General features: G+C 45.1%; 4 protein-coding genes across 9 annotated transcripts in view; 3 read left to right on the forward strand and 1 right to left on the reverse strand.

Moving 5' to 3' along the window:
• LOC110431795 lies at positions 22,356–24,369 on the forward strand. Its single transcript, XM_021451388.1, has 5 exons — positions 22,356–22,661; positions 23,252–23,338; positions 23,420–23,828; positions 23,918–24,012; positions 24,199–24,369. The coding sequence occupies exons 1-5, from the start codon at positions 22,356–22,358 to the stop codon at positions 24,367–24,369; spliced, it is 1,068 nt and encodes a 355-aa protein (XP_021307063.1).
• LOC8059634 (pentatricopeptide repeat-containing protein At2g22410, mitochondrial) lies at positions 30,644–44,432 on the forward strand. Of its 6 annotated transcripts, XM_021462506.1 has the most exons (7): positions 30,644–32,805; positions 32,924–33,016; positions 33,213–33,313; positions 42,695–42,821; positions 42,915–42,995; positions 43,260–43,375; positions 43,962–44,432. In XM_021462506.1, the coding sequence occupies exon 1, from the start codon at positions 30,693–30,695 to the stop codon at positions 32,643–32,645; it is 1,953 nt and encodes a 650-aa protein (XP_021318181.1). In that variant the 5' UTR covers positions 30,644–30,692; the 3' UTR covers positions 32,646–32,805; positions 32,924–33,016; positions 33,213–33,313; positions 42,695–42,821; positions 42,915–42,995; positions 43,260–43,375; positions 43,962–44,432. The 6 variants fall into 6 exon arrangements, with proteins under 6 accessions (XP_021318181.1, XP_021318216.1, XP_021318248.1 ...); XM_021462541.1 differs by lacking the exon at positions 32,924–33,016; XM_021462573.1 differs by lacking the exons at positions 42,695–42,821; positions 42,915–42,995.
• LOC110431797 lies at positions 40,223–42,111 on the reverse strand. Its single transcript, XM_021451395.1, has 2 exons — positions 41,292–42,111; positions 40,223–41,178 (listed from the first exon to the last, which is right to left on the reverse strand). Exons 1-2 carry the CDS (start codon positions 42,109–42,111, stop codon positions 40,223–40,225), a joined length of 1,776 nt encoding a protein of 591 aa, XP_021307070.1.
• The window catches only part of LOC8067558, a 1,155-nt gene continuing 705 nt past the window's right edge, over positions 71,363–71,812 (forward strand). The window contains exon 1 of the mRNA XM_021451766.1: positions 71,363–71,812. This exon is cut by the window's right edge and continues 89 nt beyond it. Coding sequence (XP_021307441.1) covers positions 71,683–71,812 — 130 coding nt within the window. The 5' untranslated portion in view covers positions 71,363–71,682.

Here is a 71,812-nt window from a genome sequence, read left to right on the forward strand (position 1 = left end):
GAGATGCTTACAGGAGCAATCAGCCAACACTTCTAATCTCTCGTCTCTCTTCGCTTTCTGTTCTTCGGCTACTGCATCGACAAGCTTCATCGGCAACTTGACGGTTTTTGTTAAATGGCCGGACCATGCCGCTGCAGATGAGCAGCGTGTAGGGGACTGACCACAGTAAAAGATAAAAGGGACAAACAAGGTTGGCGCCCCGCGCCTGAATTTGATCTCTGGTAAAATATCGTTCGGCAATGCTACGACCATGCTATGCACATGGGTTGAGCCTTGTAAAAGGTCAGCTAGCAGTGCCATGACAGCGCTATGTGCATGGGCTTTGTGCCCCAGCGAAGGTGTAAAAATGCAGTAAATATACCATGGTAAAATTCAGGTTTAGATGCGATTTGGCTCCATCCCGCGATTAAAATTTGGATCGGACACACTTTGGCTCCACCCCGGTTATGTTCATGGTGAAAATTTGGTTGGTGGCTCCAATCCGGTTAAAGGTTCATGATACAAAATTAGTGGACGCACTTTGGCTCCACCGGTTATGATAAAATTGGTATGGACACGATTTGGCTCCATATCTAAATAAGTCTGCATATGTTTTGGCCATGGCCCCGCCGGCCCATTTCCGTACTGTGCATCAAAGAAAATAGACAAATTGCATGCTGCGACTATAAAAGAAGTTCGTGTGCTAAGTTATGACAAATCAAAGAAATAGCTATTTGTGCATTAGAAATTATGTCAAAAGAGAAGTTAGTTATATATTGCATGTTGAGTCCATGCATATCTTTCTTTGGTCGTGGCAGTTAGCGCCTTTGATGCAAATTTGATTTAGCTAGCACTGACATCCGTATGCTATATTCAGTGCCGTGCATTTCATTGGTAGTTGCAAGAAAGATTGAAGTTTGCATCGCCATGAGATAAATAAACTAGCTCTTTTATATGCCCGAACTGTCAAAGACTATGCATATCCAGAATTAGAATATGTATGCATACATCATGCACATGTCTGGTCTACGTCAGCAAAGACAAATAATGATAAAAAACGGTATAGCTCATACTCTACGCCTTATCAAGTATTACGGCCAAACAAAAAAAATCCTGTTTGGGCACGTAAAAACCCATGTTCATAAATCTTATATGCTACTGCATCTTGCGTGAACGGTGATGATCAAACCGCTTATACCATATAGACACAGTCAATTTAGTCTTTGCATCAAAATCAACATGGGTGCATTCATATCTCATAAATTATATAAGAATAAGATGAAATGCTTCAAATTAAACTGGCCTTGTCATGTTCATCATACCGAGCATAGTTCCTCCAAATTCCGTGCATCATGTATAAATAAATATTGCACCTTAGCTATATCCCATTCATAAATCACCGGGCCTAGCTGAGTTGTAAACAAACCGCATCAAATTAAATTAAATTAAATTGCATAATACGTGCTAATCTGTGGCCAAATACCATGCTAGGAGCATGCATATTAACTTTCATAAAATAAGGTCACTACATGCATCACGACCAGGTCCGGTGATGCAACATGCTCCCTCCGTCCCAAAATAAGTGTCGTTTTCGCTTCCCGAGAAATAACTTTAACTAAATATATAGTAAAAAATATTAATATTTATAATACATAATTAATATCATTGAGAAGATCTTTAAGTCTAGTTTTTTAACAAATTTATTTAGAGATATAAATATTGCACGTATTTTCTACAAATCGAATCAAACTTGTGGCACGAAAACCTAAAACGACACTCTTTTTAGGACGGAGGGAGTATCTTTCTAGACCATGGCAAAATAGACGTCCTAGCTTAGCCCCAAATAAAATATTGCATCATATATGCCAAAGCATGTTAATCCATAATCTTGCATGTCTCCAAGTAAATTACGTGCACGCATGCATGATAAAATGCACCAAATAAATGTTTATTATATAAATAAATTAATGTCCCTCCATCGGCACGCATACATGTCAAAATTCATGTAACTAAATGCATATATGTCCACAAAGGGTCATATGTCGAATTATTAAAATTTAACCACATCAAGGCCTAAATAAATAATGTGATATTCTCAAAAGTTTGCATGGATTAAACATATGCATGTCGTTATTATGAGTTGCTAAAAAGCTAAACATGCTAGTGACCAATCATACAAGGAATATATATTACCTGCTCAACAAATGAAATGTCATGCTCAAAAGAAATGACGGATATCAAGTTCAAGTTTATGCCGGGCCTATGCATGCATCCATCCGCGACTACAAGACTGAAGATTTTATTTTCTTTTGTAGTTTGTAATAGCAAGCCATATGATGTAATCTTTCTTCTTCATGTACTCATGTTGGAACTCTTAATCAGAGGTGTTCTCTTCGGAGATGTAATTAACATAATTTTTATATAAATATAAGAATTATGGAAGTATGGACTCGCAATACCTGTTCTTTTCATATTGTCCCATTTAAATTTATATTTGTCTCTGCTGACGCGGAGGCGGGTCATAGCCGCCCGTTTCCCCGCCTTCACATAGAAACACAAACTACATATATGCCAAAGAACAAAAAATTTGGTCACATAACTCAGAAGTGCTTTATCTGAATTTGATGAAAGTTCACACATCAAGTGATACATACTTAAACTGGCGCCGGCACTCCTGGAGTATACAGAACAATTACTTTCTTTAACAAATGAAGTATATCCTGAAAGAAACATCCCTTCATGGTGTGCTGCAGAAGCACAATGCAAAGCCAACCATTTCACAAATTACATGACATGGGTGGAACCAGCAAAGGGTTTTGATAAATTTCTAAACAAAAATCCAAGTTAGTTTTTTTTGCTTGTTTGCAAGTAAATCAGATCTAAATACAAATCCTCCAGGACCAAGCGTATCATCAGTGTCAGAGAGAGCACAAGAAAACAACGGGTACAAGATACATGATAAGTGATTGCAGAACTGCATAGCTGAGCGAAGCTGTTAATGTAACAAACAAGGGAGCAATGACTATATGGCATCATTGTTGATTCCACTCTTCAATGAGTAACATTTCAACATTGTAGCACTCTTCATCTGCTAATTTTAATTTTAATTTAGGAATTATCATGAAATCTTCCCACTTCTCTAAACCCTTTTCCCCACTACATTCACTTGCTCCCACCATTACCTGAATCAACTAAGAAACGGATAAGAATTCCCCTTTCTCCACTACATTCACTTGATCACTATTACTTGAACCAACTAAGAAAAGGATAAGAAATCAGGGAGTCTGTTTGTGAATTGAGGAATCCCCAAACCAAAACAATTCACGTTACCTGATGAGTCGGATGAACACGCTGCAGCTCACAGTTGCCTACAGTATCCACCACTCCAGCTTGCGTCAGAGCGCTCAAGGCAGCTGCTAGATGGCTGAGATCCACGAACCACCCTAGCTGGACGTACGCCGCCTCCTCTCTGGTCCCACATGATATGGAACTTGTAGATCCGGTGGAAGCAGGAACACTCCAACATGATGGCCGGGGAGCTAGCAGATCCGGTGGGAGCGACGAAGCTGTTTTCTTCATGTGCTTGGGCTGTCCTAGCCCATGGGGCGAGATGGAGCCGTTAGAGCTCGGGTTCCACTGCACCACACTCCGTCCTGCACAGATCGAGGCGTGAATCGAGGCCACTACACTAGATCCGGAGGCGGATGAGCTCACCTCGTCTTGATAAAGCGACATTCTGCTCGTAGGCGAGGAAAGGGCAAGGCGGGGAGAGGCATGAAGGTGGCATGCCGAGGAGAAGGCATGGAGGCCGGGCTGTAACACCCTAAAAATTGCTCCTTTGAAAATAGAGCTAAATTAATTTAATTTTTGCATTTTTGTGCTCATGAGAATATAGGAAAAATAATATTTTTCTTTAAAATAAAATTTATTATAAGGCTTAGCAACAATTGTGTGTAAATCATGCTGGTGCATTTTAATTTTGAGATGAGTGATTTTGACCAAAGTTTGAAAATATTTCAAACAGATTTTAAAACGGATTTAAAATAGGTGTTGAAATAAAAGAAGAAAAAAAAAAGAAAGCAAAGAAGACCTCACCTCCCTCCTGAGTCTCGGCCCGAACTGAGCCAAGGCCGGCCTAGCGCACCCCCTTCCCCTCTCCCCCTCGCCTCGGCCCAGTACGAGGCCCAAACCGCGCACACTCCCTCCCCTCCCTCCTTTCTGCTGCTGACAGTCGGGCCCCACCCCTTCTCTCGCTGCCACGTGGGACCCGTCGAGGCGGCGTCTTCCCCTTCCCTATTCGTAACCGAGCAGGATAACTCCTACCGAACCTGATCCTAGGAAGCCACGATTTCTTGCCTTTTTGCGTGAATCAAACCCCTATAAAGCTCCTAGTGACGCCCCGTGTCTCGGTTTCCCATCTATGTCACAAAACCAAGCCCTAGCCACTTCCATCGACGTTTTCGGATCTCGCCGAACTTCGAATCGAGCCGCCACCATCGCGCATGCTCCCTGCTCCCTCTCGACCCAAGTGAAGTCCCTAGGCGGATTTGTAGTAAGCTCCTCCACATCCTGGTGGTTTTATTTCTCAGTTTGGTGCACGAAATCATCGGATCGACGAGCTCCGGTGAGCCCCAACAATGGCGCCGCCGCCTAGCTCCTGTTCCGGCTAACCGGCCGGCCGGCCGGAAGCCCCTCGGGTGATTCTGGTCCGTCCGATCGTGATCTGATGGCCCAGAATAGAAGTTATCCTTTCGGAGTAACATTTGCTAAAGAGTCCCTCCCCTTTTTGATAATAAAACCCGCCGTCCCTTGGCGTGTTATCCGGTTTGCGCTTTTCAATTCGGAAAACGTATTCTTATCGGCTTAAAAGAAAATACGCTTAGGTATTTATAGTTTTGCCACCAGATTTAAATTGCTTATAACATGCTCATTTTAACTCCATTTTTGTCCATTCAAATTGCCTTGGATTCGTATTAATGAGCTCTACATGTTAGTAAACTTAATTCACCAATTTGAAACTTTTTAATTTCGTGACTCTATTTAATTAATTATTTTTCTATATAAAATCTTAGAAAATTCATATCTTCTATGTTTTAACTCCGATTTTCGTGATCTTTACGTCTGTGAGATCGTAGTGATGCGTAGAATCATTTTATAAACTTTTTCCACTGTTTTTATATGAATGGTGTACTGTTCTAATTGTAGCCTTGTTTGCTTCGTTTATGTTTGTCTCCGATTGTTTGTGTGTTGATGATCGATGATCGAGTTTAGACGGAGAGCAGTTTTTGGTGATCAATATCAGAGCCTTGGACAAGTGAGACCAGCAGAACCAACAGGATCCACAAGAGCATTTGGATTAAGGCAAGTATAGCATTTGGGTTTTAATTCTATGACCATGATCCTTTGACTAAATTAATGTTAAGTAATAAATGATAAAAATGACTTTTTAGCCACTTGATGATTAAGTGATAACCGGGACAACAGTGCAACCATGAGGGCTATAATGGCTCTGGCTTTAGCTCAGTATAAAGACCTTTTCTAGCTTGTTAGAGGTTACCCAAAGGGCGCTAGAGGGGCTTAACCGACACGGGTATAGTGCGAGCCTCTGTTCTTATGTGTATAGGTTGCGCGTCATTGTACCATTTGGAAGGGGGTATCTATATCTGCTCGCCCAGGAAACCTTGCGGCCCTAACATGTTAGACGAACTTTTGAAACGCTTCATAGTGATCTCTGCCGGCCTCCCTAGGAAGGGGGTTAAGAGACTCGCGACCTCGGGTGAAAGGGTAAATTATGAATCATGGGTAAAGATGTACAACCTCTGCAGAGTGTTAAAACTGGTATACTAGGCGTGCTCACGGTCAATAGCGGCATTGGGGATTCTTGCATTAAGGGTGTTGATTCTTGTTGTGTTAAAATATTCATTATTTATTGTTTAATGCTCTACATTATTTATGCCACATTGATCATGAGATTGTGGGATCTAAACAATCTAGTTGCTATACTTGTGGAGTTCGACATGGACTCACTCTTGCTATTTCCCCCATACTTCAGGAAGAGTGTTAGACTTGTGATCAACCAGTCAGTTGGATCCTGTAGAGTGAAGTTAATACCCGAAGTTGGAGTTATCTATCCGTTGTTTGTTACTAAAGGTTATCTCTTTTATACTAAGTACGTCATAAATTTATGCATTTTCTGTTGATATTACCCCTTATTTATAGCTATATGTGAGAATTGACTTCTAAGACTCACATATGGTGCATATCTGGTTTTATCCTTAAAATCGGGTATTACACCGGCGGCGGCGGTAAGGGGGAAGAGAGGAAAGGGAGACTGAAACAGACGAGAGATGCCAGTGACCCATAGATCTGTGCCGTCACCATGAGCAGAGGGGAGAGAAGGTCCTCACAAATACATGTATTGCCCCGTCACCACGAGTGGAGAGGAGGGGAGGTCATCGCAGATTTCGTGAGCTCCTCCGTCACCGCCAGTGGAGGCGAGAAGAGGGAAGCTAGGGTTTCGGGGCTTCGGGCGCCACCCAGCCAATGCTGGAGTGAGGCCGATGAACATGGAGAGATCTGGACTGCGGGTTTGTTTCCAAAAGGCTAGAGGGTTTTTTTACAAAAGATGTAGCACGACGTGTCGACAGGCGGATGAGCCACCGATGCTCCGAATTCTACGGTGCGAGCAAAACCGAGTGAGTTTTAATAACTCCCGATTACCTGCCTTTGGAAAGATTTTAAAATATTCAAAAGTTTCCAGACTATTGATATTTTTCGTTTCCCGCCATATTAGACTACTTGTTCGCAGCCTATACATCATACAGGCAATTATAGAAACAAATATACTATAACATTTTGTGGTATATCTCTTGTTGTCTCCGAGAAACTCAGACGTTTATTGCATGGTTATTTGTGGCACTATCACTACCAGAAACTGGAGATTTCGTAAGGGTAATGGTTTTTTGTGAGAGTTAAAAACACACTCTCATGAAATTAATCTTTTTCATGATGGCGATGTAAATCCCACCATGAAAACTTATTTTCATGAGCTAGAGTGCTCCACACATCGTCATGAAATTAGCTATTTTCTCCTTTTTATTTGCAACATTTTTTTGTGTAACTAGTCTTTCCCCGTGCTAACTCCAAATGATATGTTTATTTTTCCTAGTGTCTTTTCTAAAATCATGATATACTGATTGACAACATTTGTTTGGATACCAATTATTGTTTCTTGGTTCTTTTGCATATGACTTGTTTTTCACTCATGTATATAGAGAAAGCATCTTATGAAACAGCCTTTAAAAATGTCCAAACTTTTTTTTGCACAAAATAGGCTACATACATGTTGTTGTGTAGAAGTTTCAAAATTCTCAAAACCAAATCTCTATTTTTTATTGTTTAAATAAATTTCTGCGTGCTTATTGAAAGTAGTTCCAAATTAAATGGTGAGTACCTCCAATAAAATTCCAAGAATATTGTACAAATAATACTTATGCTCGTATGTTTCATTCTAGGCCTGAATGAAAAAAATCATTTCGTTTGCTAGAAATAATTTGTCCTTCTATCTCAAAATTAATATAAAATAATTGTAATAATCCTAAATTTTGTTAGAAAATCCTACAAACTTGCATGACAACATGTTTTTTATGTATACTCCCTATGTCCCTTTTATCAGCTTTTGAGGAGGTACAACACAGAATCCATGAATGTGGAGAGTGGGAGGGTCCAGGTGCACAATAGAAGCTCTATCTGAACATGGACAAAGCTGGAGTACTCCACAACGACAATCAATAAGGGACAGAGGGAGTAATACTCAATAAAAACTTAAAATGGTTTTAAAAAAGAGGTACCATACATCATTGTCCACAAATGGTACATCTCTTACACTGTTATATGAAACTATGTGAAGGATATATCCATTTATGAACAACGTATAATCGCACTTTGTTAAAAATGTTTTCAAATTTTTATGACAAGCTTATACTCCCACATTATGCCCCCATACCAATTCTTAGTTTTTTTTGGACCACTTTATGATATTATTATTATTATTATTATTATTATTATTATTATTATTATTATTATTATTATTATTATTATTATTATTATTATTATTATTATTTGTCAAAGTCACCAAAAAAGCAGTTTGAGTAATGTTCAGCAAAGCACTTAATTTGCCATCGATTTTCAGGATGTGAGATCAAATAGAACATATCTTACATATATTATTGGGTTATCTAGTGAGTTTATATAAAAATACCCTCGAGTGAATAGTGCTAACTCATACCATGACGCTGTCAAAAGGGAACTACCAAATATATTTGAGGGCATACCCTATCATCGATTAGGCTTTATTGTGCATCCTAAGCTATAGCGCTTTCTTCAGTGACTCTTAGCCAACGCATCGACTAAATCTGGTGGCTGCGGTGAAGCTGCACTAAGTCCCATTTTTTGCAAGCATCTCAAATCCGCTAAACTCCAATATGTTCCAACATGAACATCTTCACCTTAGGCACTGAGTTATTAGCTTTTCAAAAACATTGTTTACTTGCACCTCACCATGTCTCACTAGGTCCAATGCATATGCAAAGTTAGTTATCATCTAGTGACACTTAGATAACCATTTAGATAGAGTTCCCCTCTTTACAACATAGATGTCTATCCTAAACCTAATTGTACACTATTGCATATCGCCGACAAAAACAAAGTGCCTAACTTATACCTTTGCCTTCATATCATCATAAGGCTAGTTTTTTACACCTTAAAGTGGCGATGGGCATGAGACCTAGCATTGGTGATGTCAAGCATGCCCTACATGAGATGGAGTTCTCGATGCAGAGATATGGACTAGTTTACACTACAACTTTGATGTCACACCCCTTCTCGACAAAGGGAGTAGGGCAATCAACCACACTGATGATCTAGAGGTTCCCCCTCCTAGCTTCATGACCGCTACAGTCCTAGACTTGGCTATGGTCCCTTTAATACATAGTCATCCGTTCACATCAACATCCAACAAGCGTGACAGAGAAGGTAACAATTGATGACCTATTCACTACTTTAGAAGTAGTGACAATCTAAGACTTGTGACATGTCATCGACCAAGCATAATCCTTGGCTCACTAGGAAGCTGACCATGCTAACACTAGAGCATGCACATCACAATCTAGGGTACAAATTTGGCATACATGGTGTTACTATGACACTTTAGCGATGGAACTCACATGGAGATGGCCTTCTCTTTGCAGTGTTGTCTTCTTATCTCTTGGCTTTTCTGATGATGTGGAGCCACTGCTAGAGTTCCTGTGACTATATATGGACGCATGGCCTAGGGATGATGGTGACTTTGGTGTTGAGTTGGTGGTAGGTAGGGTTTATCATGGTTTAGGAGATGTCTCTACCTATGGCATGCAGTCTTTGGTAGGTTGGCTTGGCAGCTTTGTGGCCTCTGGGCCATGGCTTCCTTGTTTGAGGTTGCGATCTTGTCATCCTTTATCCACTGAAGAGGATTTGAGTGTTATACCTTGAGAAAACAGAGTAGAAAATCTAATGATAACAGTGGAAAGTGTTGGGTATTCTTAACATCATTACCAAAAGTAGACTTAGTTTTCTAATTCTGATAACGGTGCCAAAAATGCCAAACCTATCCCTCATACCACTTAAGCCAAGTTGTCATCCCCAGCATGACATGAGAGACGCGGTATTGAAATATGCAATTGCTATTCTAAATAAATAATGAATAGGATCTGCAAGCGCACAGATTAATACCGATGTAGCATTTTAACCGGGAAGTATTTCAGGTATCGTTATTTATATTTTTACCACTAGGAAGGGATTAGCAATCATCAATATTGATTACAGAATGGAAGATGAGATTGAGTATCTATCATTGCATGTATAATTGAGAACATTTATATAATTCTTTCATACAGGGATAAGTGTCACATAAAGGATATATGAAGTAATAAATAGTGACAAAGATAATTAATCTGATCAGCATAACTTAGCCACATATAAATATGATAAGCACCTCAATTAGATACTCTAGAAAGTCATTAGCATGGAATTAGAACGAACTACAAGAATATTTCCTAAGTTATTCTCAACTATATAGTCTAGCATTATCATAGTTAGTGCAAGCATACTTAGCAATTATTGCGAGACAAGACTACGCCCATGCATAGTGTCGGCGTCTAGACTCGTGGTCTAGACACTAACAAGTATAAGTCTGCGTGACTACCCAAACTTGGATGGTGATGCAAGTGAGACACAGAGGGTTTATACTGGTTCGGGCCAAGAATGCCCAAAGTCCAGTGTGATCGGGGGTTCTGTATAACCTTGCACCCAAAGGTGCTTGTAGTAGGGGGTACAAGCAGGTTGCGAGAGAGGGCTAAATCCAAGGTCTCGACTTAGTGGTGGACAGAGTGCGGGTCGCTGCTCTGTGAAAGAGTGTGGTGGGCGTGTGTATGAACTTGATCCTAGCTATGAGCCCTGGCTCCCCTTTTATAGCCTCAAGGGGAGACAGAGATTTACATGGGTTGATTTCCCTGAGTGGAAGAGTTACAGCCCCGACCCTGTTGAAGCCTGTTCATCTTGTCCTTGAGGGATGGTCACTCTTGTGGAGGTTTGCCGAGCCCTGTGGAAGTCGTGGGGGTCGGATCGCCGGTACTGCAGGTCGTCCCGTCAATAGTGGGAAAAGACCTCAAATAGTGATGCTGATTAACCTCCCCCATTCCCTTTCTACTGTGAGGCAGTACGCCACAGTGAAAGAGGTAAGGGCACACAGTGAAAAAGGTGAAGCTGCAGTGCCCAGGGTGATTGGAACAATCGACACCCTGCCCTGCTGCGGTATGGGAGTCATCGCGCCTGTCACGTCGTGAGTACGGTGCCGTGCGGTGGAAGTCTTGCTTCCCAGGTGGAATGGGGTCCGGCGCCCGAGCCTGGAAGGGGTCGGGCGAGACGGAACTTGAGTTCGAGACCCTGAGGGGTCGGTCGAGTCGGAACTTGCGTCCGAGGCCCTGAGGGGTCGGGCGAGTCGGAACTTGCGTCCGAGGCCCTGAGGGGTTGGGCGAGTCGGAACTTGCGTCCGAGGCCCTGAGGGGTCGGGCGAGTCGGATCTTGCGTCCGAGGCCCTGAGGTGTCGGGCGAGTCAGAACTTGCGTCCGAGGCCCTAGGGGGTCGGGCGAGTCGGAACTTACGTCCGAGGCCCTGGGGGGTCGGGCGAGTTGAATGAACTTGCGTCCGAGGCCCTGGGAGGTCGGGCGAGTTGAATCAACTGGGGCCCGTACCCCGGTGATTGTGGTTAGTATGTTTTTTGCGTTTTTTATTGCTCTGATTTGGGTATCCCTTTTTATGGTACCCAACAGTAGCCCCCGAGCCTCTGAAGGGGTGGGGTCACCTCTTTAGAGGTTCTTTCCCCAGGGACTGCTTGTTGACTGGGAGCTTTTTACTTTTCTCGGAGGGTGCGCGCGAGCGCACCCGCCGGGTGTAGCCCCCGAGCCTTTTGGAGGAATGGTGTTATTCCTTCAAAGGCTTTTACCCCTTACATCTATAGTCTGGAGTATTTTTGAGGGATAGGTTGCGCGTTCTTTATACGTGGTGCCTGTTCCCATGGTGCGAGGAAGCCCCCGAGCCCTTTCCCCAAAAGGGTCGATCAGGTTCTTTCTCGTCTTATAATTACGTCCCTCATTCTTCCTTTCGCTCGGAGGAGGGGTGGGTCGTGCCATACTACCCTCGATGCGAGTGACGACGCTTCCCGGGAGCTGCAGGCGGGTAGATCCAAGTGGATGTCCGAGTCCCATTCGATAGGGGTCGGCTAGTGGCCTTATGGGCACATCTCAAAAAGTACCCGAGGGCAGTCACGGTGGATGTCGGAACCGTTCGTTAGGTTCCAAGGGCTCGATGGCTCCCTCGATGGGATCCCACTCACGTGACACCCGCATGGGTCTCGGATATGACTTGTAAAGATGCGCCGACTCCCTATGGGGCTCGAACCTTGGCCTCTATTGTGCTCATCTTCAGTCATCCCTCGCTCAGTCATCCTGAGGCGACTGTTCGAACCTGTGTCGCAGGTCAGTCTCGCAACCTCTGGAACGTAGGTGGCCATGGCCTGGGGATTTTGGGCCTCGCAAGGCTTTTTTCAGACTCGTTTTGTAGTGTTGGGGTCGGGCGAGACGGAATCTGCGCCCGACGGGAAACTGCCTTGCAGCTTTCGCTCAGGGTCTTGATGGGGTCGGGCGAGACGGAAAACTGTGTCCGACGGAGACCTTCCTGCGACGCTTGGTCAGCGGGGGGTCGGGCGCCGCGTCCCCTGGAAGGAACCGCCCTGACATAACTTTTCAGGGTGCTTCGTTTGAGGCGCGGTGCGTGGGGAGTCGAAACGACCGTGCCGTCTCGCGCTGGCTGGATGGGACGTTTCACCTGCGAAATAAATGCGCGCATGCGGCGGGCGCGAGAATCGGAGGGAGTTGGCACTTCGAATTTTTCACCTGGGGAGTGGGCGACGGTTGCTCTTCCTCCCTCTTGGCCTTCTTCGCAGGGGGCGTGGTCGTGGCGCGCCTCTTCTATAAACGCGGCTGCTGGGTGTTGGGTATTTTAAACGCAAACAGAAAAATCCGCAAGCGCACGGATACCGATGTAGCTTTCACCCGGGAGTATTCCAGAGTATCGATTTTCCACAGGGAACGTGAGTGTACTAATTAAGATCCAAGATCGCCCAAGGATAACTATATAATTATTTTTGGTGGGAAGAGAGGAAGTTTCCTGAGAGTTCTCTATTTGATTTAAGAATCAAGAATTACTTCAAGATTATCTATTTTGGGACATCAGAACACTAACCACAGAAAGAGATGAGAAGGGGGCTAGGAAGCTCTGACTACGGTCCTACAAACACCGATCCGAACGAGGTGGAATACGTCGACCGTTAGGGCTGTCACTACCCTAGGGCTACCACAACAATCCGCAGGATTGGGTGCAATTCCAGGTAATTGCAAGACTAAACACCACGTCTAATCTATTAATTACTACTCTAATGTTGCAAAGATTAGAGCACTTGATGCAAGCGGGAATCCAATAAATAACTTGAATGTAAATAAAAGTAATTAAAGAACTCAGGATTATGAATTGAAGAACCTGGAGAACGATGAAGAACGAACCAGTTGCTGCAAAAGTACAATGTTGAGGAAGATCCGACAGATCCGGCTCCTCCTCCTCCGCTCTCCTCTTCTCTCTCCCTATTTTCTAGATTACAACTAGAACTAACTAGAACTAACTAGAACTAGAGGAACTAGAATTAGAAGAACTAGAGGGATCCTCTCTATGTGGATGAAGACTTGAAACCCTAGCTTTGATTCTGTAGAAGAGGTATGCCTTCAGGGGCTGGTGGGGGTCTGCTTATATAGTCCAGGAAGAGTAGCCCCCAAGAAATCTAGGAAGAGTAGCTCCCAAGAAATCTAGGAAGAGTAGCTCCCAAGGAATTTCCACGTTATTCTCCACCATCCGATCAAACCGACCTTAATCGTGTGATTTTCCACGATCCTTAGAGTCGGTGGAGCATAATCCCCGAGACTCGTGCTGATTGGCCAGTAGAGGAGGGCGGGCGCCCAGGGGGTAGGGCGGGCGCCCTGCTTCCGGGCCCGCTCGGCCTCCCGTTCGTTCCCATGGCTTCTGGAGTCTTCTAGATGATAGAAAATTGCGCGGCACGTTAATATAACCCCCTGCAGAAATAGACAAACACAAAACTCGTGGAATTCTGTCACATAAAACCCTAAGTCTAGGTGTTGGTTGCATTTGGATCCTTTTCCATGATTAGTTGATGGTTAAATGTGAGCATTAAGGACCGTCAACAAGCTCCCCCAAGCTTAACCTTTGCTCGTCCCTGAGCAAAGCTAAAATCAACAAGAAAACAGGGGTTACTTTTATGCCTCTTACTACAGGGTTTTTAAGTTATCACTAAGGTCTTAAGTGATTGAAAAACAGAATGATCAAGTCAAGCACTATGTCTCAAGTTCTTCTGTCTTACCTTTGTTCTGGAGTTTTTTTTATAAGTCTACAAAATGAAACTGAGGCATTGCCTTCTTCTCGAAAGATATATAAGTAGAGCTCTAAAAGTTTTAGCATACTTACTTTGCATTTTGCTATGTCAACGCTCGGAGTAAGGGAGAGGAATGACATACTCCTAGATCTAGACCTCTGACCTTTTTGAAAAGTTTGTCATCTCTTACTGGCATATTGCTTATTAGAGGGACCATGGGCTATCATTTTTTTTCTCTTTTTTTCAGTCTCTTTTTTTTTCAAGTGGGCAGCAAGTACCCCTAATTCTACTGCCGGACACATGTCCATTTTTTCCACTCAGGTGGGTATCTTTGTACCCCTAATTCTACTTCGGACACTTGTCCATTTTTATCTCTCGTCTCACTCTCTTTTTTTTCGAATCAAATTTTTGCATAGTCCCATGCCTCTAACGCAATAATACTTCGGAAGAGTGAATCTTTTATATTTTTAAAACAAAAAGATCTTGATCTTTGGAGCATGATAATTCTCTCAACCAAAACTACAAGAATTAACAATGGCTTGAACAAAGCAAGTGTCCACAGATTTAATATTTATATCTTATAAGACTCTAGGTATTATGTCAAACAGGATCTCATCATCATTTTTTTTAGATTTTCAAAAGATAAAATCTCCAGAACTCTAGCAAAACTTGGAACAAGTTAAATAGTAGCTCAGACCTTCTCATATCATGTTTGTCAATTACCTAGACTTGAATCAAACTTTCTTTTTATTTTATTTAAAATTTAGGATTACACAAAACTATTGTATATTACTCAAAAGAAAAACTTTATTTGGTTTCATGATTATGCATTTTTTTATTTCCGAATACTAATAAATAAAACTAAGAAAGAAAAGTAATACTTATCTAGATACATGTGGGGTGCCTCCCCCAAGCTGGATGTTGACATAGTCGTTCACTCTTGTGGCCTGCATGTTCGGTCTCACTCTTCTTAAGCCTCAAAATCCTGTACAACCCAAATAGACAACAAAACTCGTGGAACATGTTAAGGGTTAGGTAATTGTCTAGAGCTTATGAGAGCTTAATATGAGAATTCTATGAACTCAATCACATCAAGTTCCTCTACGAGGTTGTTTTGTGGCTCGAGATAGATTTTCAAGCGTTGACCATTCACCTTAAAAGTGTTACCTATGTCGTCTTGGATGGTAATGGCTCCATGTGTTGAAGTGTCAATAACCTTATATGGTCCATCCCACTTACTTCGTAGCTTACCATGACCAAAGAGCTTAACTCTTGAATTGAATAGTAGAACCTTATCTCCAGGCTTAAACTCCTTGTGCTTGATTCTCTTATCATGCCATCGTTTTGTTCTCTCTTTATAGATCCTTGAATTGTGGTAGGCTTTCTCTCTCCATTCTTCTAGCTCAGATAGTTGCATCAGACGATTCTCGCTAGCAAGGTGGTGATCCATGTTCCATTTCTTGAGTGCCCAATGAGCCTTAAACTCTACTTCCACAGGCAAGTGACACGTTTTTCCATATACAAGTTGATAAGGTGACATGCCTATGGGTGTTTTGAATGCAGTTCTATATGCCCAAAGTGCATCAGGAAGTTTGTCCTTCCACCCCTTACCCATCTCATCTACGGTCTTTTGTAAAATATTTTTGATTTGTTTGTTAGATGTTTCGGCTTGACCGCTAGTTTGAGGATGGTATGGTGTTGCGACGTTGTGTCGAACTCCATGATCGGCTAGGTACTTCCGGAAGATTTTGTCGATGAAGTGGGAACCTCCATCGCTTATAACTATCCGGGGTATACCAAAGCGAGAAAAGATTACTTCATGGAACATTCTCTTGGCATGTTTTGAATCAGCTGATCGACAAGGTAGGGCTTCTACCCATTTGGACACGTAGTCCACAGCTACTAAGATATACTCGCAATTCCCGGACATAGGGAATGGTCCCATGAAATCAATGCCCCATACATCGAAAAGTTCTACTTGAAGATTATTTGTGAGAGGCATTTCATTTCGTGAGTTGATATTCCCATGTTTTTGACATCGGTGGCATCTCCTGACAAAGTCCTTTGTATCTTCATACATCGTTGGCCAGAAAAAGCCACTTTGCCAAATTTTAGCATGTGTTCGAAATGCTCCGTAGTGTCCTCCATATGGCGAGGCATGGCATCTTTCCATAATTTGAGTAGCCTCCGCCATAGGAACACACCTTCTCAAGAGTCCATCAACGCAGACTCGGAAAAGATATGGCTCATCCCAAAGGTGGAAACGACTATCGTGAAGCAACTTCCTTTTGTTTACACCAGGTGGGACATAGCCTTTTACTATAAAGTTTACGATGTCTGCGTACCATGGATCTGCATGTGTTATCTTAAGTAGGGTGTCATCCCTTAGGTAGTCATTTATGGGAAGCTCATCATGTGTTTCCTTATATTGAAGCCTAGATAAGTGGTCGGCTACGGAATTCTCTACTCCCTTCTTATCTCGGATTTCTATGTCAAAGTCTTGGAGTAGAAGAATCCATCGAATTAGACGAGGCTTAGCATCTTTCTTAGTGAGGAGGTACTTGAGAGCAGCATGATCTGAATAGATGATTATCTTTGCCCCCACTAAGTAAGATCTAAACTTGTCTATAGCAAAGACAACAGCCAAAAGCTCTTTTTCAGTTGTAGTGTAATTGAGCTGTGGTCCAGACAAGGTTTTGCTAGCGTAGGATATGGCATAATGCTTTTTATCCTTGGTTTGTCCTAAAACAGCACCAACCGCAAAATCGCTAGCATCACACATGATCTCAAAAGGAAGATTCCAATCAGGTGGTTGGATAATCGGGGCTGAGATGAGTGCTTTCTTAAGAGTTTGAAAAGATTCATGACACTCATCATTAAAGATGAAAGGTGCGTCCTTAGCTAAGAGATTAGTTAGGGGTCTAGCAATTTGAGAGAAATTCTTGATAAAGCGTCTATAGAACCCTGCATGTCCCAAAAAGCTACGGATTCCTTTCACATTCGTGGGAGGTGGAAGTTTTTCAATAACTTCAATCTTTGCTTTGTCCACCTCTATACCACGTTCGGACACTTTATGTCCTAGCACTATTCCTTCCTGAACCATAAAATGGCATTTCTCCCAGTTTAGGATTAAGTGCTTTTCTTCACATCGCTGTAAGACTCTATCTAAATTCTCTAAGCAATGATTGAAGGTTTTGCCATAGACGGTAAAATCATCCATGAAAACCTCCATGATCTTCTCAATCATGTCCGAGAAAATAGACATCATGCACCGTTGGAAAGAAGCTGGAGCATTGCACAATCCGAACGACATTCGTCGGTATGCATAAGTTCCATACGGGCATGTAAAGGTAGTCTTTTCTTGGTCATCTGGGTGGATTGGGATTTGGTGATATCCAGAATAACCATCAAGGAAACAGTAGAAAGAGTGGTTTGCAAGCCGTTCCAACATTTCATCAATGAAGGGTAACGGAAAGTGATCTTTCTTTGTAGCCTTGTTGAGTTTTCGATAGTCAATACACATACGCCACCCAGTGACAATTCGTTGAGGGATGAGTTCATTCTTCTCATTCCTTACGACCGTCATTCCTCCTTTCTTTGGCACTACTTGGACAGGGCTAACCCACTCACTATGTGGCACAGGATAAATAATCCCAGCATGATAGAGTTTGAGGACCTCTTTCTTAACAACCTCTCGCATAGCATTGTTAAGTCTCCGTTGTGGTTCCCTTGAAGGTGTAAAATTGGGATCAATAGGGATACGATGAGTGCAGAGAATGGGACTAATGCCCGTGAGATCTTCGAGAGAGTAGCCAAATGCTGATCTATGCCTTTCAAGAACAGTGACAAGTTGTTGTGTTTCATAATCAGAAAGCTTGTCACTGATAATTACTGGAGTTTTTGGGTTGTTGTGCAGAAATACATATCTAAGGCCAGAAGGAAGAGGTTTTAACTCTATTGAAGGAGGTGAAGATTGTTCATTTTTGTCTAGCTCAATGGGTTCTACCAACTCTTCTTCTTCTTGAACAAAGTGTTCATGATTAAAGAATGGTTGGGTCATCTCCTCTTGAGTCACCATTAAGATCTCCTCAATAGGATCTGGGTCAAGTTTGGGTTCCACTATCGTGTTAATTGATCTAGCAAGAGGAACAATAATAGTGGAATTCCCAACCTTGAAGTCTAAATGACCTCGTTGTGGTTGTTCCTGTAGAAGTTTCATGATTGGTCTGCCAATCAGGAGAGGAATCTCCGGTATGTCAAAAATGTGAAAATCTAGGCATATTCCAGAGTCCTTGATTCTAACAGGAACTGCCCTTAATACCCCATGGCTTTCTAGAATTAATCCATATGGACTTTGTAAAAGTTTTTGAGATGGGGTTATGGACTCGTTGGGATAAAGAGTGTCAGCTATCTCCTTGGAAATAACATTTATCCCAACATATGGATTGTAGTGGACCTTCCTAGGGGACCCTCTAATTTGGCACAGAAGAATGGTTGAAGGAGTGATGATTCGAGCTACCTCACGAGATAGCTCTGCTTCTGTTAGCCATTCATAACTCAGAATAGCCGAAAGGCTTTTGATGTGTTCTATGTCAACAGATTCTACTCTTAGAACGGATTGAGTGGTCCCTGCTAGAGGTCGTGTTTGGATGGGAAAATTTGAGGTATTTCCATAATCTTCAAAAAGATCTTCCTCGAATTCAAAGGGATGCTCTAAAGGTGGTGGTTCATCATCCCTTAGTTGGTTTTGCATTCCTTTATCAGGAGGTTTCTCTACAACCAAATTAATGGATGGGTCAGGTGGAATTTCTAACTCGGTTGCAAGTTCCTCATCTTTTAGTTTAGGATCAGGCTCGACTTCTTTTTCTTCTTCAGGAAACTCATCATAAATACCTATGTAAGGGGTATTTTCAAGGATTCTTTCTAGGATAGCTCTCCCCTCATATGTGAGTTTGTGTGTGAATGAGCCTCCTGAAGCAATGTCGAGGTGAAGAGCAGCCTCCTTGCTTAGACCACAATAAAAGTGGTAGTACAGTACATGGTCCGGCAGGGAAAGGTTTGGACCGGAATTGGTAAGGCTTGTGAACCTAGCCCAAGCTGCTCCTAAAGTTTCCTTCTCTCTTTGTTTGAATGTAAGAATTTCAATTCTAAGGTCAGCAATTCGAAAAAGTGGGAAGAAGGCGAGACAAAAGTTGCCCCGAAGTTCATCCCAACTTCCATTGACGCCTCTTACAGAATGAGCATACCACTTTTTTGCTCTTCCCAAAAGGGAGAACGGAAATAATTTCCATTTAATGGTGTCTTGTGTCATGCCGGAAATAGATCGGCAAGAGCACAACTGCTCGAATTCTCTAAGGTGGGTGTATGGATCTTCATCTACTTGCCCAGAGAAGGGTTGCTCCTGAATCATGGCTATTAGATCAGGGCCGAGGTCGTAGCCATCTGTAAGAATTGGATGTGATGATGGTGGTGGCTCTAATAACTCGCCCTTTGGAGCAAAGAATTTATAGATAGGAGTGAAATCCATGTGGTGTGGTGAAAATGGTAAGGTGAGTGTGGTAAAAAGGGAAAAGAAAAAGGATACACGGACGACTTGGTTCGAAACTAGCACAGCTACCATTCCCCGGCAACGGCGCCAGAAAGCTTGTTGGGTATTTTAAATGCAAACAGAAAAATCCGCAAGCGCACGGATACCGATGTAGCTTTCACCCGGGAGTATTCCAGAGTATCGATTTTCCACAGGGAACGTGAGTGTACTAATTAAGATCCAAGATCGCCCAAGGATAACTATATAATTATTTTTGGTGGGAAGAGAGGAAGTTTCCTGAGAGTTCTCTATTTGATCTAAGAATCAAGAATTACTTCAAGATTATCTATTTTGGGACATCAGAACACTAACCACAGAAAGAGATGAGAAGGGGGCTAGGAAGCTCTGACTACGGTCCTACAAACACCGATCCGAACGAGGTGGAATACGTCGACCGTTAGGGCTGTCACTACCCTAGGGCTACCACAACAATCCGCAGGATTGGGTGCAATTCCAGGTAATTGCAAGACTAAACACCACGTCTAATCTATTAATTACTACTCTAATGTTGCAAAGATTAGAGCACTTGATGCAAGCGGGAATCCAATAAATAACTTGAATGTAAATAAAAGTAATTAAAGAACTCAGGATTATGAATTGAAGAACCTGGAGAACGATGAAGAACGAACCAGTTGCTGCAAAAGTACAATGTTGAGGAAGATCCGACAGATCCGGCTCCTCCTCCTCCGCTCTCCTCTTCTCTCTCCCTATTTTCTAGATTACAACTAGAACTAACTAGAACTAGAACTAGAGGAACTAGAATTAGAAGAACTAGAGGGATCCTCTCTACTTGGATGAAGACTTGAAACCCTAGCTTTGATTCTGTAGAAGAGGTATGCCTCCAGGGGCTGGTGGGGGTCTGCTTATATAGTCCAGGAAGAGTAGCCCCCAAGAAATCTAGGAAGAGTAGCTCCCAAGAAATCTAGGAAGAGTAGCTCCCAAGGAATTTCCACGTTATTCTCCACCATCCGATCAAACCGACCTTAATCATGTGATTTTCCTCGATCCTTAGAGTCGGTGGAGCATAATCCCCGAGACTCGTGCTGATTGGCCAGCAGAGGAGGGCGGGCGCCCAGGGGGGTAGGGCGGGCGCCCTGCTTCCGGGCCCGCTCGGCCTCCCGTTCGTTCCCGTGGCTTCTGGAGTCTTCTAGATGATAGAAAATTGCGCGGCACGTTAATATCTCTATGTAAACCTGACATGTGGGCCTTTCCTCCATATTTCCTGATAACCCCCTGCAGAAATAGACAAACACAAAACTTGTGGAATTCTGTCAGATAAAACCCTAAGTCTAGGTGTTGGTTGCATTTGGATCCTTTTCCATGATTAGTTGATGGTTAAATGTGAGCATTAAGGACCGTCAACACTGGGGGCTTGGATTCTTTCCTCTCGCTCCTGCGCAACAAAGTCCTTGCCTCCCGCCCTTTCTTCTGCCGCCATCTCCTCCACTTCCGCCGCGCAGACACTCCTGTTCCTCCCAAAGCCATGGCCGGCGTTGAGGCGTGGCCACCCTGCAATGTGACCAAGTCCGCGCTGGAGGCGCGCGTGAAGGCCGGGATTCTCCGTCCTCTCAAGGATGTCAGGTTCCCGGAGTGGATCGTTCCTTCAGCGAACGACAGGGAGCCAAACCCGCCGCCGGGCTATGTGGTCTGCTTCCTGTCGTTCTTAGACTGGGGGTTCAGGATTCCGGCCGGCCGCCTGATCAGGGCGATCCTCCACTACTACGAAGTGGAGCTGCACAACCTCAATCCCAACTCGGTGATGCAGGCCGCCGTCTTCGCCACGGTTTGCGAGGGATTCCTAGGGGTTCCTGTCAATTGGAACCTCTGGCTTCACCTCTTCAAGGCGGAGATGTCGGCCCGTTACATGGGGAAAGAGAAGATCCCCCTGCGAGCCGGTGGCTGCACGCTGCAGCTTCGTCAGCAACGGTCCGGATTATACATCTGGAGCTCGATGCCCTCGTCAAACCGTGGGTGGCAGAGCGCGTGGTTCTACCTCCAGAATGACGGTGGTCTTCTGCCGAAGTACACCGGGAAGATGGTGACGGAGGCCCCACAGAAGTGGGCGTGGGGCGCTCCGTCAGAGGAGCAGAAGAAGCTCGCCCCGCTTCTTGCGGGGCTTCAGAAGCTGCGAGATGCCCGAGTCACCGCGGCCACGGTGGCAATAGCGTTCCACAAGAGGAGCCTGCTTCCGCTGGCGCAGCGTCGGGTGCCCATGTTCGAGATGACTCGGGACGTCCCCTGGGCTGGGACGAGGATGCTAGCCGAGCCGGTATCGGCGTCGGATATCACCGCCCGGGTCGAGAAGACCACACACTCGGAGTTGAAGAACTCCCGGGTGGTGCCGATGCGCCCTGAAAAGGGCTACATTTCCCTGGTAAGAAAGTGTCTTTTGTTTCGATTTCTTGTACCTGTTTTTTCTTTCGCCTGACTCCCTGTTTATCTGCTTGCTCCACAGGGGATGGGGGCCGTCAGGGATTCCCTACCCCCAGTCCCTGAGGACAAGGAGATCCGGGCTAAGAACAGGGCCCAGAATGAGGAACAGAAAAAGGCCAAAGAAGACAAGAAGGCCAAAGCGGCACGGAAAGCGCAACGGCGGGAGATCTCCGCCAAGAATCACCGAGAAGCCGAGAAGGCGGGGGTTGCCCCGCCTCCGTCTCCCGAGACTTCGGTCTCGGAGATAGAGGGCAGAGGAGATAACGCCGACTGGCTCGACGAGCTGGCGGAGGAGGATGACGTGATCCCTCCTGCCGGTGGGGGATGGAGGCCCCGGAGGGGTCAAAGGCCCGAGGGGGGCCGGAGGCCCCCGAGGGGACCCAGGCGCCGGGGGGCGGACAGGCCGTCCCCCACATCATCGTGGATGACGAGGACAGCGCCCCTCATGAGGGTTCAGCCCCCGTGGGTCCTCAAGAGGGGGAGAAGGCGTCTGGAGCCGAATCCGAGGTGCCCCCTCAACCGGTGGCGCCAGAGGGTCTGGCTGAGCCCTCCCCAGCGTCCGGGGCGGGAACCGGTGCCTCGGTGGAGGCGTCGCAGGCTGAGACCACCGTGGTGTCCCCCGCGCCGTCGGTAGGTGAGGCGGAGGTCCGACCAACGGCCCCTGGAGCTGCGGGGGACCGCCAAGGAGCTCCGAGCTCCTAGAAGAAGTCTGCTCCCCGAGCGAGGTATGTATAGGATTTCTGATCCTTCTACTGATTTTTTGTTTTTCTCTTTCTTCTAACTTGATGTTGCTCCTTTAGCCGCAAGCAAAAAGCGCCTTCGGTGGCGCTGGCCCCCCTGAAGGCTGTGAAGAGGGGGGCTCAGTCGACTCCCGGGTCGGCTAGGCCCATGTCGCCGCCACCCCCGAGCTGCGAGGTGGGAGAGCGCCACCAGGGGCAGGACACGGGGGCGCCGAAGCCCCAAGGACCGGAGAAGACGGCCTCTCCCCCGGAGCCACGCCTCCTCAGGAGGACGCCGATTTAGGAGGCGCGACCCGACCTGCGCAGGTCGAGGGAGAGCGAGCCATCGTGGCGTCCAGCGCGGCGCCCGAGGACCCTACGGCGGGAGGGGAGGAAGATGCCCGATGGGACAAGAGCCCCGTAATCTGGCCTAACCTCGGTGATGCCGAGGGGGGAGCCAGATTCATTCTGGACGACCCGTCGGAGAATTACCTCTGGCAGGGTCTGGAATCGTGCGGGCGCGCCAGCGTCGAGGCCATCAACCGAGCTTCTCAGCTCGTGGCCCGAGACATGTTCAATTTGGCCCAGGTAAGGCTTTCACCCATGTTGTAAAGTATTTTTGTTCTTATTTTGCAATACTAACTCCCTGCGTGACTTCCGATCTTGTAGGCGCTCAAGGCAACGTCCCTGGAGAAGTCAGTTTTTCTTCGCCGGGAAAGGGATGCCTGGGCGTCTTTCGAGAACGAGAGGGCTGCCAGGGAGGCGGCTCAGGGGGAGCTTGCGAGGGAGTGCGAGATCTCCGCCGAGCTTCGGCAGAAGTGCTCGGCCCTGGCATCAGAGGCTCGGGAGGCCCGGGAAAAGGTCGCCCCCCTAGAGAAGAGGGTCGGAGACCTTACCCAGGAATCCGAGGAGCAGAAGGCGGCGGCCGAGGGGTATAAGGGTGAGGTTGCTCGGCTTGAAGCTTTGCTCGCCGAAAAAGACCTTGCCCTGAACCAAACTCAGGCTGACCTTGCTGCGGCTCTGAGCCAGGTGGCCCGCTGGCACCATAGCTCGGCGGAGCACGAGAAGCGAGCTGAGGGTAAGACTTGCGCCTTTTACCTTGGCCCCCTTTACACTTTTAAGTTAGTCTTTCCTGACTTTTTGTTTCTTGCTCTGTTTTTCAATCAGAATTGGAGAGGAAGGTGGTCGAGACGACTTCTACTACCGAGGCCCTGCAAAAGTCCCTTGACGCCGAGGCTTCGGACCGCTCGGCTCTTGAAGCCGTGGTCACCTCGGCGTGTGAGGGGCTCGGGGTGTCGGCGTCGGGATCGTCGCTACAGAGTCGGGTCAAAGCCCTTTACTCCCGGGCCGGGGAGAGGATGAGGGAGGCACTCCACACCGGGGTGAAGAAGGCCCTAGCGGTGGTGAGCTCTCACTATGCCGGCATTGACTTGCCGGCGGTCTGTGAGGGCTACGTTCTCCCTGATGACGAAACGGAGGCCCAGGAGGAGGTGCAGAGGCTTGAAGATGCCGCGGCTGTCCCTGGAGATGCCTTGGCCGCCTTCTTCGACGATGAGGTGGAGCTTCCCCCCCCCCTCGGGGTTCAAGGACCTGGGCAGACAGGGCAGCAGGACCCTTAGTTCTCTTTTTTTTCTTTGTGCGGGAGTTGAGGCCAGTGGGCCTTGTATCATATATACAATGTTAATGTCGAATGTAGATATTTGTATAACTGCTCTTTTTAAGCTTTTTTCCTAAGTGTCTTGTTTTCTTTCTCCTTATGCCGATCCGACCTCGGCAGCGCGAGGTCGGGTGAGTTACTTAGAGTTTTGTGCTAGCCAGAGTCCCCGAGCCTAAGTCCTTTTCCTTTTTCCTTTTTTAGAAGTCCGAATCCATCCCCTGAATCTAAGGTGAGTGGGAGCGGTCTTTGCTCGTGAGCGCTGACCTTTCCTAGAGCTCATGCCTTAAGATTTATGGGGTGAGTTTCCGGTTTCTAAAATCTTTTTAGGAGAAAGGAGGAAGACCTTGGGTCGGGGTTCTTTTGACCTGTGCGAAAAAAAGGAAAAAGATTTGGAGTTGACACGGGGGGTCCCCCCCATGTAGCCCCCGAGGGAGGCTCGGACTCTGCTGGGCAGGTCCGAGGCTCCCTGATAGAAAAAGGGCTATATAACTTAAATTTCATTTATTCCTCCAAGGTAATGAACAAACGAAGAAATTTTTACAAAGTTCTAAGGGTAAAAGCGACGAGCTGTTCTATGTTCCACGCGTTTTTGAAGACCTCCCCTGCTTCATTGGCGAGTTTGAAGGTGCCGGGTCAGAGAACTTCGGCGATGACGAAGGGTCCTTCCCAGGGGGGTGTGAACTTGTGACGACCCTTGTTGCTCTGTCTGAGCCTTAGCACCAAGTCGCCGACTTGAAAGGCTCGGCCTCGGATTCGTCGCGCGTGGTATCGGCGGAGGGCCTGCTGGTATTTGGCAGAGTGTAGGAGGGCTACATCCCTGGCTTCATCCAGCTGGTCCAGCGCGTCTTGTTGGAACGTTTTGCCGCTATTTTCGTCGTAAGCTTGTACCCTCGGGGACCCATACTCCAGATCAGTGGGGAGGACGGCTTCCGACCCATAGACCATGAAGAACGGGGTGAAGCCAGTGGCTCGGCTTCGGGAGGTTCTCAGACTCCAGACCACGGCCGGTAGCTCTTTGAGCCACCTTTTTCCAAACTTGTTCAGACGGTTGAAAATCCTGGGCTTCAAACCCTGGAGGATCATCCCATTGGCACGCTCCACTTGACCGTTGGTCTTGGGGTGAGCCACTGCCGCCCATTCCACACGTATGTGGTGTCTGTCGCAGAATTGCAAGAACTTTCGCCCAGTGAATTGTGTGCCGTTGTCAGTGATTATGGAGTTCGGCACTCCAAATCGATGGATGATATCTATGAAGAACAACACCGCTTGCTCGGCCTTGATCCTTGTAATGGGTCGGACTTCGATCCACTTGGAGAACTTATCGATTGCGACAAGCAAGTGGGTGAAGCCCCCGAGTGCTTTCTGCAGAGGCCCGACCAGGTCGAGGCCCCAGACAGCGAAAGGCCAGGTGATGGGGATCGTCTGCAAGGCCTGAGCGGGTAGATGTATCTGCCGAGCGTAAAACTGGCATCCCTCATAGGTCCTTACGATCTCTGTGGCGTCGGCCACGGCGGTGGGCCAGTAGAAGCCTTGTCGGAAGGCATTTCCTACCAACGTCCGAGGCGCGGCGTGATGGCCACAAGTCCCCGAGTGTATGTCCTGTAGGAGCTTGATCCCCTCTTCACGTGGGATGCAACACATGAGGACGCCCGAGGGGCTTCGCTTGTACATCTCCCCGTCAAGGAGGACAAAGGTCTTGGCACGACGAGCCACGCGCCTTGCCTCAGCCTGGTCCGGGGGCAAAGTGCCGTCGACCAAGCCTTGAAGCAAAGGGTAGCGCCAGTCAGGCGAGTCGTCAGATGTAGGTGGCTCTGGCTCGATGTCCATGGCCTCCTGTTCTTGAGCGTCGGTGTCTTTGGGGTCGGAACCCTGTTCGCTTGGGGGTTCGTCCGACCCCCCGTCGTCCTTGTAGTCGACGGAAGGCTTGTAGAGGTCGCTAACGAAAACATCTGGGGGGACCGTGGCCCGCTCGGATGCCATCTTGGCGAGCGCGTCGGCGGCCTCATTATATTTCCTTAACACGTGGTTAAGTTCGAGGCCGTCGAACTTTTCTTCCAGGCGTCGGACCGCTTTGCAGTACGCGTCCATCTTGGGATCGTGGCAGCTGGACTCTTTCATGACTTGGTCAATGATGAGTCTAGAATCGCCTCGGGCGTCGAGCCGTTTGATCCCAAGGTCGATCGCGATGTGGAGACCGTTAACAAGGGCCTCGTACTCCGCTACATTGTTTGAAGTGGGGAATTGGAGCCGGATTGCGTATCGCATCCTTACCCCGAGGGGTGAGATGAAGACAAGGCCACTCGTCATCGCCTGAGGTAGGATCCTCCGGGTATGACGAAACGGGCGGCGTGGAGATGAGGTCCAGTGTAGACCTCAAGTGGTGACCTGGAAGTTCCGCGTACGCACTTAACGAAGTGCTCGCGGAAGAGGCGTAGGTGGCGGCGGCGTTCCTGAGCCCAAAAGGCAACTCGGGAGGTGCCACTGTTTCTCCTTCATTCATAGGTGGAGGAGGACGGGATGTTGAGGCCCCTTTGTCCCCCTTGCGGGGGACGGGCGCGGGCCGTACCTTCCCTTTCGAACGAGGTGGGACGGGTGGCCGCGATGATCCTCTATTGGTCCTGGGAGCAGAGCTTAATGCCCCGCGAGCCCGACCTCTAGCGCCTGTCGGGCCGGAGGAACGGGCGACCCGGTGAGGGATATGCGGGGGGAGGGCCGGACGGATCCTGGCCTCAATGGTAGGGTCGGAGATCCTAGATCTCTGACGCCCCCGCCGGGTGCCCCCCGCATGGTGTCCCGAACGGTTCCCACGCAGCGATTGTGGCAGGATCGGCTCGGGACTAGGCTTGACATCACCACGTGGCGGGAGGAGGATCATGTCGTAGCCGGATCCGAGGGACATGAACTCCAAACTCCCAAACATCATGATGGTGCCGCGGCGGAGTGGGTGAAATCCGACTGCTATCCAAATCTTCCCAGCAGGGACAGGTGAATGTCACGCAGAAGGCCCCTACCTGGCGCGCCAACTGTCGGTGTCTAGACTCGTGGTCTAGACACTAACAAGTATAAGTCTGCGTGACTACCCAAACTTGGATGGTGATGCAAGTGAGACATAGAGGGTTTATACTGGTTCGGGCCAAGAATGCCCTACGTCCAGTGTGATCGGGGGTTCTGTATAACCTTGCACCCAAAGGTGCTTGTAGTAGGGGGTACAAGCAGGTTGCGAGAGAGGGCTAAGTCCCAGGTCTTGACATAGTGGTGGACAGAGTGCGGGTCGCTGCTCTGTGAAAGAGTGTGGTGGGCGTGTGTATGAACCTGATCCTAGCTATGAGCCCTGGCTCCCCTTTTATAGCCTCAAGGGGAGACAGAGATTTACATGGGTTGATTTCCCTGAGTGGAAGAGTTACAGCCCCGACCCTGTTGAAGCCTGTTCATCTTGTCCTTGAGGGATGGTCACTCCTGTGGAGGTTTGCCGAGCCCTGTGGAAGTCGTGGGGGTCGGATCGCCGGTACTGCAGGTCGTCCCGTCAATAGTGGGAAAAGACCTCAAATAGTGATGCTGATTAACCTCCCCCATTCCCTTTCTACTGTGAGGCAGTACGCCACAGTGAAAGAGGTAAGGGCACACAGTGAAAAAGGTGAAGCTGCAGTGCCCAGGGTGGTTGGAACAGTCGACACCCTGCCCTACTGCGGTATGGGAGTCATCGCGCCTGTCACGTCGTGAGTACGGTGCCGTGCGGTGGAAGTCTTGCTTCCCAGGTGGAATGGGGTCCGGCGCCCGAGCCTGGAAGGGGTCGGGTGAGACGGAACTTGAGTCCGAGACCCTGAGGGGTCGGGCGAGTCGGAACTTGCGTCCGAGGCCCTGAGGGGTCGGGCGAATCGGAACTTGCGTCCGAGGCCCTGAGGGGTCGGGCGAGTCGGATCTTGCGTCCGAGGCCCTGGGGGGTCGGGCGAGTCGGAACTTGCGTCCGAGGCCCTGGGGGTCGGGCGAGTCGAATGAACTTGCGTCGGAGTCCCTGGGAGGTCGGGCGAGTTGAATGAACTCGGGCCCGTACCCCGGTGATTGTGGTTAGTATGTTTTTTGCGTTTTTTATTGCTCTGATTTGGGTATCCCTTTTTATGGTACCCAACACATAGTGATATTAGCAAGGTAAATGAGAAACATAGCAATCACTCCCCTGTAATAATGCTGCTCTGCCAGCCCAATACACGAGAGGGGGACTATATAAGAATCAATGAAGCTGTCACTATCACGAACTACCCCACGATCTGGCATATTGGGTACAATCGCAGATAAATACGGTATAAGCACCACGCCTACACAATATCTATCATTTACCCATGGATCCGATGAATAAACGCTATACGATCCTAAGCATGTATATAGATCCAATCTAACTAAGCCAAGTACATAACTATGACAAACTAAGAACAATATAATCTTGAATATAAACAAGTAGAGCAAAGTCATAAGCAATATATTGAAGTAGAACAAAGTCATATTCATAATATTGAAGAACAAAGATGATTAGAAGAACAATTAGAAGCATAATTAGAGAATTACCAAGAATCCTCTTGACAGATCCGGAAACCAATCGAAGATTGACTCCTTCTAGTTCTAATCCTATGTAGCTATGCTAATCTAGATATCTAATTGATGTGGTGGCTCTAATCTTGATCAGAGGCTTCTCCCTTGAGGAATAATGAATTAGGGTTGAGAGGCTCCCTCCTCCAGGGGCCAGGGGGTCTGGTTTTATAGTCCCTCCAAGTGAATATGGGCCGTTGGATCAAACCGACATTGATTGAACGGTTATCCTTGATCCTTTAGGTCGGTGGAGATTGATCCCGAAAGAGAGTCCTGTTTGGACTCCAGGAGGGGGAAGGCGCCCAGGTCAACTGGGCGGGCGCCCAGTGCCTGTCCCCGTTCGGCCTCCGCTTCCATCCCGTGGCTTCTGGAGTCTTCTAGATGTAAGATAATTGCGCGGCACGTTGAGATCTCTATGTAATCCTGACGTGTGGGCCTTTCTTCCATATTTCCTGATAACCCCCTGTAGAAATAGACAAACACCAAAATTCGTGGAATTCTGTCAGATAAAACCCTAAGTCTAGATGTTGATTTTATTTGGATCCTTTTCTTTGTTTATTTGATAATTAAATTTGATACTTAAGGACCGTCAACAGAAAGGTCTAGCAAAATACAAGGAAAACACGAAGGAAATCTATCCCTTTTTTAAGGGAGGCATAGCCTGTGCTTTTAAGAAAGCATCACATACATCACTAGCTAAACCAATTTCAGAGACAGATACAAGAATCTTGAAAAACTACTCCAGCCTCCAGATTTTGTAGATGTCAGTGGAGCTTAACATCGTGGGCTTGAAGTTTCCAATCCAGAGAGGAAATTTAAGAGCATATAAATCTTACGCACAAAAAATCAATGTGTAGGGACAATAGTCAAATGTTTTCTAAGCACAATTTTGGTTTTGTTTTCCAGAAAAGAAAAAGTTCACATTAACTCAACTTTTGCGAAAGTCTGCCTTTTCTCCATGAACTCTAAAACTAGATAAATCACCTCCATGAGCTTTTAAAACCATTTGTTTTACCTCCCTAACCAATTATAAGTGATTTTCAAAGGCATATTTGTCTTTTTATTTTTTATTTATTTCAGCTAAATCTTTAAAAAGCATGGTAAATCATAGAAAAATCAGTTATATATGATCCAATGAGTATGGAATGTTTACTACAGTTCAAGCATACAATAATTAGCCTATCATAAAAATTTCAGCACGATTGGATCATAGAAATTGCAGCTATGAATTAATTATACAAAAGCATAGATGTAGAGCTACATAAAAAATTTTATACTAGAGCATATCTTATATGTTCACTGTGTAGAATTACTCATGTGAAGTCCAAAAAAATTAGATTTTCCATGATTTACTATAATTTTTCAAAAAATTAGACGAAATAAATAAAAAAGGAAAATACAAAATCACTTTTGAAAGCTGCTTATAACTGGTCAGGCAAGTAAAACAAATGGTTTTAATCTGGTTTTTAAAGTTTAGAGAGAAAAATAAGATTTTTATAAAAGCTGAGGGAGTTAATATTTTTCCTTTAAGAAATCACAGCCACCGAGTTTGGGCCGAGGGCCCGAGGTAAAGAAACAGCGTGAAGGGTGAAGATAATGTATAATGGGCCTGGAGACAGGCAACCGATTCGCTTGGGCTAAACGTTTGGTCAATTGGGAGGCCTTGATTCCTGCCGGTCTGCCGCCTCCCGACTGCCCAAAACGATGCCTCCGCCTTCCCGCCTGCTGGTCCTCCTCCGCGGCGCCGCCGTCCACCCGCCGCCGTTCCGCGCCCTTCTGAAGCTCCACGCGCACCTCCTCGTCTCCGGCGTCCTCTCCTCCCACTCCACCTCTCCCTTCAGCGACCGCCTCGTCGCCGCTTTTGCCCTCTCCGACCCGGCCTCCCCACGCCCGCTTCTCCACGCGCTTGCCATCCTCGCTTCCCTCCCATCCCCGCCGGACTCTGCATCCCCCTACAATGCCGCGTTCCGCGCGCTCTCCCTCTGCCCCCATCGTCATCTCGTGGATCGCCACTGCCTCCCGCTCTACCGCGCCCTCCTCTGCTCCAGTTCCGCGCGCCCTGATCACCTCACCTTCCCATTCCTGCTCAAGGCCTGCGCGCGCCTGCAGTACAGGCCGTACGGTGCCGCGGTTCTTGGACATGTGCAGAAACTGGGGTTCAGCGCTGACGTCTTCGTGGTGAACGCCGGGGTGCATTTCTGGTCTGTTAGTGGGTCCATGGTTCTTGCCCGCAGGTTGTTCGATGAAAGTCCCGCCAGGGACGTGGTCTCGTGGAATACACTGATTGGTGGGTACGTGAGGAGTGGCCTCCCGCGGGAGGCGCTAGAGTTATTTTGGAGGTTGGTGGAAGACGGCAAGGCAGTGAGGCCTGATGAGGTCACTATGATCGGGGCAGTGTCGGGATGTGCACAGATGGGGGATTTGGAGCTCGGGAAGAGGCTGCATGAGTTTGTGGACAGTAAAGGGGTGAGGTGCACGGTGAGGCTGATGAATGCGGTGATGGATATGTATGTCAAGTGTGGCAGTTTAGAGTTAGCAAAGTCGGTGTTTGAAAGGATCGACAACAAAACTGTTGTTTCTTGGACAACCATGATCGTGGGACATGCGAGGCTGGGGATGATGGAGGATGCTCGGATGCTGTTCGATGAGATGCCTGAAAGGGATGTATTCCCATGGAATGCTCTGATGGCTGGTTATGTACAGAATAAGCAGGGCAAGGAGGCTATTGCGCTGTTCCATGAGATGCAGGAATCAAAGGTGGATCCTAATGAGATCACCATGGTTAATCTCCTATCTGCTTGTTCGCAGCTTGGAGCATTAGAAATGGGGATGTGGGTCCACCATTACATTGACAGACATCAGCTTTATCTTAGTGTTGCACTTGGCACATCTCTAGTTGACATGTATGCAAAGTGTGGCAACATCAAGAAGGCGATCTGTATTTTCAAAGAAATCCCAGATAAAAATGCACTCACATGGACAGCAATGATATGTGGTCTTGCAAATCATGGACATGCTGATGAGGCCATAGAATACTTCCAGAGAATGATAGATCTTGGATTGCAGCCAGATGAGATAACATTTATAGGGGTTCTGTCAGCTTGTTGCCATGCTGGTTTGGTTAAAGAAGGTCGTCAATTTTTCTCCCTAATGCATGAGAAATACCACCTTGAGAGGAAAATGAAACATTATTCATGTATGATAGACTTGCTAGGCAGAGCAGGACATTTAGATGAAGCAGAACAGCTTGTAAACACCATGCCTATGGATCCTGATGCAGTAGTTTGGGGTGCTCTTTTCTTTGCTTGTAGGATGCATGGTAACATCACTCTTGGTGAGAAGGCAGCAATGAAATTGGTAGAACTTGACCCAAGTGATAGTGGAATCTACGTGTTATTGGCTAACATGTATGCAGAGGCAAATATGAGGAAGAAGGCCGACAAAGTGAGGGTTATGATGAGGCACTTGGGAGTGGAGAAGGTTCCTGGATGTAGTTGCATTGAGCTGAATGGTGTGGTTCATGAATTTATCGTAAAAGATAAGTCCCATTTGGACACTATTGCAATTTATGACTGCTTACATGGGATTACATTACAAATGAAGCATACTGCAAACCTGATTGACATTTCAGAAACTGGCATCATGTCGCATCTTTAGTCCAGAAACTACATCTAGTTCTAAAAAATGGTGCGTTCAGTTGTATCACATAGTCACATGGTGAATTGTGTCATCTGCTAGGCAATAAGCCTCTCACTGCCATCAATCATGTGATGAAGTTCCTATCAGTGATGCTGAAGGGAATACCAGAAACTAGAAGGTAATATTTTAATTTACAAATAATCTTTTCAGTTGTAAAAATCCTTGAGTTACTCTGTAAGCTTATCAGGGATTCTGAGGACATCTTATCTCAATCCCATTCATTATCGTCTTTGCAGAACAGTGATAACAGAGACTAACAACTATCAATATGTCCTTTTCATAAGGTCTTGAACTTTGTAAGCCTGCCTGAAAATTTTCTTGTGCTTATGGTGAGACCTGCTAATTTGCATATTTTAGGTATTAGATATTGATTCATGAGACACCACATGTTATGGAAAGTGGCAATTTTCATTTGCTAGTTAATAGATCAGATGCTATACACATTATTCATAAATTGAACATTCTCAAATGATACTTTATGGAATTTTGTTTTGTGATAACAATGCATGATCCTTTGTCTTGCAGATTGAGGATGTTAGGATGTACTTTTCACGCTTGCAGGGACAGCCTGTACCCTGTAGTCCCAAAAGCAGTCTCATTGGTGTTTGCTGCCTGCTGGTAACATGGTAAGTATCTTACGGTCTTACCTTAGTACTCCTTCCTGAAAGTGGATATGGGAATAACAGATTGATTCATATGTGTACAGGAGGGTACAATATATAGGCAAGGATCATGTAGGGTTTATAGAACACACTTAATCAACGGAGATCCTTGCCTAATCTGAGATCAACTACTATAATACCCAAGAGGTAGCCCAGCCACAAGGCGTGGGTGCCAAGGCCCATGGCCGGCCCTATAGGCGCTAGTCTAACATGCCCCTGCAGTCGAATCGTCAGCCACCCTACATGTTCAGACTAGACCTGAACTCCGCGAATGCCGAAGAGGGAAGTCCCTTAGTGAAGATGTACGCATATTGTGAAGAGGTTGGAACATGCAGGACATGAAAATCACCAACTGCAACTCGCTCCCCGACGAAGTGAAGATCGATCTCAATGTGTTTAATCCGCTGACGCTAAACTGGGTTGGGGGACATGTAGATGGCACTGATGTTGTCATAGAACACCACTGTGGCGCGCCGTAGAGGGGCGTGCAGCTCTAGGAAGGAGGGGAAGGGCCGAGCACGGCAAAGAAGGGCTCCGACGTACCATGAAAGTAGATATGGGAGTAAGAGATTGATTCATATGTGTACAGGAGGGTACAACATATAAGCAAGGATCATGTAGCGTTTGTAGAACACACCCAATCAACGGAGATCCTTGCCTAATCTGAGATCAACTACTATAATACCCAAGAGGTAGCCTAGCCACAAGGCGTGGGCGCCAAGGCCCATGGCCGGCCCTATAGGCGCAACACTTCCCTTCCAAGTTATAGTTCACCTTAACTTTTCTTAAGTTAAACTTATCTAACTTTAACCAAGTTTAAGAAAAACAAGATTTTAGTTAAGCCATGGTTTTTGAGGCATCGCCTAGGCATTGAGGCATACCCTAGGCACCACAAGGTTTTTATTACGCCATATTTCCTAGGCGACACCTAGAAGGCGTCTAGGCATCCGGGCATACCCCAAGCGCCACATGACACCACAATGCCTCAAAAACCATGAGTTAAACTAATTTGATATTGTAGATGTTGATGCATTTTTGGCCTTGTTTAGTTCCCAAAAAAAATTGCAAAAAAATTAGATTCCCTGTCACATCGAATCTTGCTGCGCATGCATGGAACATTAAATATAGATAAAAATAATAACTAACTGCACAGTTTACCTGTAATTAGCGAGACGAATCTTTTGAGCCTAATTAGTCCATGACTGGACAATTTGTCAAATACAAACGAAAGTGCTACAGTGTCCATTTTGCAAAAAAAATTGGAACTAAACAAGGCCTTTGTGTAAACTTGGTCAAAGTTAGATAAGTTTTTTCGCAAAAAAAGTTAGATAAGTTTGATTTAGGACAAACCAAAAATGAACTATATTTTGGAACGGAGGAAGTATGCATATGCATATATGGTATATGCAATGAAATGGCAAGATTGCTCTGAAAATTTCTTGCAAGTATATATATATATATATATATATATATATATATATATATATATATATATACGCAAGTGTTGAGTTCACTTCAGCGCAACATGTAGGAGTTCACCTGTGAAATTTCTTGTGTTATATGATCGATTAGTAGTTTTATTCTTATCTTGAATCCCATATTATTGTCATCCCAGGTCAATTTTATCTTTCTTAACTGGAAGCTTGTTTCAAATGATTCTTGAAAATGGAAGCAATTGATAGTTTAGGTGTTTGATGTGCATCCATTTCATTCCTTGTAAGAGCATCTCCAATAGTACCCAAAAAACAATCATAAAAATTTGGTTTTGCAACCTTTCCAAGAAATATCGGAAAGGGAAAAAAGGTCCTCACCGACAGTTTTCAATAATTTGCTCCTAAAAAGAAAAGCATGCCCACTTGAAATTTTTTCATCGCTGCTTGTGCCACACAAACGCGGCCACCATTGCCACCAGCAGCCACCCTACAGCTGGCCATCCCTGGCACCTAACTGACACCCAGAACCTCAAAAATGGAATCTCCATTGTCTGCTCTACCTCCCACTATTCTCATATTTGAAAATAGTCACATAAGATCCAATTCCGGTAAACCTGCCAGACAGTGGTGGCTGTTGCCTGCATGCATGGCTCTACTTAGTATTCTCAGATCTGAAAATAGTGGCTGGAGGTTTAATTCCGGTAAACCTGCCAGACAGTGGTGGCTGTTGCCTGCATGCATGGCTCTAATTAGTATTCTCAGATCTGAAAATAGTGGCTGGAGGTTTAATTCCGGCAAACCTCCATGCAGCGGCGGTCGGGGCGATGGAGTGTCGAAAAAAATGAGCGCCCTAGGAGTCCACGTATCTTTGTGCATGGATGCCTTCGTTTTTCCAAGCGTGGATAGATTGGGAGTTAGGATAGGGAGTTGTTGAAGGAAGTTTTTTGTTTCATCTTGCCAAAAAAGTAAGATTAGGAGTTGCTTTACCAAACTGTTGGAGATGCTCTAACTACATTTTTTCCCCTCACTTTTTGATGATATAACTAAGCGTACCAACTGGCAAGGGTTGAGTATTGAAATTTTATTTCTCAAGCACATGATGTGATGATGAAATAGACCCCTATAGTGGAACTTTCAAAAGCTACTAAATCAAACAATTTGCAAGAAGCAAGAGTAACTTATGGCATATTACAATTTATTTTGCTAAGATAAATTAGCTGTTGGCAAAAGGATTCATCCTAAGCATAGCAGTTCGCGGATAACTGATGGTCACATTTGATCATTAGAAAGGAAAAAAAAACGAAGGAAAAGGGGTGACACCAAACATGAAGTATATCTGAAAAATTGTCTCTTATTATGAACTTCTTGGCACTGTCAGAAAATTATTTTTCCAAGGACATGTTAAAGCTAGCTTCTAACCCCAACCTAAACTTCATCTGTGACAATTGCAACAGAAAAGGACTGATGGGACATAGGATTGGATTAGATTTTTTTTTTCTCGAACTAGGATTGGATTAGATTGACATTGTCCCCTCATATTATGTTAGCAAGGAACAAACACAGAATAATGATGGAATTGGTGTCATATTCTAACTTAGCATCTACTCCTTTTCTATCATATGTTTTCACCACTTCCATTTTCCATATTACACAAAAGGCCTTTCCTCATTTACATGTACGAGAAATAGTAAATAAATACAGAACAAGCAAGCTTATCATTAATTCAATTGGAGAGTGTCAAGTTGCCAAATATAGCATCACAGGTATTGTTTGCCTAAATAGTCGTTTAGCCTGTTGAAATGCTGTTTAAAAGCTAGAGTGGCCTGCGATGTGTGTTTAAATATTATTTAGCCTGTTTAAACAAATGTTTGACCCATTTAAATGGATAAATAATGGGTGGGTGACTGTTTAGTATTTAGTATTTAGCATTTAGCTGAACAATGGTCACAAGAGGAATATATTTGACAAAGTGTACTCTTCATGATTCCTTAGAGAATACAATGGTTGGGTGACCTGCTGCTTCTTCTTAGCCACAGTTCAGACATTCTTGTACCTTAGAGAATCTTATGAATCTGAATCTACAAAGGTATTCTCCCAGATAAATTAAGGTGTCCCTTGTTCAGATTTTTTACCACACACCCCTGTTTACCCTCAGGCGATTCATACATCGATATGAGAGAATTCTAGTCAATTGAGCATAAGACCTGTAATCACTAAGTTTCTACTTGAAGCTAACTTTATGTACAATTCATGGATAAAGTACCATCAACATGTACAATGTTTACTCCTACACCCTAATTCATCCCTCCAACCCACATTACTGTAACTTAAGTGAATTTTTAGTGGAAATGCAAAAGGAATTTTTCTTTAGGTTTGACATGTGATATAAGGTTAAAGTACAAATAGTACTAGTACTAGCTAAGTATTTCTGTGTCTTCCAACTGTGCAGCAATTTCAACCTCATTCTTCTTTTGGCTTGACTGCCCGCAAATTTTTCCTTGGAGGCCTCCATTGTGCTATCATCCTGCATATAGTGATTTTCCCTTGAAGCCCTCCATTGTGCTGTCATCCTGCATATAGTGTATGGTGTCAGTAAAATCAAGGTAGTGGGAGAAATGGGGAGCATCTAAAACCATAGTATTACAAACTTCAAAAGAAAGGGAAAAAAACCATAGTATTACCAATCTTCTGAATAGAGGTGTAGGTTTCCCTATCCTGTGGCCTGATGTCAAGAGCGTCGAACCCTTGACGGGCAGGACCGCGGCTACGGAGCTCGTAGCCGTTGGCCGTCTTCTCCGGTGAGGTTATGCCCCTCTACCGCAGGCTTAGGGTTTAGAAGAGAGAGAGGTAGGAGATACTTGATCTTTGCTTCCTTCCTGATGTCTCGGTACAGTAGGATATATATCCTTGCTTGTGAATAATCATAGCAACTAATCACCCCTAATTCTAGGGATCCTAATAGCCTATCCTTTCCTTTAGCCACTGGGCGGCTCCTGGGTCGCCTGGATCGCGCTCTCGGCGCGCTAGGCGCGCTCAGCCGCGCGTCTAACGTCGCGGGCCCGACGTCGCCTGGTGTACGTATTACCATACATGACATCTCTCCCCTCCTCTCGTCCTCGAGCTGGAACGCCGGAAAACGTTCACGGAACGTGTCCCAGTCTTCCCAAGTTGATGACGACAGTGGCTCCCCCTTCCAGCGCACGAGGACCTGGCGCACTCCTCTGGCGAGACGCGAGCGCTCCACGCGTTCCGGCTCCGGCACCGTGGCGCCGTTGTGGATGACGGGGAGGGGCGGCGGGGTGGCCGGAGGTACGCCCTGCCATTTCTTCAAGAGCCCGACGTGGAAGACGTCATGAAGTCGAGCGCGGGCCGAGAGTGCCACCCGGACGGCGACCGCGTTGATCACCTCGGTGACCTGGTAGGGGCCGAAGAAGCGGGGCTTCAACTTGCCCGTCGAGGAGTCCAGCGACGCGATGGGGCGGTGGCGTAGGCGCAGCAGCACCCAATCGCCCACAGCATAGGACACCTCCCAATGATGCTTGTCGTAGTGACGTTTCTAAATGGCCTGCGCCTGTTCCAGGCGAAAACGGATGTCCCGCGAAAATTCCTCACGCTCGGCCATGGTCTTGGCGACGGCCGCCACACGCGTCTCCTCGGCTTCATAGGAGCATAAGGTCGGCGGGTCCTGGCCATAGACGATGCGGAACGGTGTGTCGCGAAGGGACGTCTGGTACGCTGAGTTGTAGATGAACTCCGCCCAGGGAAGCCACCGGAGCCATTGGCGGGGACGGTCACCGGTGAAACAGAGCAGGTACATGGTGATCACCTTGTCCGCTGCCTCAGTTTGGCCATCGGCTTGCGGGTGAAACGCCGAGGTCATGTGCAGCTTTGTCCCCATGAGCCGCATGAGCTCGCGCCAGAACGTTGAGGTGAAGATGGGGTCGCGATCAGACAACATAGATTGTGGCATCCCGTGGAGGCGAACAATGTCGGTGAAGAACGCGTTGGCGACGGATTCTGCCGTGTACGGGTGAGCAAGAGGTATAAAGTGACAGTATTTGCTAACCTGTCCACCACGGTGAGTATGACGGACTTCCTGCGAACTTTCGGAAGGGCTTCGACGAAGTCTAAGCCGATGTCGGACCACACCGACGATGGCACCGGGAGCGGCAAGAGCAGCCCCCCGGGTGGAGGTGCTCGGACTTGAGCCGCTGGCAAGTTCCGCACGTGCGGATGAAGTATTGGACGTGCTGGCGCATCCCGGGGAAGTGAAAAGTCACGCCGGAGTCGGTGCAGCGTGCGCTGGACGCCCTCATGGCCGTCCTCGTGGATGGTAGCCCTGATCTCCAGGAGCAGCGGGGACGACGGCGTGATGTAGAGTCGCCTCGTGTAGGTCACCAGGCTGTCGCGGACAGCCCACGGCGAGGCGCGCATGCCGGCGAGAATCTCCTCCCGGAGAGTTACGACTGCTGGGTCCGCGGCGTGTGCTTGGCGTAGCATGTCGATGAAGTCGAATTCTGGTGCCGACAGTGCGAGCACTGCTCCTGTGCTGTCCTCCGTGTCGCGGCGAGATAGGGCATCAGCGACCACGTTCTGGGCGCCCGGCTTATACTCCACCTCAAAGTCGAAGCCGAGAAGCTTCCCGACCCAATGATGCTGAGGGATCGTGGCGAGCCGCTGGTCCAACAAGAATTTTAGACTGTAGTGATCTGTGCGCACGGTGAAGTGGCGACCCCATAGGTACGGGCGCCAATGGCGGACGGCGTGGACGAGCCCGATCAGCTCCCGCTCATATGCGGCTAGAGAGCGGTGGTGTGGCGCGATCGGCCGGCTCAAAAACGCGATCGGGTGCTTCTCTTGCAGGAGCACGACGCCGAACCCATGTGTCGAGGCATCACACTCGACGACGAACGGCTTGCTGAAATCCGGGAGGGCGAGGACCGGTGCCGACGTCACCGCCTCCTTCAGCGCCTCTAACGCCGCAGCCGCCTCCCCCGACCATGAGAAGCCTTCTTTCTTTAACAGCCCCGTCAGAGGAGCCGCGATGGCGCCGTAGTTGAGGACGAAGCGCCGATAGTAGCCTGCTAGGCCAAGGAAGCCGCGGACCGCGCGGGTCGACTTGGGCACCGGCCAGTCGTGGATGGCCTGCACCTTGGCCGGATCCATGGCCACGCCGGTCTCCTTGATGATGTGGCTGAGGTAGGAGACTGACGTGACGCCGAAGGCGCACTTGGATCACTTGACGAAGAGGTGCTGGTGGCGGAGTTCGGTCAAGACCGTGCGAAGATGCCGAAGGTGATCCGCCCACGACTCACTGTAGATTAGGATGTCATCAAAGAAAACGAGTACAAACCGGCGAAGGAACGGTCATAGGACATCGTTCATCAAGGACTGGAATGTTGCAGGCGTGTTGCACAGGCCGAACGGCATCAGCAAGAACTCATACAGACCGTCGTGCGTGCGAAACGCAGTCTTTCGCAGTCTTGTGGATGTCCTCCGGCTTCATGCGCACTTGGTGGTAGCCCGAACACAAATTGAGCTTGGTGAAGAACCTTGCGCCCTGAAGCTCGTCTAGGAGCTCCTCCACCACAGGAATCGGGAAAGCATCCTTGACGGTGAGCGCGTTCAACGCGCGGTAGTCGACGCAGAACCGCCATGAGCCATCCGGTTTCACCACGAGGAGGACCGGCGAGGAGAACGTCGACGTGCTGCGGCGAATGATCCCTTGCTCGATCATGGCCGCACATTGGCGCTCCAGTTCATCTTTGTGGGCCGCTGGGTATCGGTACGGTCGGACCGCCACCGGGGTCGCGCCGGGCTTAAGGACGATCGGGTGGTCACGGCCGCGTGGAGGAGGCAGACCCGTCGGGGCGGCGAAGACGTCCCCGAACGAATCCAACAGGCCCTCCAACATGGACTCGCCGGTGGTTGCTGCGTGTACTGCGGGCGCCGCCGTGCATGCCATGCCGAACCAACAGATAGGCCGCCCCTCGTGTTGGAAGGACAGGGTGTGGGTGGCGACATCCCAGGCGATGCGCCCTAGGGTTGCCATCCACTGGGTGCCCAGCACCATGTCGTATCCGGCGAGTGGCATGACGTAAAGGTCGACGTCGAACGTCATGCCCTCGATGGAGATAGCCGCCTGTCGAAGGACACCAGGGCACGCCACCTTCTCGCCATTGGCGACCGTGGCAGTGAGCCCCGGGCGCAGTAGGATGGTGAGCCTGGTACGGTGCGCGTCCGTTTCGCCGATGAAGTTGTGTGTGGACCCCGTGTCCACCAGGGCGACGAGCGTGGCGGCGCCCAGGGTGACCCGAAGCAGGATGGGGGCGCCCACGGCCACGCCTGCCACGGCATGGAGGGAGAAATACGGAGCCTCCGTCGCCCCATCGTCCCCTGCAACACGCCACCGTCGGCGTCGTCAATCTCCACGCCGTCCAGGAAGAAGATGCGGCGGCAGAATCTCTTGTGGCCACGTGAATATTTCTCATTACAATTGAAGCACAGACCTTGTCGGCGTTGCTCGGCCATCTCCGGGGTGAGGCGGCGCTGGTTGCCCTCGGCACGGCCCTGCTGTGCAGGCGCCGGCGGCGCCGGGAGTGCCAAGAGAGGCGGTGGAGCCGATAGGGCGGCCCGAGCCGCGGGAGGCGGTGGTCCGTGCGGTGGAAGTGGCGCTGGCCGCTCCGGCTCCATAAACTCGACCTGGCGGGCCAGGCTCATGGCGGCGGAGAGGGAGTCCGGGTTGTGGATGCGGACGGCGTGGCTGAGCGGCGGCAGGAGCCCTCCGGTGAAGAGCTGGACCCGCTGCGCCTCGTCAAGCCGGCCGGCGCGAGGCAGGAGGGCCTGGAACCGATTGGCATACTCCTCCACGGTCCCCGTGCGGCGGCACTCGGCAAGCTCAAACATCGGGGCGGAGCGAAGGGGAGGGGCGAACCTCAAATTCAAGAGATCCTTGAAATTACCCCACGATGGCGTGCCGTCATCGTCCTGCAGCTGGGTGAACCACAACTGTGCGGCGTCATCCAGATGATAGGACGCCATGCGCACGTGCTCTTCCGCCATGGTTCGGTGTTGGCGGAAGTAGGCCTCACACTTGTTGAGGAACAACATCGGGTCGGACGTGCCGTCGAAGTGGGGAAAATCCCACTTCCTGTTTTTCGGGTGGAACTCCTGCTCGCGCGGCCCCTCCGGACGGCGGCCATCGGCGCCACCAGACGACGACGTCTCGGACTTCTCCTTCATCGAGGCCATGTCGGCCTTCATGGCAGTCATCTCAGCGGACATGGTCTTCGTCTTGGCGAGCAAATCGGCGAGGGTGGGTTCGGCCATGGCTGCTGATTGCGCGGTGGAAACGGTGGAGGAGGGTGGGGCTGGTGGCGGCTGGGCGTGGTGGGCTGTAGCGCCGGCGGTGGAAGGTGGACCGGAAGTGGAGGCAGAGGATCGCCGGATATTTGATACCAAGTTGTCAAGAGCGTCGAACCCTTGACGGGCAGGACCGCGGCTACGGAGCTCGTAGCCGTTGGCTGTCTTCTCCGGTGAGGTTATGCCCCTCTACCGCAGGCTTAGTGTTTAGAAGAGAGAGAGGTAGGACATACTTGATATTTGCTTCCTTCCCTGATGTCTCGGAACAATAGGATATATATCCTTGCTTGTGAATAATCATAGCAACTAATCACCCCTAATTCTAGGGATCCTAACAGCCTATCCTTTCCTTTAGCCACTGGGCGGCTCCTAGGTCGCCTGGATCGCGCTCTCGGCGCGCTGGGCGCGCTCAGCCGCGCGTCTAACGTCGCGGGCCCGACGTCGCCTGGTCTACGTATTACCGTACATGACACCTGATGGTATATGATCCCAAGGCCTTTTTGCTTTTTCCCACTGCCCTTTTCTATAATAGATGCTCTTCTGGGTATAGATTCAGCTGATGAAGGAAGGACCTAAATAAGATATCAATGAATATGTTTGCATCACTTCATTTCAAGTCTGGGCCAAACCTCTTTTGAGAAGGATGGCATGAAAGGCTCTAGCAAACAAGCCAGGAGGTAAACGAGGCCAATGGAAGTCTTTTTCACAGTGGCACAACCAACTGGATCTTGTTTGTAAAGTTCCCAAAACTTACTACCCTGCATATGCAGGAACAAATTTGGTGAGAGACGAGGTTGTTTAATCAATGCAAAAGAAAGCCTGGAAAACATGTAACTAAGGTTTACTTGCAGGTATGCATTTCCCTCTTTGGAAATGGCCATTGCAAGCTTTAGCCCTTGTTTTAGTTTAGCCTGTTAATGGTAGCCATTGATATTACATGAATGCCTAAGGCTGATAGAAGCACTTCAATTTCAGATTATGTACTAGTACAACTCCATTGGTTTGAAGTCAATTTATTACCTTGTTCATCGCATCTATATACTGCTCAACCAATTTACCAACAGTTTCTGGAATGTCCTGAGTCTGTGCATGTGACTCTGCATGTGGTGCATCAGGTATGACGGAACCATATCCAGCTCCTGCAACAACAGTTCAGAGAGGCACAACAAACAGGACACTGATGCATTTTAGGATAAATCCAGAGAGCTATGGATAAATCACAATCAAAAGGGTAAGATGATTCGTTTCTACTGACCCTCTGGTTTTGCAATGAAGCTCAGCTCTCGATAAAAGAAATAACTAATTACACAGTTTACCTGTAATTTGCGAGACGAATCTTTTGAGCCTAGTTAGTCCATGATTGAAAGTGCTACTGTTTATATTTTGCAAAATTTTTTGGAAGTAAACAAAGCCTTAGAAACATGTAGGATCGGAATTAACCTGTTGTACTATGGCCTTTTCTAAAAATTTTTAAGATTCTCTGTCATATTGAATCTTTGGACATATGCACAGAGCATTAAATATAGATAAACAAATAACTAATTGCATAATTTGTATGTAATTTGCGAGATAAATTTTTTGAGTTTAGTCAATCTATGGCTAAACAACAATTACTAATGAAAGTGCTACAGTAGCAAGACGTGTGTTCTGTGAAAGCCAATTGCAGCTTGTGAGTGCGTGTCCCCCACGGTTCCGGTTGGTCTCGTGTATTTAGACCTTATTTAGTTGTAATTTTTTTCTTTAGAAAAATGAACACCGTATTATTTTTGTTTGTATTTGACAAATCTATCCCTACTACTAAATTGTAAAAATTTCAGTCTTTCTGCCGCTCCCGTCGGTCCCCGAGTCGACCTCGGCACGCTGCTCGTCTTCATAGACATCTACGGATTCTTCTACGACATGATGATGCACCCGCAAAGGTACAGAATCATCCAGTCCACCAGAGGATGCTGCGGCACGGGCCTTCTCGAGGCCGGTCTCCGTCCTCCGCCGTCTGCCAGGACGTTGGCTACTACCTCTTCTAGGACAGCTACCACCCTACGGAGAAGGTGTACAAGGTCCTGGCCGACTTCGTCTTCGACAACTACGTCAAGCTTATCCTCGTCTAGCTCATCATCAGCATCGTTCATTTGATTATTTGATTGATGAATCTAGATCTCCGGCCTCTGGATCGATATACTTTGCATTAATTGCATGTTTACTGCTAGCCGCTGTATTTAATTACATTTGCTTTCTTCTTCTTCTAGACGGGATCTCTCTATATTTATTTACAATATATTGTTACTCTCGATCGATTGTCATACTCCATAAAAAAAACAATTTCTAGAGTTATTCTAAGTCAAATTTTTTAAACTTTGACCAAATTTCTAGAAAAAAATGCTAAGATTTATGGTATCAAATTAACATCATTAGATTCATCATAGAATATATTTTTATATGATGTGCATTTTATGTCATAGATGTTACTCTTTTCTATAAAATTAGTCAAACTTTAAAAATTTGACTGATATGGATTCTAAGAATTGATTCTTTCGTGAAGGTCTTATTCAGTTGGCAAAATTTTGGAATTTCGGGTACTATAGCACTTTCTTTTGTATTTTACAAATATTGTTCAATTATCGACTGATTATTCTCAAAAAAATTCTCTCACAAATTACAGATAAACTGTGTAATTAGTTTTTTGTTTTCGTCTATATTTAATACTCCATGCAGGTGTCGCAAGATTCGATGTGACGGAGCTGATAGGAAAAAAAGAATAAAAGTTTTTCTAGGGTTCCCAATGTAAAATATCTTTTATTTATTAAGAATAAAGAAAGTACAGGGCCCTAGATGCAAAATGTTTATCCTATTAGTTTACTTTTCTTTTATTATTTAAATCGGCCGAAAATTAATAAATACACAGTAATTTATAGAAAAATCTAAAAATTACAAAACAAATTTTGTTCAGCTCCACATATATAGATTCATGCAGTAAACAAGCTATATATTATTGTAAATATTAACTATTTAATACCATAGTTGTCATGGTTATCAATAAAATAAATTATGGACTTTAAATTTTATAAAAAAGATAAATATAAATAGATATGTAACATTATATCATCACTTTCTATGGTCATTTAATGTTTTTCTCCCGTTGCAACGCACGGGCATATTTCCTAGTATTATCTAATCATGGACTAACTAGGCTCAAAAGATTTGTCTTATAAATTACAGGTAAACTGTATAATTAGTTATTTTTTATCTATATTTAATGTTTCATGTATGTGACATAAAATTCATTGTGACGGAAAATCTTGAAAAATTTTGCAAAAATTTTTGGGAAATAAACAAGGTCTTATTGGGTCCCTGAGTCGAAACTCGAAGGATGGCTCCTGCACGCTGCTTTGAATTGCCAGCGGCTCTCTTGGCATGCAAGGAAGCAGGTACACTACGACTTTGACAACTATAGTTTATTCTTAAAATCTGACGGCCCAAGTCGACTCACTAGCCGGCCCACGGAGTATGTATTTCTTGTTTACATTTTCATCTTTATAGCACCACGTATAGCTCAGTCATCATTAACAGTTTGCTAAAACGTTTAATACAAGCATTGTAGAGCCCAGTCCGGAATCTTGTCGGCCTATTTAAACAACTAGCTAAATTCAGACCATATTTAGTTTTCACCCAAAAAATTTTCACCCCATCCCATTTGGACACATGCATGGAACATTAAATATAAATAAAAAATAACTAATTATATAGTTTGCATGAAAACCGTGAGACGAATCTTTTAAGTCTAATTAGTTCATGATTAGCTATAATTGTTACATTACCACACATGTGCTAATGGCAAATTAATTTAGGCTTAATAAATTCGTCTTGTGATTTCCAGACGAGTTATATAATTAGTTTTTTAATTAGTATTCGAACACCCTTTCCAACATCACACGAAACATTTGATGTGACAGCCAAAAACTTTTCACCTACGAAGACCTCAACATTCCCTAGTCGACGTGATTATATATACGACATTTAAATTATACTAGCAAAAGTGCTCGTGCGTTGCAACGGTGGAAATTTTGTTTTACTCTTTCTATAAAATTTAATAAACTTGTCTCTTTATATCTCTCTTTTTTTATGTTGTCATGTCAACCATATTTCGGGCACCACACTTTTCTTGTTTTTCTACTGACTTCATCCACCGCTATGCCATCTCCTGAGCAATTCTTGCAGTTATTACTATCTATCTTGCTCCAACCCAAGTGACTTTAGTTGCACTTTGTCATGACATCAGAAAAGCACACGAGGCTATGGCCATGGGACATTTGGGGACTCGGGGTTGGTCGGCACAGTCTGTACCTCTAGTGCCAGTAGCAAAGACATGCACGAGCCTAGGAGTTCAGCCATTCAGGCCAGATGACCCTAGCATCGCCATCATCCATGCCCGATGGCGCCTCAAACTCTTGTTGCATGTGTCTAGCGTGTGGACCGTTTCGGCACCTCAGGCGACAAGCAGTCCATGCTAGGCACTTCATTAAGGTTCTGGCTCAGAATCTCCAGTAACAATGATGTGGTGGTGTGATAGAGAACACCGACCATCCTAGTGAAGAAAGGTGTTGGTCGATATGCACCGATGAATAGGGGTTTTGGTATGACAGATCCTCCTCCTTTGATCCCATCCATCTGAGCGATGCACGGTAGCAGTGGTGTGAATAGCGAGGTAGAGCCAAAGCTTGCACATGCCGGTGAAGTTGCTATATGGTATCTGGACTCAGCACTTGCGACAACAGCGCGCCCTGTGGAGCATCTCAATTGGTAAGACCTGACCACAAAATGAATCGGCAGCGAGATCCTCTTCCTTTGATTGAACAACACAATGTGCTTGGCAATAGGCAATGACTGCTCTAGCAAACACATTTGTAAAGTTGTAAGCATATGCGAGTTTAGTTCTACAAACATAAGCCAATTTAGATGAAAAACGAGCTGGGCAGGTACGACATAGGTGCCCCTTGTGGTTTTGATTTAGAGTTTATTTTTTTATTTTGTTAGTAACTTTGACTATTTTCTGCCTTCTTATTTGAGTTAGGCCTTGTTCAGCTCACCGAAAAAACCAAAAAATTTTCAAGATTCTTCATCATATCTAATCTTACGGCACATGTATCGAGCATTAAATATAGACAAAAAAATTAATTGCACAGTTTGCCAGTAAATCGCGAGATGAATCTTTTGAGCTTAGTTAGTCCATAAAAACGAAAGTGCTACAGTACCTAAACCAAAAATTTTTAGGAACTAAACAAGGCCTTAATTTGTAACTTCCACATCTGCTGCATGCACATGAAGTTCGGCCATACCAAAGGACACCGGAGTATTTTGAAATAAAAAACAGGTTGAAAGAAAATATAGATCTTTATCTTAAATCTTATCTTAAAATTTTAATATTATATATCTGACTACGGTGAGATTTTTTTAATTTTTTATTTTGTTCGTCCTTGTTTTCGAACATGTGCTCGTCTGTTCAGCTGTTGTTTCTAAGTCTAAAAAAATAATAGTGCAAGTCAACATAGAGATCGTATTTGACTCATGTTCCTAAATAGACGTATTTGAGATTGAATCTTAGTTTAGGAGAAGTCTTACATCTTATATATAATCTTGGTTTAGGAAAATTATTCTTACATCTTACATATAGGTGAATAAAAAAATCTTAGCAAAAAAATTTACCTCTTTATTATTAGTATAGATATAGATATAGATACAGATTAAATAAATACATATATTTTGAATCTGAATCTGTATATTTTCTAAAGTCAAAGTATATATAGGAGTATGTTCTTACAACGGCACATTTGATGAGATACTATTTTGACAACAAGTAGTTGCTAGTATTACCATTTACCGAGGGGCCGGGCTGGGTCAAACAAGTGCACAGACTGTTATGTCACTCGAAAAAAAGTGTCGAGCATAAACTACACATGTAACCCAACAAAAGTTGATGAGACTGAGCATTGTTCATTAATTTTAACTCATTTGAGCACGACCAATGCAAACAGCAACAATTGTTAGCCCCGTAGAAAGCTGAAGTTCATGACTCGTACATAGGGATGAAAACGGATCGGATACGGACGGATATCACCGATATCATATTTGTTTTCATATTTGTGGTTGCATTCGGATTCGAATACGGATAACGTCAATCATGTCGGATAAGATACAATTAGATATCGACATCATAAATATACGATTTAAATATTCGAATACGCATACGGTATCGGATGTTGAATATTCGGACTCGGATACGGACATATCTAAACTTCTTTAAACGAATTTGGTCTCGAATACGGTCGGAAAATATTCGTACCGTTTTCATCCCTACTCATACACAACAATGTGAACAGTAGCACTTCATTTATTTGCAAAAAAAAAATACAAAATGTAAATAGTAGCACTTTCGTTTGTATTTAACAAATATTGTCCAATCATAGTCTAACTAGGCTTAAAAGATTCGTCTCGTAAATTACATGCAAACTGTATAATTAATTACCTTTTTATCTATATTTAATGCTTCATGCATGTGCCGTAAGATTCGATGTGACGGAGAATCTGTAACATTTTGTAAAATATTTAGGGAAGTAAACAAGGCTAGAGCCATCCTAGAACACAACGCGAACATCTCTTGGTCAATTAATCGTGGACCCACATATCTCTCTCTTTTCTCACCGTGCATTAGCTTTTTTTTTCCATGCATAACCATTGCATCCCATCCTGACTCCTTTGCCAACTGGTGACTGTTTGTTGGAGCTTCTCCACCTGCTGAATCAATAGTTTATACTTTTATCAAGTGTTTGACCAAACACGCCATGGGAAAACAGCCATGGGCATGAAGGTCCTTGAATCACGCCGACTCGAGCAGAATGGAGGAGTGGGAACTGAGAAAACTGGTTTCACCGACTGCAACCTCCATTATTGTGGGCCTGTCCCGAAATGCCCATATCAGATCTAAATTATTGTGCGCTTTCATACTTGTCGTGCCCTTATATGGGCCATATGGGCCTCAACTTTATTAACTAAAACAGGCCACTTATATGGTCCACCTTAAAAAAATGAAGGCATAAGGCCTGCGTCGGTTAATAGATTCTAGAACCGCCTCGGTGAATTGATTTCTCGGTTAATAAAAATATCTATCTCAGTTAAATCAAGCATTAGCCGAGGCGGTTCGGACGTCCACCCGCCTCCAAAGCCATTTTGAAAACGTCTTGCAAAAGTTTTTGTTTAGTAGTGTGGATCCACCTAACCTTCAAATCAAATGATTCTCCACCATCGGATCCACCTTCCACTTATTTTTTTTTATAAAACTAGTATTCGGATGCCTCCACGGCTTCACGGGCAAAGGTGCTAGTTAGAGGTCCCCTACATGTGTGCCACCCATTAATCTCATTATATGATTTGGTGGGAGAAAGCTCTCCATATAGAGCTTTCGTGTTTTGTAGTCAAGATGATGCATGAAAGGTAATAGAAGAATGTTTAATTATGGTTGTGGCTTACCCCACAGATTGTTTGGGTAATCAGCAGGTGGTTAATTATGGTTGTGGCTTACCCCACGGATTGTTTGGGTAATCAGCAGGTGGTTAATTATGGTTGTGGCTTACCCCACAGATTGTTTGGGTAATCAGCAGGTGGTGATAGTTGTGTCTGACCTTTTTAGTCCACAATATTATGGAAAGTTAGTAAAACGTAGGTCCTCCAGGCTGGATGGCTTAGCACCCTTTTCACCTCTGTCCTGTTTCTATGGCCTTGTTTAGTTGGCAAAATTTTAGGTTTTTGGCTACTGTAGCACTTTCGTTTTTATTTGACAACATTGTCCAATCATAGAGTAACTAGGCTCAAAAGATTCATCTAACAAATTACAGATAAACTGTGCAATTAGTTTTTATTTTCGTCTATATTTAAAGCTTCATGCATACGACCAAAGATTCGATGTGACGGGGAATCTTGAAAATTTTTGCGAACTAAACAAGGCCTGTTAAGCCAGCGACCCTGTGTGTGTTTGTCTGTAATAGTCTGTTCTTGCATATCTGAGTTGTTCAACTAGAGTCTAAATTATAAGCTTAGAAGTAGAGATAAACCTTCCGAAGCCTTGTGCTCACTAATAATAAATTAAGGCAGCATATCTAGTGTGTTTAGTAAACTTAGATATGTGATATAGTCTTCACTGGGAAGGGGAATAAAGCGCCCTTCTGGTGTTCTGGCTGGATTAACAGGGTAGCGACAAGGAACATTGCACCAAGCCCTGTACAAAAAAACATGCCAGAAGATCGAAAATCAATGCGGAGCTCTCGCACTAAAGGAAAATAGACGGGTAAGACAAATTCTCCGCTTGTATTCCCATATGGAAATATTAGAGTTCACATCGTTTTGGGAAGCTATCAAGGAGACGAGGGATATTAAACAAGATGGACTACAGATGGGCAGTACTCACCCATAGTGCTTATCTTGTCCAGTTCATACGAGATGCAAACAAGCCGAATATTACCCGGCCCCTATGCGGGAGGTAAAGGTGGAGCCTAAATATCGTTTCTTTTTTGGACCCATTTTCACAAGAAAATTCTTACAGCAGAAAACCTCCAAAACAAAGCCTTGTTTAGTTCACTCTAAAAACCTAAAAGTTTTCAAGATTCTCTGTCACATCGAATCTTTCGACACATGCATGAAGTATTAAATATAAATGAAAATAAAAACTAATTGTACAGTTTACCTGTAAACCGCGAGACGAATTTTTTGATCCTAGGTAGTCCATGATTGGACAATATTTACCACAAACAAACGAAAGTGCTACAGTAGCGAAATCCAAAATCTTTTCGCATATAAACAAGTCTGGCCTTGTTTAGTTCACCTCGAAAACCAAAAACTTTTCAAGATTCTCCGTCACATCAAATCTTGGAGCACATGCATGAAGCATTAGATATAGACGAAAATAAAAACTAATTACACAGTTTGCCTGTAAATCACGAGATGAATCTTTTGAGTCTAGTTAGTCTATAATTGAATAATATTTGTCAAATAAAAACGAAAATAGTATAGTGCCGAAATCCGAAATTTTTTGAGAATTAAACAAGGCCTAAGGTGCTACCTGTCGTGCTTGGTTTTGAGTGCGCGACCAGCGCACAAGCAGCAGGCCGGAGGCCTAGCCTAGCTCGCTAGCAACATGTGGGAGGGGCAAGACGGACCCAATTTTTTTACAATTTAGTTTTTTTTTTAAAAAAGTTCACAATTAGACCCCTGATGCAGAATTAGACCTAGGGGTCGACGCCGTGAAGCATGGCGTCGAGGTTACACGTCTCGACGTCGAGCTTCCAAGCTTGTGTCCACGTGGCGATTGCGTGGCTGTGTATGTGGCCCTAAAAAAATAACCTCGGTGCCACAGATCATGGCGTCGAGCTCGGCGCCACAGATCACGGCGTCGAGCTCGATGCCGTAGATCACGGCGTTGACCTCCTTCTTCCAAAACGGACCAGCCCTCTCCCTGCTCCCTCTCTCCATGCGCCGACGCCTTCTCCCTGCTCCAGCTCTGCTCCTCCTCCCGCTCGCCGCGCTGCTCCTCCTCCCTCCCTGCTCGCCGCGCCGCTCGCGCCGTGCGTGCCCCCGGCAGCCCGCCCCGCGCAGCGCAGCGCGCCCCGCAGCCCCGCGCAGCCCGCCCCGCGCACCTCCCCGCGCAGCCTGCCTTGGTTGGTGGCCGGACTGGGAAGGGCAGCGGGGCGCCTCCTCATCCGCGGCATGGGTGGCTCGTGCCGCGGTCTGGTGCGGCCGCCGGCGGGCAGGCGGCCGTCCCCCACCCGAGGCATTGTTTTAAATTTGAGGCCACGTTTAATTTGAGGTATTTTTTAAATTTTCAGTTTGTAGTTGGCATTGTTTTTATAATTTAGGTTGTTTTTGAATTTATTTTTAGTTAATTATTAGTAAATAATAATTTAGTTAGTTATTAGTTTTATTAGTGTTATAGTTTAGTTAGGTAATTCATCTAGCAATTTTTTACTTAGTATAGTTTTGTTGTCAATTAAGTTAGATAGGTAGTACTTGTAATAAATGTAGTTACCAACATAGTTATATAGTTCGATAGTTAGGAAATGTAATAATATTATGTATTTTCATGTCGTATGTTCTTATTAACATAGTTATATAGTTAGCAAATTTAGTTATATAGTTGGGTAGGTAGATTCTTATTAAATTAGATACATATATACATAATAATTCGTATGTGTACTATAGTTCTAGTTGTATTAGTTATATGCCTAGTAACTTGGGTGTTTTGTATATCAATTAGATGGACAATGTAGTAACTCTATATCATGGAGGAAGTGTGGAGGAAGATCAGTTTGGCAATGTTGGTTTTGTTGGAATGCAAAGGGTGCCTTTGATGTTTGATGAGCGGCCATTGTTTTCTGAATTGATGGGTAGTGCTCGTGATGAGCTTAAATGTAATTCAAATGAAGATGAAATCTTAGTTGAGGGGGTACTTCATCATGGCCGGTCAGGGACAATTTTTAGGCGGTTGGTCCCAATTGTATCCGAGGTTCAATGGGACAAATATGTCAAAACTGTCATGAAGAGTGAGTTTCAATGTTTGGATTTGGTTGTGCGCAACTTGTCCAAGGAGCCAGCCCCTCTAGTGGATTCTCCTCCTAATTGCCAATCACCCCTTGGTGGGTTCTCGCCGGAACCGGACAATCCGGCACCCTCAGCTCCCCCAGTACCCAGTCACGAGGTGGGTGTGGAAGATGTGGTTGTCGTTCCTGATGCTCAATCCGGTCCCAATGAGGCTGGAACATTTGTCGGTGGTGTTGGTGCTGGTAGCCTAGAGACCCCTATGACCCAGAAAATTCAATGTAAGTGGCGTAGTTACATTATTCATTTTGTTAGCCTTCTTCGTTCGATTTCATTGTCTCAATTGTATCCATATTTGTGGTTTTGTTGTAGGTGACAACCCAACTAATGATTGTTGTCCTCCTTTGCCTCCATCAGTTAATGTTGATGCAGCTTTTATAGCATCTAACAGTTTGGATGTTAATATTGAGGATGATGAGGAGCCCTATGGCACAGCTAGAGCTGTTGATTCCGATGATGACCGCCCAGTTGCACCTTTAAGTAAACAAGAAATGGAGCTTATCAGACGTTTCTATCCTGATCGTGATCCACTAGTTCACGAGTTTAGTGACCTTAGTCATTCTCAAAATGCTTATGCAGAGGGAAGAGATGACGAGCTGCTGGAGGCTCCTGAGGCTAGTGACAGTGTGCAAATTTAGAAGGGCATGGTCTTTAATGACTTGCCTAGCTTAAGACGGTTGTTACAACAATATTCTGTAATACGTAAAAGACCCTTCAAGGTGATGCACTCCTATGTTGAGCGCCGCTACACGGTTGTGTGTGAGATGTCAGATTGCAACTGGAGGGTTTGTGCTCGTAAACAGAAGGCCACCGGGAAGTTCAAGATCACAAAAATTGTAGGTCCACACACTTGTGCCCAGACTGACCTTCAACAGAAGCATCGACAGTTGACCTCTACCCTTATTGCTAGTACGTTATGCACAACTTTAAAGGGTCAGCCCAACTTGAAGGTTAGAACAATTATGGACATGGCTCAGAAGATATTTAAGTATGGTATAAAGTATGGTAAAGCGTGGAGGGCAAAGCAAAGGGCCTGGAAGATGATATATGGGGACTGGGAGGAGGGGTACGAGCAGCTGCCAACAATGTTCAATGCAATGAAAGCAGCAAATCCAGGCATGCATTACGAGTACATTCCGAAGCCTAATGAATGGAGGAATGGGAGGCAGATATTCTTTCGTGCATTCTGGTGCTTTCCACAGTGTGTCCAAGCCTTTAGGCACTGCCGTCCAGTGTTATCAATTGATGGTACTTTTTTGCTTGGCAATACATGGGCACTCTTTTGGTAGCCATTTCATGGGACGCAGACAATGCATTGGTTCCTTTGGCTTTTGCTTTGGTGGAGAGAGAGAACAAAGACAGCTGGGGTTGGTTCATGCGCCTTGTTCGGATACATGTCATTGGCCCACATAGGGAGGTTGGTGTCATATCTGATAGACACCAGAGCATACTCAGTGCCGTACAGGAGCAGATTCCTGGTTATGCACCTTTGCACCATCGTTGGTGTACTAGGCATCTTGCAGAGAATTTACTTCCGAAGGATGGTACGATGGACAACTTTCCTCTATTTGAGGAGGTTGCTCGAATGCTTGAGGTGTCGTTCTTCGAGGAGAAGTTGGAGCAGCTAAAAACCGCAACAAATGCAGAAGGTAGGCAGTGGCTGCTAGGTTTGATGAGAGAACCTGAGAAATAGACAAGAGCCCATGATGATGGTGGATGGAGATATGAGTTTCAGACTAGCAACATGGCAGAGTCATTTAATAGTGTGCTCAAGGGTATACGTGCCATGCCAGTCAATGTCATTGTATCTTTTACCTTTTATAGGCTAGTGTCCTGGTTCAACGATAGACATGCTCAAGCATTGCAATTACAGAGTAATAATCTGAAATGGACACCTAGACCTAAGAAGCACCTTGACAAGGCAAAGGAAAGGGCTAGGACACATGACATAGAGTGTTTTGACCATGCCACTGGCAAGTACCAGGTCACTGAAAGGGGTGGTACAACGTCAGATGGTGAGATCCGACCATCAAGGAGTTATATTGTTGTCCTTACTGATTTTTCATGTGGATGTGGGAGACCAAGACAGTACCACTCTCCTTGTTCTCACTATATTGCAGCAGCTAGGCATCGCAACTTTGACTACGAGACCAAGATACCATGGGAGTTGAGTGTTGATAGCCTTGTGCTTACTTGGTCGCCCCGTTTTGAGCCTTTTCTAGATGAGGGGCAGTGGCCAGAATACATTGGCCCAACGATCCAGGTGCTCGCTGGAACAAACGTGGAACCAGAAAGCGGACGAGGCATAAGATGGTCATGGACCAGATTTCAGGTAGAACGAGGCAAGGGAGAGCAACCCCTTTTGTTACTGACCTCGAGCAAAATCAATGTGGCAAATGTGGTAGACTTGGGCACAACTCGTGTACGTGCCATTGGCCGCTAAGTCAGGTGCATTTAATATTCAATGTACTTTAGTTGTTAAATACTTTCATATGCAACTTACTTTTTGGCAGACATACATGTTCTAGTGCTCCTTTGTTTAATATAATGACATTGTAATGTATTTTTTCTTATCTGCTTAATTACTAACTAATGGCTCAACTTTGTTTATAGGATGGAGCAGTTCCACCTCCTAGATCCATACTACGAGGAGAAGCACCGAGGACGACTCACTGCAGAGGGGGCGGTACTTACTTTGATCTTTGCTTTTCAGTTATTATTAATTTGCTTACTTATGCATTGAATAATTTGATTGTAACGGTTGCAGGAACTACCCCCGCTTCGACCTCGAACGCATGACAAGTCGAGGAGATGCGGTATGACGACAGGTACACACCTCTGGTACAGAGGGCTGGCCTGGATGTCATATCGTATCAGGTTCGTCGTGGGTTGCCTCCAATTAACCCTGCGGTGATCACAGCTTTGGTTGACAGGTGCACCATTTCTCCATAGTAATCGTATGTTATTTGCAACAAATTTTATCTATCTTTCCGAAAAAGCTAACAACAATGTTCTTTAATTTGATTTGTAGGTCGAGGCTAGAAACTCATAGTTTCCACCTACCTTGTGGAGAGATGACTGTTACACTCCAGGACAGTCAGAAGATCCTGGGGTTGAGTGTTAGAGGTCGTCCAGTTATCGGACACTGCAGGCCCGATGGTTGGAGGGACAGAGTTGAGGCCTTCCTTGGAAGACCACTTCCTCCGGAGGCATCGGCGTACCGCACCATAGGGGTACCAATTACTTGGCTTAGGCAGAGCTTTGGTAACTGTCCGGCACATGCGGACCAGGAGACAGTTGCCTACTACTGCAGAGCTTGGATCTTGCACCTATTTGGGTGTGTTCTTTTCCCTGACGGGACAGGGGACACTGCATCGTGGATGTACCTCCCGTGCCTCACTGACTGGGACACCACAGGTACTTACACAGTTATTATTAATCTGCTTACTTATGCTTACTTATGCATTAAATAAATTGATTGTAACGGTTACAGGTACTTACAGCTGGGCTTCGGGAGTGCTGGCTTACCTATACTGTAGCCTTCGTGAGGCGTGTCGTCAGACCGCACAGAGTTCTTCTGTTGGTGGTTGTGTTTACCTACTGCAGCTTTGGATGTGGTCTCGTCTCCCATTTGGACGGCCCATAGTTGACGCTCCTCGGGACTGGTTTGCAGTGGGCAACCCTCGTCACCGCCCGACGTTTGCCCATCTTTGGGACCAGGCAAAAGTCCCCTTCAGCAGGACTTCACGTGCGTACGTATAGTATGCCAATGAGCTCGACACGCTTAGGCCCTCCATGGTGAGTAAAATGCAATAGTTGGTCTATAGTTCTTGTACTATGTCTGCATGATAGTTGGTCTAACTTGCCATATACATGTCTTTTGTTTGCAGGTGAATTGGGAGACGTACACGGACAATGATGCGCCGCATCTTGGAGTAAGCAGCATGTGTAGCGAGGATGAAGACTTGTACATGATGATGTGCCCTCTAATTTGCTTCTATGCTGTTGAGTGGCACCTTCCAAATCGAGTAGCCCACCAATTTGGCTTGTGCCAGCAATGGCCTGTCCCGCCGTTCGATACTTCCGTGGAGCTGCACAAGTAAGTCCTTTTGGTCAATTTTCCATGCAATTGATACAAATGTTTGTTGAAATTTATTCAAAGTTCAATATTTATTCAAAGTTTAATACCATAAATGTGCCTATCCATGCTTGCTGAAATTTATATTCTCAGTCATTTATATCGTACTTGTTGCAATCAATTCCAACCTATACTTGCTGAAATTTACATGCTTGCTGAAATTTATTTGCTACTTGGTCCAATATAAATGCTTGCTGAAATTTATAACCCCCTATATCTATGTTGATAGTTGAATATTTATTCGAAGTTCAAAACCATATATGCTGCCCCAAAGTAAAGACTTTTTCACTCAATGTTGCTGAAATTTATTCAAAGATGCATATTTATTCAAAGTTCAATACCACAAATGTGCATGTCCCTATCCATGCTTGCTGAAATTTATATCCTTAGTCACTTCGATCGTATTTGTTGCATTCATTTCCAACCTACTTGCTAAAATTTATAACCCCCTATATCCATGTTGCTAGTTGAATATTTATTCAAAGTTCAATACCATATATGCTGCCCCAAATTACTTAGTTTTTTTAATCAATATTGTTTAATCTGTTTTATTATGTTCATCTTTATTATTTAATTTTAGGATTGATCGTCAGAAGCAGAAGAAGACAGTTGAGTTTGAGACACTGCACCGTCACCACATAGAGGTGTGGGACCAGTTTCATGACAACCTCTACGAAAATGAGCAACCACATACCAACTATAATTTCCGTGCATACCTAACTTGGTACCTAGGTGTTACACGAACAAGGTTCAAAATTCAGTGGACCCAAATAGATTATGCGTATCTTGAATGATCTGAGGATGAGGACACTTCCTATGACCTTGCAGCACGACAAGGGACACTTATCGAGGCAGCACCTGTCTTGGACCGAGTGGTACATGCCCTTTCCACTTAACTATTGTACGGTTGTTGTAATGAAGAAATTGCACCTATATAAACTAATACATGTCTTTTCTTATAGGGCAACGCACTCAAGCAATCTGTACTTGACATCGAATGGTTTCCAAGAACAGGTGTAGATGAGCACACACTAAACAATTTTCTTGGAGTAAGTACTTGACATCGAATTTATGTAAGAACTAGTATTACGACCCTCATTTATTATATATGTAACAATATGAATTTTAATCTTTGCATAATAGAGACTAGCACGTAGGCTGTAGCTCGTTGCGGTTGCGGTACTAGTGCTGCGATGAATGTGCATGTGCCATAGGAACAACAATGCAACACAGCTGTTGTGCATGGCACATCTTCTTTGGGAGGTATATTTTCATTAAATTTGTTGTTTACTTGAACCGAGCAATTTTCATGGTATGATATAATGAATTATGTGCACACATCATTTGAAAAATGTTGATAGGATCTGGAGGACAGAGCTCGTCTCGGCCAACCATGGACACTATTCAAAGCGATGATGATGAGGACGAAGAGGGGGTGGCCGAGGAGCGTGACTATGACGAGCTTGGGTTATCTCAGCTTTCTGATGCTCCTTCTACTCAACCTACGCAGGTTGCAAGAAGGCGACGTCGTTCGCCTTCTAGGTACACTCCAGGCACCGATGCTCTTGGCCACAAGGGTAAGGGTAAGACTAGGAGACAGTGATGATGACTTCTGGGCTAACACCATGGTAGCAGCTTAGAATTGATGGCATGACTTTTGTTATTTTGCATGTATCGACACTGTCAATTTTGTGGACTATTTGTACTATATGAGACTGTATGGTCTTTGTGGACTATTTGAACTATCATTTCTGATGGCGTATGTGCTTGTGTTGTGATATTTGGATGAATCAATGCTTGTATTATATTGTGATGTCTATTTAAAACTGTGGATGCACCTAAAACAGGGGAAACTCTTGCAAATTTTTTCCATGAATTATTCAATGTAGTGCACATATTCTGTGGTCCATTCCTATTGGTTGTCGCAGTGTAGGCTTTTCAGAAACAGTGAACCAATATGGGCTTTTCATTGAATCATCACATCCGAAACAGTGAACAAATCTAGCCTTTTCAGATGACAATCCAAATAGACTTTTCAGTTTTCAACTAGGCTTTTCAGTAATCGAATCTAGGCTTTTCAGATGAAAAATCAAAAAGACTTTTCAGTTTTCAACTAGGCTTTTCAGTAATCGAATCTAGGCTTTTCAGGTGCATTTATTTTATATTACAACGGCTACCAAGTATTGGGTTCCTATATATATACGTAGTGGTGAGAGCGTTGCTACTCACTTGAGATTGTTCAGTTGAAGTAAAAATGTCTGGAGGGTCATCTAGAGGGAAGGGAAAGGGAAAGGGGCCGATGAAGGGTAATCCCTTTCTTTGGGAGGGTCCTCTTGGTCCTAAAGACTTCGAGGAAGCAATTTATGATAGGTTCCCCCTTGAAAGCAAACATGATTTTACTAAAGAGGCACCACTGAGGGCATATGATGACCAAAAAGAGGAGTGACCAAAATGCATGCATGGTGATGGTTGTTTGGTGCAAATGTACACAGAGGGGATAGATGGAGGGCGTCGTTTCTTCAAATGTCCACCAGCATGGGTAAGTCATATTAGTAATTCAACCTTCAATATGGTACTCTCTGAAAGAGCATCTAGGCCCCTAGTGATTTTTGTGATTAATGACATTACTGATTACTATGACTAACGTGTGTTTTGCAGATGCAAAGTCATAGGTAAGGTCATGGTAATAGGTACTCGATGGACAGGGACGTACATGCCTACTTAATAGTGGAAATCGTTTCGGTTTTCAAAGGATGGATGGACATCGTCAAGACTAGACTAGGTCTAAGTGCCATATGGTGAAGAAGGGCACTTAGAGTAGTTTAGGACTTTGTTTTCCTTTGATCGTACTATTAAGAGGGGCTTTGATCTAGTAGCTTGACTTAGGCAAGGCTTTAGGTTTAGGTGTGGTGCACACTTGGTAAACCTAGCTCTAGGCAGCTCAGAGATAGTCCTTAGATCGAGAGGAACCAACTTCGTTTTGGAGCGATCGCGTTTCGACGAAGTTAGGGTGCCCAAGAGGGCACCGGACGCTGCACCGAACGCTCTATGAGTGCGTTCGGTGAGGTCCTTAGCCGTTGGAACAGTGCCGTGCTTAGGGTTAGGCACCGGACGCTGGCACCGGACTCACCGGGCAGCTTCCGGTCCCATACCCAGGGAGGTTGCAAACCTGCCCTGAGCACCGGACGCTAGCACCGGACGCACCGGGTAGCGTCCGGTCCCATGCGTAGGGAGCATGTAAGTTTTCCTGGAGGACCGGACGGTGCACCGGACGCTGGAAGTTAGCGTCCGGTGAACTGTCAGAGCAAGTACAGTTAGCCGTTATGGAGCACCGGACGCTCGGTGCAGTGCGTCCGGTGACCCCGTTTTCAGTGGAAAACAGTTGGTTGACCTTTGGACTTCGTGGATAGTATTTATACTCCTCCATCTCGTCCATGAGAGGTCTCTTGCCCATTTGAACATCAGAGAAACTTGTTGTGGAGCAAGAGAATAGCAAGAGCCTAGAGAGGATTGAGATTTGAGTGATTTCTTGAGTGAATCCCTCTCTAGTGAGTTCCAAGAGTCAAGTGTGCATCCACCACTCTCTAGAGCCTTGTTTGGGTCAAGTGAGAGTTCTTTGCTTGTTACTCTTGGTGATCGCCATCACCTAGACGGTTCGGTGGTGATTGGAGGCACGAAGACCGCCCGGAGTTCTTGTGGGTGGCTCGTGTCAAGCTTGTGAGCGGTTTTGGGCGATTCACCGCGATGGAGTGTCGAAGAATCAGCCCGTAGAGAGCACTTGGTCCTTGTGCGGACTAAGGGGGAGCAAGACCCTTGCGCGGGTGCTCCAACGAGGACTAGTGGAGAGTGGCGACTCTCCGATACCTCGGCAAAACATCACCGAGCACTTTCTTCCACTACTCCTTTACATTCTAGCATTTACTTTGTGTTTTTACATTCTTAGAATTGCCATGCTAGAATAGGATTGGAACTAGGTTGCAAAACTTTTTATCCGGTAGCTCTCTAGGTCACTCTAGGCACAAGGGGTGGAATTGGAGCTTATAGGTTGCTTAAATTTTTAGAAAAGCCCAATTCACCCCCCCCTCTTGGGCATCTTGATCCTTTCAATTGGTATCGGAGCCTATGCTCATTATTTAGGCTTCACCGCCTAGAGAAAGATGTCTAACAGGGATGGACCGCCACCCATGTTCGATGGGGATGACTTCCCGTATTGGAAAATACGGATGGAGTCATACCTTGAGGCATGCGATATAAAGTTCCTAAAAGCCGCGACCGAAGGGTTTACCCCTCCGGCAAAGGACACCGCTCTTACTCCACAAGAGCAAGAAAACGAGAAGTGGAATGTGAAGGCCAAAAACCACATCTTTAGAGGCCTTTGCAAAGAGGTGTTCAACCGCTTTCGGAGCCACAAAACCGCCCATGAACTTTGGAAGGAACTTTGTGCGCTCCATGAGGGATCAAAGAGTGAACGCGAGGAACGCTATCACCTAGTGATGAACAAGCTTAATACATTTGAGATGCTTCCTAAAGAAAATGCTAATGAAATGTATTCTCGCTTGAATGTCATTGTAGAGGAGCTTAATGGACTTGGGCTCACTCAAATGAGTGCGGCGGATGTAGCAAGGAAGATACTATGTGTGATTCCCATTGAGAAATATGGGCACATAGTAACGGTGCTTCATCAAGGCGATCTCTCCACTGCTACACCAACCGCCATATTGGGGAAGATCAATGCTCATGAGATGTACATGCACATGAACCCCCAAGATGGATCCTCATCCGCTAAGAAAGAAAAGAAGGACTTGGCCCTCAAAGCTTCTCACAAGGGCAAAGCCAAGAAGATTGAAGTTGAGTCATCAACTTCAAGTGATGATGGTGCATCTATTGCCCTCTTGGTGAGAAGAACCACTGTTGACACTAGCTAACACCACTTAGATACTAGGTTGTCATCCCCAGCATGGTGCCAGAGTGTACAAAGGTATTTATAAATGTAAAGGCTCTCTAGAAAATAATCTATTCTATCCACAAGCGCACAGATAAAACACCTCATTGTAGCATTTCACCAGGATAAGTATTCCAGGTATCGTTATTTATAATTTTGCTCAAGGGATGAAATTAAAATAAGGGGAAAAATCTATCAAGGCATAGACTAGAGATAAACTTGCAAGAACATGATTACTAATGAGAAACTCGTCACACAGTCACTTACTTTAGCAGGGGGTAAACCATAAAGATAATGATAATGAATTATAAGTTCAAGGGATAAAGAACACAGCGATTAGAAAATAGACTACTCCTCATATATGTAGGTGATGTCGGATTAGCTAGAGAATGGATTCTAAGTTATCTCTGTGGCAGAACCACCTAAATTATATGGCCCACATGCACCTATCATTGTCATTAAGACCTCTGATTACTGCACATGAGAGTCATATAACCCAGGTAGTCTGTCGGGTGCCCTTAGAGGACCCCGAATCATCCACATTTTAACTCATACAGGATCAACATGGAGTTACCACAACATTACATCATTTGTTACAAAAATAACTTACATTGGAGTGCGGAAGATTTATAACTCAATTTACAACATATGATGGAATATAAACAACTAAATTTCCAAAAGGTGTGCGGAGTAGCGGAAGCATCTTAGGTGAAGCTTCTAAGGTAGAAGAGGTGGATAAATCATGTCGCGCCCACCGACATGACCTCCATTAGCAGCATAAGTCAGCACCTGCAACAGGGGTTATAAAACCCTAAGTACGGGAGTACTCAACAAGACTTACCCGGCAGAAAAAGAGGAGAACTTAGGAATGCAGGCTTAGGGTAGACAAGGAGTGGCTGAGCAAGGAGCCAAAGTGTTTTGCGGAAAAGCTTACTAATAGTGCATTCTTACTTTCAAGTTTTACCCACGAATTCCTCTCCTTAAGAGGCCGAGGAGTTCAAGGACAGTGTATCTAGTTGCTTCTCACAGACGAGTCTGTAAGTTCCTAGTCCTTAATCAAAGTATTTTCTATCCAACGGCCATAGCTTCATGTCACTCTGAGTCCGGGAATTGGGATCCGAACCTCATGAGACATTTCCCCCTTTCTCATTTTACCACTTAGTTGCATAATTAACTACGATGAGGGTCGAATGAATTGAGTCTCCCAATCGGGGAGCAACGACGATTCGAATCGCTTAGCAATCCAGCTGGAGTTCCTAACCACCCGACATATGTAGAACCAAATCTTGCATATATCAACCCAAGTCAGGCTCTCCCCAAATTTGACCAGGTTTGCGGCACCCGAGAGCACAGTACCCCACCATCCTATAGCCGATCTAGATGTTTTCCGGTCATCTCAGATCCGTAAGGTGGGCACACGTTACTCTCGCCATCTTTCCACTCCCAGTGCGCGAGTAGCTGTTCGCGTCGAGGGATCACAAGACCGGGCTTACCGAGGGCAAGTGGCTAGTACTATAAATTCTCAACCCAGCAGGCCATCAACGGACCGGTCCTTAACCGACACAGTTGGAGACACTACTTTAAGACTCCATTCTTAAAGCAAGTCCACCGACCGGTCTCAAGTTGAAACATCATTGACCATAAGTGTATTCCACAACAACCCTTCAAACTTTCTTGTTTGAAAACCTATCTAGTAGCAGGGCTAAGCATCACTACGCAGTTTTTAAAATAAAACAGGTGCCAAGGACAAGATAACAAGTATCAAGGTAGTAAATGCAGCAAGTAGGTTAACCCAATTCTCAACTACCTAATGCAGCATTTTCAAACCATAAGTGATAAAAGATTCAAAACATTCAAGGAGGGGTTAATGCATCCGGGGCTTGCCTTGGTTGCAGGGCAGGGAGGGACCCTCGGAGACTTCCCAAGTCTCGGATCCTACTTCTTCGAACGGAGCACCGACCTCGGGGTTCGGTTCAACGGTCGCTCCTTCGGTCACGTGCACTATACGCAAAATGATGGATGCTCATGATATGCGTATGACAAATATGCAAGAAGGACCAAGTCGAGTACAACTTGCCTTCTCGGTGCAACACAGAGTAAATAATAATTAAATTTGTTTATCAACTTAGTATTTTTACCCAAAAGGTTGCATCTGTAAATTAAGACTTCTCTTAATCCATAATGATCTTAAATTAACTAATTATTAATCCTATTTACCTTAATTAATTCTTAATTAATTACTAATGACAGTAATTAAGCATTAAGGCCAAACAATAATTAAATGCCAAAGGTCATTAAGGTCAATGACCTCAGGTCATCACATAATCCCAAAATCACTCAAACCCTAATTTTGAGAATTTAACTAATCATTACCTAATTATTTTGGAATTATTACTAAATTACTAATTAAGGGTATAATAATATTTTATTCAAACTTCATCCAAATGCCACCAAACTTTGTGTGAAGCCAGGGAATAATATTCAGAGGCATCCCACAAATTTTGGTGATTTTTGGACATATCACTAAATTATTGAAATTCATGATAGTGTTATTTACTAAATAAAGGCTACCATTTTCATACATATATATATTGCTAGAAAATAAAACCTAGCATTTTTTTTTCTGTGTTCTACATACTGCATAGAACATATCCAAATATTTTCACTATTTTCGAATCTGCACAACTTTTCTATATATATTCAAACATAAATCAAATTTGCACACATAACCAGGACAGCAGCATATATGCAACTTCATTCAACCATAATTAGAGATCCAAGCATCCAATAAAGGTGATATTAGACTTTCTGGAAAGCTTAGATAATTTTCTGCAACTTTGTTATTATCTTCGAGAACTGATTTAATAGATAAGATGGCCAAATAGCATGAAGAAACATTCCTGTCCAGACCTTGGACAGAACCAGACATTAAGCTTCATACATCTATAACCAGAGTTATAGATCACCAAAATTCATGATCCATAACATTTTGGAAAGCTTATGAAAATTACTATAATTCATCTTTTATTATGAAAGCATGATTCATAAGTTTAGCAAGTTGAAATTACACTACTACAGAAACTGATCCAGGATTTGATAGAGAAGAACCATTTCTGAAACTTAAATTTAAACAGGCATAACTCAGAAACTATAGGGCCAAATGCCACCAGAATTTAACACCAGGTAGATACATGAATGATATACAACTTTGTTATAGACAAGTTTCACATCCAACATTATCTACCTAGAGCAATTCATAATGTTCCAAAAACTATCGAGAAACCACTAACAATTGAATTACAGAGAAAAACATTTCATTTATGTTCCAAACTTAAACCTGGGCAAAACCCAGCTCACCAACAGTTGAAATACATCAAAGAGATACTAGAAAATATCATGGTCATCCCTAAATAAATACCTTTCATGTCTTTATTAATTTATTTAGATAAATAGACAAAGTAATAACCATATATCAAAAGTACACAGTAAAATCTGACAAAACTACAGAAGCTCATATATTCTCTCCAAAGTCTACTGTATAAATTTCATACCATTTGGTTAAGTATAGCAATTTCCATGAAAAAGATAAATTTCCATCACAAGGAAGCATGTAACAACAAGATAAATAAGAAACTCGACATTTTCTACACACACATAGCTAACTTATGTATCTATATGATATAACAACCTCATATAAAGGTAGAGGAACCATATTTTACATTTATTCATTTTTAGTTTAATTGTAAACTATTTAATAAGCACTACACAAGATAAATCAATAACTTAATCATATATCATCCAATGAATCTAAAAACTTAACCACAGCACACACACATAATCATTAGTCTACCATAAAAGTTTCATCTTAAAAGAAGCTATACAGCAATAGATATGAATTTCTTCCTTTTAAGCATAATTAAAAGACATAATTCATAACTAATTATTTTACTATAAAACATAGTCAGTTCCATATTTTTAATAAAAACTACACATTTCAAGGAGCACAACAAAATTTTGTTCACCAAAATTGGAGTTACCAAACTCCAGATATGAATTTCCAAAGATTCTAACAAATCATCTACAAACAGGTCCTGATGGCACTATTCACCTGAGTCACGAACTTCGCAATTAGACCCCTGCCTTGTGTCTAATTCAAACGCGAGGTTCCTGGCGTGAACTGAAAACAGAGGAAGCTCGTCGGAGCTCGCAGTTTCGGCGTTGGGGTACTCGTCGGCAGCATTGGAGCAGCGGTGGAGTTCACCTGGACTCACGCACACCCTTTGGTTCCCTCTACTTGGCCAGAGGTGGTCTGTGGAGGCATGGCCACGTGAACAGCGGCACTGGCGGAGCTCCGGACGGGGCTAGGGAAAAACGTGGCGCTCCGGCCACTGGGAAGGCGAGGGGACGAGTTGGGGAGCATCAGGGGCTCAGCACGACTTCGTCAAGCTGCTCAGAAGTGGTGGAGAAGCACGGAGGAGGGCTGGCCACGTGAAGCGCCCACGGCGGCGCTTTCGGCCGGAGTTAGGGGAGAAGAAGAAGCTCCGGCGATTGGGCGGGTTTGAGGGCGTGCTAGGGAGCGCTCTGGGTTCGCAAGAGTGCGGCGAAAGTGGTGGAAGGGTCAATTGAGTTGGAGAGGGATCGAGTATGGTGTATTTGCGAAGGGAGTGGTCGCCGGTGGTTTTGGCCGTCGAAACAGAGGAACACGAAGTCGGCCGCGTGGGCATTCAAAAGGACGAGGCGGAGGGGTCGCGGGCGTCCACGTCGCGTGGTGACGCGGCCGGCAAGTAGCTGCGTGGCGGCGAGGCGCGCGCGCGGCGCTGCACGGCCTGCGGCCGCGCGGTGACTGGAGCTCGTGATCCATATCGGGACACTGTAGCAAGCTCTATCCCTCCCTTCCCTGTCTTTTGCAAATTACTCTCAAAAATTGAACTGAAGTCAAATTTCTGCCAAAATAAAAGTTGTTCAGAATTTTGAATGCTACAAAACATCTTTAAGGATCCAAAGCTGATTTTGAACGGAGAGGGACGAATTTGAGCCAAACCGTTTGAAATTCAAATTCCAATTTGGGGGCAAAACTGATTTGAATTAGGGCAGAATAGAAATTCCAAAATTACTTTTGATTTTTATCAACAACTTGAAAAATTCCCAACATAAAAGTTGTTCATTTTGTTGAGCTCTACAACTTTTATGTTGATCACTTTTCAAGATTCCAAACAGATTTTGAATTGGGGATTCAAATTGGAAAAGGGGACACTTTCTAGAAATCTGTATTTTCAAAATTACTTTGAATTTTGTATTGAAACTTCAAAAACTCAAAACACTAAAGTTGTACATCTTGACAAGATCTACAACTTTGATTTTGGACTCAACCTCAAATTTTGCTTGGTTTTTAAATTACACAAAAGGGGGCAAATCCAGGGTTTTAAAATCAGGGTTTTCCCCCCTATTTTATCGGAAACCTTCCGCCCTAGGGGTTATACAACCAACACAAGCATCACTTCACAACATAAGTACACTCTACTTCCCTAAGCACAAGCAATCAAAATAAACTTGTTTTAAGTTGATGCATAATAATGTGCTTAACAAATATGCTTTGCAATGCTTATGATGACATGATCCGTTTTTAGTGTTCGTAACATCAGGGATGTTACAGCCCTTCCCCCTTAAAGAAATCTCGTCCTCGAGATTTAAAGCCTTAGGGTATGTAATGGAAAAGGAAATGTGTTAAGCACATTAACTTCTGAGAAGTTCATAAAACAACTATGATTGGTCTGAGAAATACAACTAAGAGCAACAAGAAGTTGTAATCAACCAGGAATTTTAGAGAATTCATAAGAAGGTATGAATCTCCAAATGAGCTTCCAAGGAGAATGAAAGCATACTAACTGTAGACTATAGTGGAGCATGACCAGAGATCCCGATATTTAACGAGCACCTGGTAGTATTTCCTTATGGCCGCGGTTCCACAGGAGACTACAAGGCTCGACGTTATAACGTGATCACGGATCATGGTACCTACTATAGAGCACAGTTACAATAGCTTTCAACCAATCTATGTTGGTTATCCAAGTCAAGGGTTTAGGTAATTCCCACAAAGATATGGGCATGGGTTCCCATGATAGGGCTTAAAGAGCGAGGGCACCTTAGTTGTGGGGCTATAATGGATCATGCCCATAACCTCGATACCTGCACGAGCCCAGCAGAAATTTGTGTCATCCGGACACACAAAAGACTCTAGGTTCCGACGCGGCACCGGGGTCACGGGACATGGCACCACTATAGGGCACCACAACAATAACCCATGTCTCACAATACCAAGAATGTAACTAAGATCAAAAGTCGATCACAACCACAAGGCGTTTAGGGAACTCAAAAGGACAAATTTGAATCCCTAAGGAGTGTCCAAAGAATGAAACACCCTAATTGTGGACTATAAGGGATCATGATCATATACTTTGATAACAATGAGCGCCCAGCAGTATTTCCTCATGGTCATGAGCCATAGGAGACCCCAGGTTTCGACATTGTTACCTAAGTTACAAGTCATGGTACCTTAAGAGGACACAATCATAGTGTCATTCAATCAACACATATGTCATCAAATGACAGCAAGGAGGTAGCATGTGTCAAGTTAGATGAAATCAAGGAAGGTCACATGCATAACAAGAGAATCAAGTATTAGGATCTTATGGAGTAAAAGATTATCAATCGGTTAACGAAAGCTGGTACATGATGAGATTCATCAATAAAACAGCTATAATGAATAATAACTGTTTTTGAAGCATATGGAGGGGTTTTTAAGTATCATTATATTGTCATGTTATGCATGGTATGCAATATGCTCGCCCTATACGTTTTCTCAACGGCGAAAGTGCTCCATCTTCATCATGTTAGTAGATTATAGGGCTTTATTTATACAGTATCTTCATCGCTCTGGATGGAATGTTGCAAGACTCTAGACAAAGCATTGTTGGAGTAGTTTGATTCTTCACTTGGCTTGTTGAAGAAGAATTGAAGTCCCTTTCAATGCCTTCTATTTGAGTCAGCAGACAGTCTTCACAGAACTTGAATAGCAAGCATAAGAAAAGTTAAGGAGCATTTACAAGTTGTTGTCCTCAAAAACTTTTAATTTGTAAATTTCTTTTGAAGTTTTTCACAAGTAATGTTGCAGAAGATCCATGTATGAGCTCCGATACCACTCTGTGGCAGAACCACCTAAATTATATGGCCCACATGCACCTATCATTGTCATTAAGACCTCTGATTACTGCACATGAGAGTCATATAACCCAGGTAGTCTGTCGGGTGCCCTTAGAGGACCCCGAATCATCCACATTTTAACTCATACAGGATCAACATGGAGTTACCACAACATTACATCATTTGTTACAAAAATAACTTACATTGGAGTGCGGAAGATTTATAACTCAATTTACAACATATGATGGAATATAAACAACTAAATTTCCAAAAGGTGTGCGGAGTAGCGGAAGCATCTTAGGTGAAGCTTCTAAGGTAGAAGAGGTGGATAAATCATGTCGCGCCCACCGACATGACCTCCATTAGCAGCATAAGTCAGCACCTGCAACAGGGGTTATAAAACCCTAAGTACGGGAGTACTCAACAAGACTTACCCGGCAGAAAAAGAGGAGAACTTAGGAATGCAGGCTTAGGGTAGACAAGGAGTGGCTGAGCAAGGAGCCAAAGTGTTTTGCGGAAAAGCTTACTAATAGTGCATTCTTACTTTCAAGTTTTACCCACGAATTCCTCTCCTTAAGAGGCCGAGGAGTTCAAGGACAGTGTATCTAGTTGCTTCTCACAGACGAGTCTGTAAGTTCCTAGTCCTTAATCAAAGTATTTTCTATCCAACGGCCATAGCTTCATGTCACTCTGAGTCCGGGAATTGGGATCCGAACCTCATGAGACATTTCCCCCTTTCTCATTTTACCACTTAGTTGCATAATTAACTACGATGAGGGTCGAATGAATTGAGTCTCCCAATCGGGGAGCAACGACGATTCGAATCGCTTAGCAATCCAGCTGGAGTTCCTAACCACCCGACATATGTAGAACCAAATCTTGCATATATCAACCCAAGTCAGGCTCTCCCCAAATTTGACCAGGTTCGCGGCACCCGAGAGCATAGTACCCCACCATCCTACAGCCGATCTAGATGTTTTCCGGTCATCTCAGATCCGTAAGGTGGGCACACGTTACTCTCGCCATCTTTCCACTCCCAGTGCGCGAGTAGCTGTTCGCGTCGAGGGATCACAAGACCGGGCTTACCGAGGGCAAGTGGCTAGTACTATAAATTCTCAACCCAGCAGGCCATCAACGGACCGGTCCTTAACCGACACAGCTGGAGACACTACTTTAAGACTCCATTCTTAAAGCAAGTCCACCGACCGGTCTCAAGTTGAAACATCATTGACCATAAGTGTATTCCACAACAACCCTTCAAACTTTCTTGTTTGAAAACCTATCTAGTAGCAGGGCTAAGCATCACTATGCAGTTTTTAAAATAAAACAGGTGCCAAGGACAAGATAACAAGTATCAAGGTAGTAAATGCAGCAAGTAGGTTAACCCAATTCTCAACTACCTAATGCAGCATTTTCAAACCATAAGTGATAAAAGATTCAAAACATTCAAGGAGGGGTTAATGCATCCGGGGCTTGCCTTGGTTGCAGGGCAGAGAGGGACCCTCGGAGACTTCCCAAGTCTCGGATTCTACTTCTTCGAACGGAGCACCGACCTCGGGGTTCGGTTCAACGGTCGCTCCTTCGGTCACGTGCACTATACGCAAAATGATGGATGCTCATGATATGCGTATGACAAATATGCAAGAAGGACCAAGTCGAGTACAACTTGCCTTCTCGGTGCAACACAGAGTAAATAATAATTAAAGTTGTTTATCAACTTAGTATTTTTATCCAAAAGGTTGCATCTGTAAATTAAGACTTCTCTTAATCCATAATGATCTTAAATTAACTAATTATTAATCCTATTTACCTTAATTAATTCTTAATTAATTACTAATGACAGTAATTAAGCATTAAGGCCAAACAATAATTAAATGCCAAAGGTCATTAAGGTCAATGACCTCAGGTCATCACATAATCCCAAAATCACTCAAACCCTAATTTTGAGAATTTAACTAATCATTACCTAATTACTTTGGAATTATTACTAAATTACTAATTAAGGGTATAATAATATTTTATTCAAACTTCATCCAAATGCCACCAAACTTTGTGTGAAGCCAGGGAATAATATTCAGAGGCATCCCACAAATTTTGGTGATTTTTGGACATATCACTAAATTATTGAAATTCATGATAGTGTTATTTACTAAATAAAGGCTACCATTTTCATACATATATATATTGCTAGAAAATAAAACCTAGCATTTTTTTTTCTGTGTTCTACATACTGCATAGAACATATCCAAATATTTTCACTATTTTCGAATCTGCACAACTTTTCTATATATATTCAAAGGAAAAAGTCTAAATAACCCCCTGAACTATCAAGGGTAGTCTAATTTTGGGCTTGACCTACAAAACCGGGTAAATGGGACATTAAACTTTCGTTTTTGGTTTGATTTACCCCCTGGGTGGTTTTCCAGGGCGGTTTTGGCCAGCGTGGCGGCCAGCGTGGCAGCCCAGCTAGAGGACGGCCCATGGGCTGAAAACGGTCGCCCCTCCCCTCGTTTCATCCCACCCATTTCTTTCCCCACCCCCGCCGGTCGCCTCTCTCTCCCCCCGCCGGCGAACTAGGTTTTGGAGGTCGCGACACTTCTTGTTGGTGCCAGCTGCTGCCATGGCGGAGTCAAGCGCGCGTTCTTCTCGTGGCTCGGCTTCTGCAGGTCGTGGCGGTGGTGGCGGCTACGATGGCCTAGGGTCGCCGGTGGCGTACCGCGTGGGCCCCCTGGACTACACGCCGGCGAAGT

This window comes from Sorghum bicolor, chromosome 1 (genome assembly GCF_000003195.3).
Source record: "Sorghum bicolor cultivar BTx623 chromosome 1, Sorghum_bicolor_NCBIv3, whole genome shotgun sequence".
In the NCBI taxonomy this organism is placed as follows: Eukaryota; Viridiplantae; Streptophyta; class Magnoliopsida; order Poales; family Poaceae; genus Sorghum; species Sorghum bicolor.

Coding starts and splice junctions, on each gene's coding strand:
- LOC110431795 (XM_021451388.1), top strand. CDS start 22,356: ATGGAGGCCCCGGAGGGGTCAAAGGCCCGAGGGGGGCCGGAGGCCCCC. Junction 23,829..23,917: donor GCACGAGAAGCGAGCTGAGG/GTAAGACTTGCG, acceptor TTTTTCAATCAG/AATTGGAGAGGAAGGTGGTC. Junction 24,013..24,198: donor ACCGCTCGGCTCTTGAAGCC/GTGGTCACCTCG, acceptor GCGGTCTGTGAG/GGCTACGTTCTCCCTGATGA.
- LOC110431797 (XM_021451395.1), bottom strand. CDS start 42,111: ATGGCCGAACCCACCCTCGCCGATTTGCTCGCCAAGACGAAGACCATG. Junction 41,179..41,291: donor GGCCGAGCAACGCCGACAAG/GTCTGTGCTTCA, acceptor GGCGTGTTGCAG/GGGACGATGGGGCGACGGAG.
- LOC8059634 (XM_021462506.1), top strand. CDS start 30,693: ATGCCTCCGCCTTCCCGCCTGCTGGTCCTCCTCCGCGGCGCCGCCGTC.